The 72,089-nt window shown below is 41.2% G+C and overlaps 3 protein-coding genes across 3 annotated transcripts; 2 read left to right on the top strand and 1 right to left on the bottom strand.

Moving 5' to 3' along the window:
* Positions 1-22,558: 22,558 nt before the first annotated feature.
* ccdc85al (coiled-coil domain containing 85A, like) lies at positions 22,559-46,809 on the bottom strand. Its single transcript, XM_028595961.1, has 4 exons — positions 46,136-46,809; positions 43,717-44,815; positions 25,472-25,529; positions 22,559-23,589 (listed from the first exon to the last, which is right to left on the bottom strand). The coding sequence occupies exons 1-4, from the start codon at positions 46,379-46,381 to the stop codon at positions 23,571-23,573; spliced, it is 1,422 nt and encodes a 473-aa protein (XP_028451762.1). The 5' UTR covers positions 46,382-46,809; the 3' UTR covers positions 22,559-23,570.
* A 1,498-nt stretch (positions 46,810-48,307) lies between these two features.
* On the top strand, positions 48,308-59,441 carry sec23b (SEC23 homolog B, coat complex II component). Its single transcript, XM_028595951.1, has 19 exons — positions 48,308-48,512; positions 50,277-50,504; positions 50,774-50,831; positions 50,973-51,059; positions 51,833-52,069; positions 52,295-52,377; positions 52,512-52,656; positions 54,177-54,335; positions 54,844-54,959; positions 55,103-55,226; positions 55,408-55,488; positions 55,597-55,686; positions 55,913-56,019; positions 56,337-56,490; positions 56,678-56,755; positions 56,969-57,130; positions 57,297-57,383; positions 57,547-57,768; positions 58,403-59,441. The coding sequence occupies exons 2-19, from the start codon at positions 50,284-50,286 to the stop codon at positions 58,490-58,492; spliced, it is 2,301 nt and encodes a 766-aa protein (XP_028451752.1). The 5' UTR covers positions 48,308-48,512; positions 50,277-50,283; the 3' UTR covers positions 58,493-59,441.
* Positions 59,442-64,018: 4,577 nt separating this feature from the next.
* LOC114572870 (germ cell-specific gene 1-like protein) lies at positions 64,019-71,741 on the top strand. Its single transcript, XM_028604653.1, has 5 exons — positions 64,019-64,765; positions 67,208-67,255; positions 70,053-70,205; positions 70,549-70,660; positions 71,284-71,741. The coding sequence occupies exons 1-5, from the start codon at positions 64,477-64,479 to the stop codon at positions 71,576-71,578; spliced, it is 897 nt and encodes a 298-aa protein (XP_028460454.1). The 5' UTR covers positions 64,019-64,476; the 3' UTR covers positions 71,579-71,741.
* Positions 71,742-72,089: the final 348 nt, after the last annotated feature.

The raw sequence follows: 72,089 nt of genomic DNA, 5'->3' as shown, positions 1-72,089 counted from the left end.
TAACAAGTGCTTCTAAAAATTATATAATATTTGTCTTTTTTTTATTACAGTATTATTATTATTTTAAGATTATTTTCGGGGCATTTTAGGCCTTTATTTTGATAGGACAGCTGAAGACATGAAAGGGGAGAGAGAGGGGGAATGACATGCAGCAAAGAGCCGCAGGGCGGAGGCGAACCTGTGGCCGCTGCGTCGAGGAGTAAACCTCTTTATATGGGCGCCTGCTCTTCCAGGTGAGAGCTACTCAGTTGCCCGTATAATATTTTTCCGTCAAAAACACATCATGTCCTGACTAGAAAACATAGTTTGAACATCCTGTCATATCAAACTAAAATCACATTTTACTGTAATCTATATTACAGTTACACTGAAGGCATCATCTCTGCTTCAGACTACCAGCATAACACACCCAAATCTCAGACCAAACTGTCGGCAGACAAGTTGCATTGTGGGTAATGTAGACGCCGTGTTTTGACAAGGAAGAAGAATGTGTTGCATAGACCCTCTTCTTCAAACAAAGGAGATGCCGTCTCTTATTCCTTACTCCAGTATACATCATGTCCACTCGTGCCCAACATTATAAGATGTGCAGTCAGTTACTGTCTGTGTGCAACACAGAAAAACTCTCCTTCTGGCCATCCCGGGAAGGATGACATTAAGGGTGAAAATGTGCTCAAGAAATGCCTTAGAGTGTTAAATGAGTGTCCAATTTCACATGTTGAAAAGAAACTACACATACAGTATAAGTGCTATATGGTGAGAAATAAAAAAAAATGAACCCACACACAGTGCTACAAATAGATGTGTAATACATTCTTTTAAAGAGTTCAAAAGTTCAAACTCCTATTTCTTACTCACCTCTGCACGCCTGGCTAATCACGGCATGAAGTTGATGTAAGTATTAGATTTTCACATTTGAACACACACACACACACAAACACATACACACACCAATAAAAAAATTGGCACAGGTGAATTTTGATGAAAGAAAGACATAAAGGAAGATGTCAGGGCAGCTTTCAGGTCAAGCATTCAGAACAAATGGTATAATGTTGAAATGCATGTAGTCCAGGCAGCCGGAGCTAGTGTTTCAGTATGCTGCCAGAGCACTGCGTCTGAATCTCCATAGAGGAGGTGTCAAATGGCCTCTGCAGTAGTTACTATCCAGCCCTGCACTGTTGCTGGATATCTGCTGCTGTCACAGCCCGCTCTGTGCATGCATATGCATGTGCACTGTGGCAAGCACTTTTAACATTTAAAAGCTAAGTTTGACTATCCGGAATTAACATTGTAGATATTAACAATGTCTTTCTGACTAGTTGTAATTACATTTTGGATAGTTGGAATTGTCATTCTTGATATCTGTAACGTAATTGTGACTAGTCGAAACGACAGTTAGAGATATCTGTAATTCAGTTTTGACTAGGCATAACTGAATTACAGATATCTGCAATGACGTCATTGGAAACGACATTCAAGTCGTCACACATCTTAAATGACAATTACGGATATCTGTAATTCAGTTTTGACTAGACAGAATGAAAGTTGTTTGTGACTAGTGCAAATTATTGTGCATGACGTTGCTCTATTTTAGATATCAATCAGTGGTAATTACAAGTTAACAGTTAACAGGTGCTCCGCCTAGTGGGATGTGGGCCTAATTTGCATACAGATATCTGCAACGTCATTTCGCCTAGTCAAAACTCAAATTCAAGATATCTGTAATTACATTTTGACTAGGAGGAATGAAAGTTACAGATATCTCAAATTTCAGATATCTCTAATCAAAATTCATTTCAAGATATCTATAACTTGATAATAGATATCTACAATTAACTTATGACTATCCCTAACTGCAGTTTGAGATATCTACAACTCCATTTTGACTAGTCATAATTCCAGTTACAGATATCTACAACGTCATTTTACCTAGTCAAAACTTAATTTAAGATATCTCAAAATGAACATGTAGATATGTTGAATTGAGGGGAATTAAAGATATCTTGAACTGGAGTTATGACTAGTCAGAATCAAATTGTAGATATCTCAAACTGGAATTACAGATAACTACAATTCAGTTGCAGATATCCGTAATTCATATAGTGGATATATCTGTAAAGATAAACCCCATACAAATAAATGTCAAAAGTGACATCATTTGTCCTAGGAAGAATGTCTTTGTGGATATCTGAAATGACAATTATGGATAGGAAGAATGTAGTTGCGGATATCTGAAATGTTCTTTTTGACTAGGCAAAACTGAATTACAGATATATGCAACACATATCCAGTCTAGCTGTTAAATGTTAAATAGGCTTCCCATATGTGCACAGGCAGGGAGGGTTGTGCATGTGCCTTGTTGTGTACCTGCCTGTGCCTGTATTGATGTTTGCTATATTTCATGTGCATGAATTTACTTCTCTCTTGTGTTTTGAGTGTTTGTCTGTCTGTCGCCTCCACCCTGACGGAGCTGTTGTGTTTGTGTCATCAAACATGCTTGTGTTTTTTTAAATGTCCTTTTAGTAGGTGGAGAATGTGTCATATGTCTCTGGAAAACACTTTTATGTGAACATGAACCTGCATGCGGCAAAAAAAAACTTCCTCTTGAGGACAATAAACTATCTATGCTCTCTTCATGTGCTTACTGGGAAATATGTTTGAGTTTATGGACTTCATTTCCCCCTCCCTTTGAGAGAGGCAGTACGTCATAGAAGTATATCAACTCGGGCAGACTGTGTTGGCCCTGATGGTGAAACAGACAATAGCCAAGCCTCTTATAGCTCCTCTAGAGGGAAATACCCATAAAAGGTTAACAAAAGTCACCTCTTAGACGGCTCTCACAGTCTATTAATCATGTTAAGATGATTACGTAAAGGGAATTATCTATCAAAGTGGGCTCAAGCAGGTCACAAGAGTAATTTAGGCTTCTTTTAGAACAGGAACTTGGTTGGAAATGCTTTTCATGGGTACAAAAGAGCCTGGCTTATCTGTCCAAACAAAGGCTGCAGAGAACGTCACAGGTCTCTATGGTTACATTAAATGCCACAGATCTCTGTGGAAAAAGATCAATATCTCAATATCTAAGTATAGTTACTAGTTACTGCAGACTTCATTTTATTTGACATTTTAAATAAATAATAAAGAACACTAAATGAAACAAGAAAATCTAGTCATTGAAACTTAAAATTTTGAGTGAAATGGTCAGGCATAGATTGTATTTTACTGAAGACTTTAAAGCTGCAGTTTGTAACTATAATAAAAAATATTTTTTTGTCATATTTGCTCAAAGTGTCACTATAGCCTGGCAATAGCATATGAATAAAGAGGATGTTACTGCATTGCCTATTTCTCACCTCAGATGTTGTCAGAAACATATTTTACTGTAAAATGAGCGATTTGTTGGATTTATCGCAGTACCTTTTTCACAGCAAACTTTCAAACGATGAGGTCAGTAAGTTGTAAGCAGAGGTTGGTTATTGTTTTGCAGTGGAGCTAAACGATTTCTTTTGTTCTGTTTTTACAGTTGCTTGTGAAGATGCAGTGGAAGTGGTTGACAAGATTGTTTTAATTGCTACAATTTTAAAGTGTTACGTTACCTCGCAGTTCTTTGTCAACAATACAAATACATTGGAACATTTACATTTATTGTTTAATTTCTTCCCTTCCATACAATTTTGATGAACTTTTAAGTAAAATAATTTGGCTTTTAGTATATTGAACTTATCTATTAGCATTCAAGTCAATTTCACTCAAATTAGTTACTCTCTCTCTCTCTCTCTCTCTCTCTCTCTCTCTCTCTCTATATATATATATATATATTTTTTTTTTTTTGTCTGCGTTGATGGTTCAAGGTAAGGCATTGTGTATTGATGTGGCTTATGTGAGATAACAACGTTGTTCTGAGTAAGTTACAGTATGTTCACGTGTCTCACTGCACAGGAGGCCAGCTCGAGAGTTGGGGGGCTGTTCCTGCTGCTTCTCTGATGTCATCACCACACCCCCTACAGAGCGGCGCTGCATGCCTCCGTCTGCAGGGCACTGATTGTTGTGGCATCCTCCCTTTCTTATCTTCCTCCTCCTCTGTGCTTCCTCCACACCATCCCTCCTCCATCTTTGACTCCCTGTGGTGACAGTTTGGTTAGGCTTGAGTTGACATTCCCAATCTGCCTGAGGGTTATCAGCAGGACATTATGTTCCTCATTCATACAGGAGGGCTGATGAAAAGGGAGACCACCTACTTTGCATGTGTAGCCACACTGTGCTTCAGTCAGAAAATAGAATAAATTACAATTTAAGTAGAAATAGGTGATATTCAGATTTTGTGTATTATTGTCATAGTTAGATAATATTAGTTGGATAACATGAGATTAAAATGAAATGAGTGATATCCTGATGTTAGCATACTTAGAGCATACTCAGTACACTGAAATATAAGGCGAGTAGGTTGCCAGGTGTTTAAGTGCTAACAGAAAAGAAAATCATATATCATTAAAAAAAATCAATCTGTAAAGAAATACAAATCTGATTTTATAATGTATAAACACAAATATCAGTTTCAAAACATATGGCTTGCCGGCAGAATGGGAGAAATTTCAACGCAAAATGGTATAACACAAAATGGTATTACACATTGCATTAAAGACCAATCTGATGCAGCAGCATGCGTACGATTTAAAAAAAAAAGGACACAGTTTATCCATAAACATTATCTGCTGTGGTTTATTTTCCTTCCTAACTGCTGATATTAGACACAAGGCTGCCCCTCTGTGTTTCCTCTCCACTCCCCTCTTCCTCTCTCATGGGTTGTTTGCCTGATTAATATAAAATGCATTGCTTTTGAATCTTTCATTCTCATTAAATCAACGTTTTTAAGGCCTGTATAATGGCTAGCAAATTCAAAATTGTCATCAATTATCTCTCTAGACTTCTCATTAGAGATTCTGGCCACAGTTTTGTGCTGTTGTTGCTGCTGCTGCTGTCTCCGGCAAGACGTCCTCCTCCACTAATAAGGAGAAAAGTGCATAGTCATAGAGAGGGGAAAAGGGAGTGCCACAAAATTCCACTCTTTTTCTCTCATCTGCTAATTTTTCTCTCTCTTTCTGTTGGTGTCAAGGCTGTCACATTAGACAGGCAGAGGGACTGACAAAAGACAATGGCAGTTATAAGCTATTAAAAATATTCAGTCCCCAAACTGAACTCATTGTTGTGGATATAGCAACAGACCCATCTTGACATGCACTGCAGATTTTTCAGATATTTGTTTGAAAAGCATGTAAAAAATCTAAAAAAAAGTTAGATTTTTAATAAAGGAGGACAAACATGTGCTTGTCATATGTAATGCCTACAACAACCAAATTTTCTCCTAGATTAACTGGAAAAATCTGCCACTGAGTGAAGTGATTCCTGTTGCCTGTTGCCATATGCTTTTAACTTGTTTTACGATGATTTCCAAACACTGTGACAAACAATTTCACTCCCCAGCGTGAGAGTTTTGGAGAGGGCAGAGTTGATACACAGCCAACTAGTCATCCATTGACTCACAGTCATTCTGAATCGCAATACATTACCAGAATAATTGGATACATCAGCTGTAGGCGATTTCCTCAGCTGACTGTTACTGACTTCCGGATGGGGACCCGAAGCAAGGATGGATGGAGAACGTTTGTCATTTTTTGGACCTCTCAGCGGGAAGCATTTTGGAGGATGGATGGAGAACGTTTGTCTTGATTTTGCTCCGGGGACTGGAGGGCCTCTCAGAATGCAAATCAGAGTGGCTATTTTGCTGTGTGCACAATGAAGGAAACACACACATTTATACTATCTCTCTCTCTCTCACACACACACACACACACACACACACACACACACACCACATTGTGTTTGCCAAGCCCAATCAACAGAACCCCTGGAGAGCAAGAAGGGGAGACCCAAATTCAATCAGGATATTGATTTGAGGGTGTGTTTGAAAATGGAGAAGTGTGTGTGTGTGTGTGTGTGTGTGTGTGCGTGCGTGCGTGAGTGCGTGCGTGCGTGCGTGCGTGCGTGCGTGCATGCGTGTGTGTGTGTGTGTATTCTCATACTCAACACCATGTCAAGGCCCACTTTTGTCTAAAACAACCCTACAAGTACTTCTATTTAAAGGACTATCAGTGCGGCTGCAGCTGGAGAGCGCTCTCGTCTTCAGCTGCACAGCGATTGTTACGTCCTCGAGCAAAGTCCTCCAGGATACTGCGTGAGTTAAACTAAGGCTGACACGCTTCAACCCAAGTGTTGCTGAATATCAGCATTACTGCAAAACATCGCGGCGAGGGCCTCATTTACAAAAGTCCACCCTTGTGTCATAGACACTAAAGGGGACGTATGGACAAACATGAACAGACAGCTGGTTTTCTGAACCTGCAGAATTGCTATTGTGATATGCTTTGTGTTCTTTTAGGACAGCCTGTCTGCTGCCATTTGTTCCAGAGACAGAGCAGTTGCTTGATAGGTTTTATGTTTTGGAGCCTCCAAACTAAAGCATGTTTTCTGATTTACCTCCCCTGTATGTTTTTGCCCTCAGGTCAGCACATATACATGACCTGTGCATAACTGACACTATGCAATTATCCATTGCTGCGACTCCTGTCCGACAAGACATCTGTACTGATGCATAAAACTGAGCAATAAATGTCCTTGTTACTACACAACACCATGTCTGGATATAAGGGGAAAGGATGAAGAGGCAGAAAGTGTGCCACGATAAATGTTATGCCCCCTGGAACGAGACAGCAGTTTATGTATGTAGGAAGGGGAGCAAATGATCCCTTTTTACTAGTGTGCAGGTGGTGTGATAAATTTCCGACCCCGGTGGCCATTTTAAGAGCCGCTTGGCCTGTTTTCTCAGACCCTACAGACTTGGCTCTATGAGGAGAAACAGGCAGGCACCATCCTGCAAGAAATGCACTATATATTCTTAGGCTTAAAGTTTATATTCAAACATTACGTTCATATGTGATCTGAGGCTTTGTTAGCAATCACTTTCCTCCACTATATTTTCTACCCAAATATACCAGACTGCTGTTCGTGTCTGACTTTACAGTCTGGCACATTTATCTACCAGAAAACCAGACAGTAGCTGTAAAGAACAATAGCACTGACATGCATGATGGTCCTGTTTATTTAGAAAAATCCACATTCTGAGGAATATAATAAATAATCTGTAAGTAGCCACTCAGAAAGGCAGCAGGATCAAATACTGACAGTAATTTTATTCATCAATCAATCAAGAGCTAGCCTGGCTCTGTCCAAAGTAAAAAAAAAAAAAGAAAAAAAGTTCACCAGCATCTCTAAAGCTGACTATCTTCTTTTTATTATTATTATTATTATTATTATTATTATTATTATTATTATTATTATTATTATTATTATTATTATTATTCTAAAGTCAATTTGTGGTTTTAGCGTGCTGTGACTAATTATGAACAACAGCCTGGTCAACTCGTTCTCAATCCGAGCTCGTAAAATACTGACCCTTGGTCAGTGGCTTTCAGCGTCAGATACCGAGGCAAAAATCACCCTTTAGCGTGGGCAGAAAAAGTGATGCCAAACCTCCCGACCAAGCACGTCTAAATATGACGCCAAAGGGCTAGACGCGACCCCAGGAGCGTCAAATAGTGACACCAATAGTCCCGACCAAGCTCTTCTAAATATGACGCTAAAGGAGACTGTTGCGTCAACAACAAATGGCAAAGGCACCTGACCAAGCGTCGCTTTTTGATGCGATGGGAGTGAGAACATGTTGGCCTGATGCATTGTCTTCCACCAAGCCTTGTCATCACACCGGTTCCCAGGCAGCCAGCACCATTATGGGATTGAACAGACAAGATCAAATTTAGAGGTGCTGGTGTAGGCATATTTTTGACCTGTAAACAGAGCCAGGGTAGCTGTTTCCCCCTGCTTCTAGTCTTTACGCTAAGCTAAGCTAAACTAAGCTAAGCTACTCCTCCTACGATGGCTACATAGGCTACTTAATGCACAGATATGAGAGTGGTATTGATCTTTTAATCTAACTCTTGGAAAGGAAATTAAAGGTCCCATGGCATGAAAATTTCATTTTTTTAACATTAATATGAGTTCCCCCAGCCTGCCTATGGTCCCCCAGTGGGTAGAAATGGTGATAGGTGTAAACCGAGCCCTGGGTATCCTGCTCTGCCTTTGAGAAAATGAAAGCTCAGATGGGCTGATCTTGAATCTTACTCCTTATGAGGTCATAAGGAGCAAGGTTACCTCCCCTTTCTCTGCTTTGCCTGCCCAGATAATTTGGCCCACCCATGAGAGAGAGACATCATGGCTTTCAAACGAGCAAAGTGGCAGTTGGTCAAGGCCACACCCCCACCCTCCACCTTGCCCCCCTCTTTCGGGAAAGAGACTTTAGATACAGTATTAGGGGACCACTCAGGTCTATATAAAAGCATCCAAAGAGCACAATGTCATGGGACCTTTAATACATCTATTTACCAAAAAAACTGTGGCTTTTAGATTGAGATACCGGCCATTACCATTACCTAATACAATTGTTTCCTGAAATCGCGTATTGCTATAACTAAATGAAGTTAAAAAATACTGATTATGATAATAAATTATTCACAGACAATTTCAAATAGTGACATGTTCTACCCCAGTAATATTGAAGACAAAAGATGATGCTCTGACATATTATTTTCACAAATGCCTGTTCTCACCTTTCAAGGCTGATTTATGTATGCTGGATACATTTCATGATCTAAAGCCCTAAATGCTGTGCTCTATCACTGTAAAGTATGCTGTCATGATGACATGATGTGACCTTTGCCCATTGACCCCTGAGGTGAAGGTCACATCATGGTTTCCAATGCTGTTCTTTCCAATTGGTTCCTCGCTAATGCTTATCAAATACGACGACATCCTCATTTGATACATGTTCAGTGGGAAGCTGCTGAAGATGGTGGCACAGGCACAGTCCCAATAAAAGAGTTGTCATTGGAAATAAAAGTGTCATCCACATGAGTTACAGCTCCGCCATTTCTTTCCAGGTGAAGGAACAATGTACTTTGCCCGCACTCAGTGATTCACAAGCACTTGTAGGCATGGCACTGTATGTTAGTCATATTCTCTTGTTTACCTCTTTAGACTGGACACAAGTGGAAATCAATACTGCCCTCTGACAGGTCCGTAAACAGCCTCCATCCGATATTTACTGGTGTTGAGGTTCAGCGGCCTTCCTCTTGCTACCGTCTCCATTTACCCCAACCGAGTTAAGATTTCAGCCCAGGCCAAGTCACTCCATCACTGGGCCTCCTCTCTGACATATCCCCACTTCTCCTCCTGCTGCTGTCGCCCATCAGGGTGGCAGGGTCTTTAATCGCTGTCGAGCCAAATGGGTCCTGGAAAATGCCATTTAGACTGGGTTGTTGACAACGCTGCTCAGACAAAATGATAAAGCTTCTTGTTGGAGATAACAGGAGGCTGTGATAGCAGAGACAAGGATAGCAGACATAATAAAGGATCTGGGGCGGGGCCCACGTCCTCTACTGTACTGTACTGTATGTAGTGTGTATTTGCGCGTGTGCCACCTTGTACCATTAAAGATTGGCTGAATGAATACTGAAAGTGTCAAATAATGTGCAAACACAGATGAGGCTCATATCTAGGGATACAAGTCATTCCCTCAGGTTATTTTTTAAATCTTCCTTGCTTAATCAAATGCCTCTTTAAGGATAAGACTGTCTTTAAGGTTGCGATGATCATATTTAGTAATTGTATTCCTTACTATCAGTGCTTAATTTTATATTTTCAAATGCGGGCATTCATTTTTTGTGGAAACTGAGATGATCAACTTTTGCCAGCTTCATAATCTTGCCTCAGTTTTGCCCCTGTGTTATTGTTATTTCAAAGTGCATAGTTGCGTGTTATCAGTGTCAACATCATGTCACTCTGTGCTTAATGTCAATCAACATGACACCCACAGGAATAAATAGAAGTTTCAACTAGCAAAGAACCCCTTGAAACCATGTTGCCCGACAAACTTTATTTTCAAGCACACATCTCACTCAGGGGCAGTGTTGTCAAGACAGCTGCCTAACAGCTAGGTGCCATACTGTGAGCAACTGTGATCAGAGCCCTATGATGCAGGCATACACGTTTTCGTATTACAGGGATGGCATGGGGATTGGTGTTAATTTGATCAGATGGGAGATAGAGGTTTGCTGTTTGCCAACAATGCACCACTCACTGTATGCACTTGTGACACACCTCCTTTGGCTTTATTTTGTAGATGTATAGGATAAGTGAAAACAAATTTTTAAAAAAATCATTCTAATACAGAAAATAATTTGGGAACCATGAATTTCTGTAAAAACAAAACCCGGGCAAATCAAGTAGATGTTGAGATATACAGTATCACTGTAAAACCTGATGGTGGAAGAAGTAAAGTCGGGGGATCACCAAAGTCATTAGGATTCATCCTCTAGGGCCCCATGGATGTCTTTATAAAAGTCCATGGCAGTTCATTACATGGTTGTTGAGATATTTCAGTCTGTAGCAAAGTGGGGAACCTACAGACTGACTAAGAGCCACGCCAGTAGTCTAGTGGTTTGCCTGAGCAAGACTTTTACTGTGAAACAGCTGCAGGAAGTGTTGTAGCAGAAGCACATCAAGAAAATAGTCAAGCTCATATCTGAAAGAAAGAAGAAAGCAATAGAAGTGAAATGTCCAAACACTTCTGTACACATCAGCTTTACAGTGACTAAATGCATGAACTTTTAAAAATAGCACCGATCAATTGTCTCTTTTCAACTGCATGACCACACACGTTGAGCCAATCAGGTCGCTGGGATGTCAGCGCCGCTCGTATAAGGGCAGAGATCATCACAGTTTGGCTCTGCTTGGGAGCACGGCCATATTACCATGGGTCAGTGTATAACTCTCTGCTGTGAGGATCCAGGGGAAAGACAAATGAGCGCGGCATAGCATGGAATTGTGTTTTTGAAATAAAGTGCAAGAAAATGGGCAATATAATGTAATCTAGATGAGGACAGTGATACACTTTCTCTATTCAGCTTTAGATTGTTACAGTGAAACAGACACCGGTAGTCTCTAGTTTATGTACACTGCATACAGCCACATTTCCTTCATGTTTATTTGTACACCACCATTGGTCACACAGGAAGGATGATTTCACTACTATAGAAAGAAAGAATTATATATATATATATATATATATATATATATATATATATATATATATATAGATGGTTTGGGGTGAGCTGGACCGCAGAGTGAAGGCAAAAGGGCCAACAAGTGCTGAGCATCTCTGGAAACTCCTTCAAGACTTCAGGTGACTACATCTTGAAGCTCATCAAGAGAATGCCAAGAGTGTGCAAAGCAGTAATCAGAGCAAAGGGTGGCTACTTTGAAGAATCTTAAATATAAGACATGTTTTCAGTTATTCCACACTTTTTTGTTAAGTACATAATTCCATATGTGTTCATTCATAGTTGTGATGCCTTCAGTGAGAATGTACTGTACTGTATATATAAATTGTCTCCTCCCCCGGACAATTTGCACTACCGTACCCCACCCATACTGTTCTATTTATCTATTTACAGATGTACATACTGTCATTACACCTATACATAGCCATATTCTACTGCTCTTCATATCATCCTGCACATACACTTATTCTTACTACTCTCATAATGTTACCACACTGCACATAGCTGTACATACTGTACATATCTGTCTATATGGTTCATTCAGTATATCCATATTTATCATTATATCTGTTTTTCTTATTATATATTCTGTTAATACACTGCATATATATATATCTATATTATTCTTACTACTAGTATAATGTCACTGCTACTACATTGCACATATCGGTTCATACATTGTTCATATTACATAGCCATATTTATTCTGCTCTTATAACACTGCAATATATTTCTTGTCCTGCCTATGCATCACCGTCTATACTTGCATATCGCATTGCACTTTTCTGCTTTTTTTGCACTTTTGGTTGGACGCAAACTGCATTTCGCTGTCTTTGTACTTGTACTCTGCACAATGACAATAAAGTTGAATCTAATCTAATCTAATATATATATATATATATATATATATATATATATATATATATCAGTATCAGAGGGTGAAAGGACAAGTGTAAGGAAAACACAGAAAGAGACGAGGCAAGCAAAAAGCCTAACTCAGTCAGAGACAACACACTCTATTGGGGGAGTTTGAGTGTGAGGATGGAGCATCTGCTCCTGCCCACTGGGCCTCCCAGCTAGTGCAAGCAAACACACACACACACACACACACACACACACACTCTCAGAACCAAACTGCTGCTGATTCTAATGAGGCCGAGGCCTGCTGGGCAGCAGGACGGCTGTTCCAGCCTGTCTCTGGCTCTCTGATTCTTGTCCCAAAGCTCCTCACACGTCATCCACTGTTTCACACCATCCACACTGTTTTACTTTACACTCGACGATGTTTCCTCCCAGCGTTGGCTCTTTAAAGTAGCCTCTCATTATCAGACATGACTAGAATGGACTAGAATGGAGCTGGATTGAAGAAAGGCATTAATTACTTTCCTTCAACTTCATCCATTGTATATTATCCAGTGCTGTTTCTCAGTACAGCCTCAGAGCAGCTAGGACACTGCCGACTCTTAGTCGTGGTATGCTAGTTTTAAGAAATCAAGATATCTTTGCATGGCAGATTGTTTTGTTTGATGCTAGCAGATTTCTCTAGATTATTCTTTAGATCGTGTAAGGTGTCAGGCCAGAAATTGGAGCAATAGAGTTAGCAGCTTGTGACAATTGCTGCAGCACGAGGAAAAAACAACCCACTAAAATAAGTAAATAACTTGTATGTTTTTTCTCCTTTACTATTCAACGCTTCTTCTGCAGGCTTACTGATGTGTTGTAATGTTTCCCTCACAAGGGCCCGCTCATTTTATCTCATACAAATTCCAGCTCATTCAGTCTCTTTGAGTCTCCTTCGTGGCCACTATTCATTCACTCCAACTCTCTTTCCTTCTCTGTCTCGCAGTCTCTCCATGATCAGGAGGGATAAGCCCAAACAAATCTGTCTAAAGCCTTTGCCGGGCTGATGGTCTCATAGGAATGATACCTATTCCCTCTCATTTCAAACGACACTAATGGCATATTGGCATGCATGCAGATTAACAGATTATTGTATTTGTGTGTGTATGCTGGGTGGGGAGTGCACTCTCATATCAACATATTCTAATCCAACTTCAGAGCATCTTTTATCATTCCGAATATCTCAGAAGGAATCTCAACTTGTCCTTTTGCCCTCCCACCTCAAACTGGCAAACATTAGCATGAGCTAATGCCAGCATGAGGTGATTCAAAATCACTTTGTTAAGACCCTTTGATTCCTTGTGGACTGACTCAGCTCATAATCCATTGCAGATCTGTGAAAACACAATTTTGCAGAACTTATAAAATAATTTAACTATTTCATTCATGTTTTAATTATCATCTAAAAAAAAATGATTATATCTGTTAAATGCATGGATGTGTAATCCTTTGCTCTTGAAAATACATCTTCTTTGTCAGACTGTATGGCAGCAGTCTGCTTCTGCAGATGGTTGTTGGGGGCTCAGCTATTTTTAAAGTGATAATAAAACCACAGAAAAAAGGGGACTTGGAATGTCAGTGTGATAAGAAATAGGAGGGGACAAAGTCATCAAAAATATCCCCAAGGAGTCATCTCATCCTTTAGTTCAAGCCCCGTAGCTAAACTAATATAGTGAAACGATCTAAGAAGGCCCTTTATTTCTCACCCTCATCTTCTTGCTTTGTGAGTTTGTGTGTCTGTGTGTGTCATGAGTGCACCCTTGTGCCTGATCATTGTGAGAAGAGGTGCTAAAATGGTACCCCATTGGTTTTAACATTTTGTCTATAGATTCCCTTTGTGCAGAAGATTAAACTTGGCTAACCATACACAATAGCACACCATGGAAACGTTAGCAAGTTATGCGCCGACATCGTATTGTGTTACTTACCCATCACATGCTGAATTCCTGATGTTCAAATTGTAAGAGATCATTTCAGCTGATCATTAGTCAGAGTGACAGCTACTATTATCAAAAGCCAACCAAAGCATCTGTCATTTTTTGTTAAAGTGAAAGCCGGACACATCTAGCTGCAGCTTCGTTGTCTAATGTTCTTGTTAGGGTCAAATGGTAATTACATTGTGTGTGTATGTGCGGCTGGGTTTGTTGGCTTATTGCTGGCGACATTGCTCTGGTGGGGACAGTCTTCTAATAATTTGATTTTTGACAGAGACAGATTAAAAGCCATAATGTCAGACATTAGAAATTCACATTTGCTGATTTTGCTACAACATCTGAAAGATCAGCAGGTGATTAAGCAGCAAATCATTAACCAAAGGCACTGTTCCTTCATTGAAGAATACAATTTTGTTGTTGGACCAGGTGTGCATCCAATACATGGTATGCCTCCCGGCAGTGCTGTAAATTCAAATCCACTTCCTTCAGTAGCTTTAAGTGCCGCTGAGGCTCCCTCTGCCTGCTCTGTCCTGATTAGCTTCTTGAAAAGTATTTTGTACCAACTAGGATGATGTGGTGCCTCGGTTTTCTCTCAGATTCTATAGACATGGACATCAGCTGGAGTGGAGATTTCAAACTGCTCACAGGTCTGTATTCTGCCCTTATGTTAAGATACACTGCAACACTTGGTAATTATTATCCAGCAGTGGTGTACATTTTGCCCGAAGTAATTACATACATGTATGTCTGCAATTACATTCAAAGTTGGCCTCTCTGTAAATCCAACATTGACATATTATCACTCTAAACTGATTCAAAGAGCAACATTAACATTCAACTGGAGTTGTGTTTGTGCCCACCATGTGAATGTGAGTCCAAATTAATCTTAGCTCTGTCACTATGTGTTATAAACAGTAACTAAAGGTATCACAAAATTGCTCATTTGTCCAGTCTTACTGCAAATTAAGAGATAACTTTTATTTGCCCTGGTCCATGTTGTATTTATCATCAAGAAGCACTACTGGCACGGGAAATAGTAGGAGAAAGGACAAAGCAATACAAGCAGACACTTTTCATTTCATGTGTACACAACCTGTATTTGCCTATTAGCATAGTTACATTAGCTATAGTCTCGCATTGTCAGACCTTCCTCCACAGCACTATGAGGAGGGGTCTGACTAATCCACACAGCATTCCAGGATAGGAGAAAAATGTGCTCTGGTTTATTGGAATTTCTTTAAACCAATCACAATCGCCATGGGCGCATTGAGCCCCAGTGCTGCTGCGAAATAGCCTCTGGAAGGATCTTGTTTTGGTGGAACATGTGTACGTTCAAAAGTTGTCTTAGTCGTGCAACAGAAAACTCAGATTGGACAGATAGTCTAGCTAGCTGTCTGGATTTACCCTGCAGAGATCTGAGGAGCAGTTAACAATAGTCCTCATAAATCGACCGGAATTTAAAATTCCAACACAAAGAAAGCGTATGGCCGGCTTCACACTGGTTGCGTGGCGTGTCCATTTTTATTTCGGCACCCATGTTAACAGGTTAGAGCGGCTCAAGCCGCGCCGAAAACGCGTGCATGCTACAAATAAGACCGACGCCTATTTTTCACACGACACGCAAGCGTGTTGGAAGCGTTTCCAGGCAAAATAGAATACAAAAAGATGTTTATATGTCATTTTGACACGAATACATATTAATAAATGACATTTTGATGATTGAAAGTCTCTAGGTTTGGACATAAATGCAGATATAAATGTAATTTAAAATTTTGATTTTAAGATTTTCAAATATTGCACCTGTCAATACAGAACAAAATATTCTGTAGCCTATTTTGCTGTCAATACTGCCGATGTTGTCTTTGCTGTAGTCAAATCAGTATATATTTATGTTTAACATGAAGTATACTACTGCTTGAGTGCAGTAAATCCATGGGAAACATACATGTGTACAGACAAGGCTAGCAGCAGCAGCTCCGCATCAGACACGTTTCTGGTGTGAAAAGACATAGAAAAATCCACGCTGCCGCCACGCAACTGACAAGCAACAGAAACGCCACGCTCACGCCACGCAGGCAGTGTGTGGCCGGTGTAAGGTGTCGGACATCTGGCTTAAAAGAAGGACATACGACGGAATTTCCGGCGCCAATAGAGTAATCCCAGAAGTGGAAGATTGTGGATATAGACTACATTAGCTAATATACAGAGTAATTATATTTAAGTGTGTAATATCCACTTACTCTGTTAAAGAAAATGAATGAAAAATGATAGACACACAGACAATATCACTTCCTAGATATAAAATTGTTAATACTTGACTACATAGCTAACTCCAAAGCTAAACTGAAAACAAAGAGATGCGGCAGTAGTAAGGATGTGGACAAGTGGTCACAGAAGTCGAGGCAGTTTCATGTGAGAGGTTGGCGTAAGGGTCTGATCACTTGTCCTCACCCCTGTCTCGATGAGCCAGTCCTGGGTCTCTCTGAGTCTGAGTTCATCTCCTACCTCTGCCTGCCTCCACTGCTGTCACTGCATATCAGCATTGTGTTAACGCTAAAATCTCACTTCTGACTTCCCATTTCTGACTCTGCTCATCCACTCAGGAGACCCAGAAAGAAACAAGGAAGGAAGGGAGAAAGAATTGAGAAACAATGCTAGAAAATGGCAACAGTGGCTGGATCAACACAGATAAGATAAGAAAAAAAAATTAAGATTTCAGAATACATTATTATTGTCGGCAAAAAAAAAATCTATGAAGGTTCACTCAATTTGCGTGGGTCATTTTGTGTGAGAAATTCCCTACCTCCAAAAAGAATGATACAGATTGTGCAGGTATATTAGTTCAAAAGAGAACATTTTGTCAACTTTTATTTTACAGAAAGTATCTGGGGAAAGTGGAAGAAAGAAGCAGTTTTCACATAAATTCCACCACCGAACTGCACCTTTTAAGCTCTCGTTCACTGGCAGAATGCACATAAAAAGCAGGCAGTACCAGTCCCTGATTGTATAATTTGCTGCTGCCTTTGGTAAATCAGATGCTAATTACACACAGATTGCGACTGCAAATAGAATGAATGCTTTCCTGGCACGGAGTCTTTGCAAATCCATCAGTCAACTCATCTGTCCTTCAGTCAGCATGATCGAATCACCAAAGCCCATAACACAAGTTAGTGTACTGCCTCATTGCCTCAGTATTCTTTATTGGTTGGATGGTTTTATTGACCGTCAGACAGTAGTTATACTTCCTGCAGTTTGGCACCCTGAAGCGCTGCCTAAATTGTACACTTAGTATAAGACATATGGAAGGTCCAGGGCAATTCTTCACAGTCAGTCTGAATGTGCCACACGGGTGCAGACCTTAATTACTGCTGTAGAAATGTGTTGTTTAGGTACACTGCAAGATGGATAAACCTTACAGAGCGCCCCAAACCACAGAATGCTTTGCATGGAGGAGCTGAATATCTTTTTATAATACATTATCATTGTAGAATACAAACCTTGTCATGGAAAAACTACCCAGCATGCATAGAAAATATTATATTCGTAGATTATTACCTTGAATATGGATTCAAATAATTGCTGATTTTCCATGATAAATGCTTGATTGTCTTACAATGCAACCTCATTGCAGTACAGGTCACATTATTAAAAAGCGCAATTACCTCTCCAGTGAAATGTGTGTTTTAATGGCACCAGCACTACATGACAGATCTAAACACATAGTGTCCCTTTTTAGCAGGACCTATGTCCTCCATTCCCGCCAAGATATTGGTTGAGTAATGAGAGGTCTGTTATCTCTGTTGGCCATTAGCCTTAGTGTGTGAAGTCATTAGAGGACGTAATTAACTCCTATTGTACTAGAGATGGGTCATTAGCAAATGAGTCTGTAGCATCGACGTGATTTGGTGGTGACCTACATGGGGTGAGAAGTTAAACACGCTTCGTTGTGAGACTGCCAGGCTGTGACCACAACGGAGCTATGTGTTTATAATCACCTACAGAATGCAGATGAGGCACATTGTTTCCTCACTTCATATGCAGATGCAGCACTGCGAAGACATTTATCACTTTACAAAAGTGTTTGTACCGAGAGAAAATAGTGCTTTTGTGAGCCACAGATGTGGAAAACAATGCAATGCCTGTCCAGATCTCATGCATGTGTGCGTTTATTCAAGTCAGTGTAGCTTAAGATGCTCCTTATTTCTTCCAGTCTCCAGATATTCAACTGTCAGAGTGCAGGGAGATGATCATAAGATATAGGTGTGTCCTCCCCCCCCCCCTCCCTCCGGTTCCTGTGCTGGCCTGTCTGGTTTACATTTTACACCAGGGAGCTCACTAGGATGCTACACATTTACATAAATAAACCAGGTTTTTTTTCATATCAGGGAAATTTGAGACCTTGCTTACTGTAAATCATAGGGAGGATCTATATTATTTGTTTGTTTCCGTTGTATCTAGATGAAAAATCATTGATAGCCCCATTGAAATCCTCCTGCTGCGTGAATGTAATAAAACCCCAAACATCCTGGCAGATGAGCTGAGGCAGAGAATTTATATAACAAGCCACTCCTTGTCAAACAGCTCCGTGAAGCCAAGAGATGTGGTCAGAAGGCAAGTCAGTTAGTTGTCACAAACAGCATATTCCAAGGTTCTCTTTGTTTTATTAATGCCAAAATTCTCAATCTCTTCAATGATAGCAAAAACTAACTAACTTTAACTAACGGAACTGGCAAATGCATTTATTTATGGTAGCAATTGTTTTTAGTCTTTGCTGGGATTGACACATTGAAGTATTTCATGAGGACGGGGGCCAGCAGCTGGCATTTGGTGCATGTGTCTACTAGGAGATAAGTTGATACACACTGTCTTATCTCTTAAATGTCAGGGTGTTTCCTATAAAACTCTAGGAATGTGCAAAGAGGTTTTCTCTTCGGAAGAAGGAACAACGAGTTCTGAGAAAACATTTGTTAGAGTTGTGAGCCAGTATGTGGACGTGAGAAAATTGTTGAGAAGATGGAAAATATTAAGGGAGTCTGTGCTGCTCAGTTAGATATCACGAGATCACCCGGAAATCCATCTTGTCAGGCTTCAAGTAACGCGTTTGTGTGTGACGACATGGAGAGATGAGAGTACCTTAACAAAACAATAACAGCAGAGGTCGCTTTTTTGATGGAAAGGAGGTTTTCGCTCTTTTCCCGATGGCTTAGGTCGTTTGTTGATCTAATTGGTTGAAGTTAACCCTAACCATAGCCCATGATACACTGCCACAGACAGATGGTTCATCCAATTTCCTGGCAAGTATTCTTTTTTTAAGGTGCCTGCTCTTTTCCAAACTCTTTTAACAAACAAGCGGGCGCATCAGGTTACCTTTTGGGGGTTTTCTTCCACAACATAGTTTATGTTTGGGAACTCTCAGGAATTCTCTGCTTAGACTGTCCAATTACTTGTATCCATGGCAGCGGAAGAAAATATTTTATTAGTTTGATTCTGCCCTTGAACTAAGATTTGTCCTTTACAGTATAACAGTCAATCTACCAAGGTGTGTGTGTGTGTGTGTGTGTGTGTGTGTGTGTGTGTGTGTGTGTGTTTACTGCACACATTCTTGTGGTGTGTTTGTTGTTTGTAGAGTGTGCTTTTTAACGCACTAAATACTATTTTTTTCCATTTTCTCTACATGTTATCATAGTCAGTAATAACATATGAAGCAATGATATACTTGTTTCATGGTGAATTAAGGATAGGATATTTTTTTTCATAAAACCTTGGCTCCACATGCTTGTTGACAGCTCATAAAAGTTCTCATCTTCCACAGATTGACAGTAAATTCCACCAGATTTACAGCTCCCAACTGAAAGCGTCACTATACTGTATCTGACTTCAGCTGCATGATTTGCATGTAGAATGTGTGTGCTGCAACAGTTCATCTTGTGTTGCTAGGTTTTCCCGGGTTGATCGACCGGTCATCTGGGTAGATTACATGTCTGATCTCCACGTTGATAGATTAGTGTGACCATGCAGCCTATGGTTTTCTCCGGCTCTGGTTCTTACTGGTGTCCCGTTGCTCTAACAGCCAACAGATTTGGTGTGGTGTTTATAGATTTACCCTTGCATCGGCTGGGTATGCAGATGGGGAGGATTGACCTGCTGAGACCTTGGAAGAGAGCCCTGGCGGAGGACGACAGCGACCTCGGGATGGGCAGGACATGCTGCAATGCAGCAGAGCAGATCAGGGGCGCTGCATGCTCTTACCCACATACACACACACACACACACACACACACACACACAAACACACAGACTGCAGCTCACTGACACACTTTTCACACACATAAACACACTTACTGTACAATAAATACCATAAGAATGGTGTGAAATGTGCACAGATGCACACACACACACTCTTTGTCTTCCTGGATAATCAGGCGAGGGTGTGTCTTAATCAACCTGCCCCTGGCTGGCTGGCTGAAATGCACACACCACCCACATGACTCTGCATACGCACATGCTCACATATTTACTTCCACGCCCCTTTATAGATGCACACATGGACATAAAACGAGGATGTAGATGTAAACAGACACACACATGGACTACAGAGATGTGGAAGTAAGTAACACATAAGTACATGGAAAAATATGAACTGCAAAAATGTACAGTTTAACCCATCCCAGGAATATATCATGTCATCACATCCAGATGGGTCAAAAAACACATAGGGACTACACAATTACAATTACTAAATAATAATGCAGTGATTCCAAAAATGTTCTTCTATGTTTTTCTTTCTTAAAACTGTACATAATGTACAGCAGCAGCACCAAAAATAGCTTTCCCTTTCCTCTGCATCTAAGCAACGTCCTTCTTATCACACACATGTATAAATCTTCAATGTTTTTTTTTTTTCTTCACACAGTTACTGCTTTACAGATAAAGTGATCACTCAGTAACATCAGTCACCAGATCCCCCAGACGCCCCGACAGGGCATCCCATAGGAGGACAGTATGTGGCAGCGGTGCCAAGATATCTAATTTAAATACCAGCACAGCACAGACCCTCATTAAAGAGATTTGCTGGGACAAATACGTAAACTCTAATCACTCTGAGCAATCAGATCAAACCAGATCAGCCTCAGTTTGCTTTGACTTGTACTGAGTGTACTGGTAATACTTCAACCCAGTGGACAACCTAATACACACTGGTATTTGTGATGACCTTGTACTGACTTTCATTCATGTCCTGGGGGCGTACCCATACTGAACCATAACCATAATAACTGGATGCCTTATTTCAATGCTAACATTAAAGGAGAAATCAGATGATGTTTTATGTTTTTCTTGTTGTCAACAAATCTCATGAAAAGATGAAAACCAACAATAACTCAATAAATAAACACTAAATATCAACAAACTCAATCAAAAATCAAGTATTACTGTAACTGTGTAGCCAAAGCCTAATATATCTCATTCGTGTGTGCCGTAAAGCTCCATTGTTGTCCAAGAACTGTTAAAAAGACAACAGTGAACCACTCTGGGTGACATGTTCCTTTATTATAATAAACATGGGCACTGTAGTTTACTTTGAGTTTTGCCTGCAAACACTGTTCTGCTGCTGTAAATTCTCACAATAGCACCAAATGTGTATTAATCCGCAGCTGAAAATGGTTCTCAACAAATGTTCTATTTACTCCTGTTTGACTAACGTTTGCTAAAAACTACAATGCCCAGCTATTTTTTTTTTTAACGGAACTATATATTTGTGAACTGTTTTCAAAGATTAACATATTCAGTGGGAATAAATAGGTTTGGAGCCACAGACTGGGTTGTGTCGAAACTTAAGAGATGGACAAACACATTGTGGGTTTTGGTCTTTTCATGGGAGTTGGTTGAAAGTAACATATCTTCAGCTTTATCCTTTGAACAAATCATAAACACACACACACACACACACACACACACACACACACACACACACACACTTGTGTCAGAAATCCTTAGTAGTGTAGCAGATGTTATAACACAACTGGAATGAGCCTGTTGGTAAGGATGTGAGGGAAGGTGATAGGTGCAGAGGAAAGGGAACTGGCTGTTACAGTTCCACTGACTTAACAGGAAACTCCTTCCAGTTTGACCCTAGTGTCCCCCAGCTGACAGAGTGAGACGGGGCAATGTGATGTGGTGGTAAGGATATGTTTTTGCTAGTATTTGACTACTTTACTTTATCATAATCTGTATTTCTTTTTTTAAATCTTTTTTACACAAATTGGCTTATTCTTTACCGCATTATTTCAGACAACTGAGAAACAAATTACACTCTGATCCTTATTTTGTCATTGTTGCTGTCGGTGACTTATAGATTTTTTTCTAAACTTATTATTGGCTTCACAACTTGTCCAATGTGACCTTTGACTGCAGGGTGAAAAGTCAGCACACTGAAATGAAACCTGAACAAGTGATACACCTTTACATAAAGAAGTCTGTTTATTATTTGATATATATTGTGTGCATCTTCATATAATAGTTCTAATACCAGTAAGTCAAAAATAATAATCATATTATATTTATATATATAGATATATAGAAAACTAATCCAATAATCTACTTTTACTTGGACTTTACTTCCTTGTAAAAAAACAACAACATGGAGAAACATATAATCTTCTCCCCAGCTTCGATATAGGCGCTTTAAGGGAGCAAAGAAGATAATACAAAAAAAGAAAAATAACACCTGAACATTGCATCTTATAGAACTAGAACATCTGTCAGCAGCTAGTAATGATGACCATCTTGGTTTAAGACACAGGAAGAGGTTGTTTTTTTTGTCTTTGCTAGTACATCTTTGACAAATATGCTTTTTGTTTTGTTTTTAAATTTAGTTGAAATTTAACGTTGAAGACGATGGCTTTCATGTGATTAGCTGGATTTGGAGACGGAGAGACAGAACGTAGATTACACCAGTCTCATTACACACTTTGAAGATGATGGATATCTGAAGATGAAGGAGAGAGGGGAAAGAGTGGGGAAAACAGGGAGGGAAATAGGAGAAAGAGGAAAAAGTGCTGGAAAATAAAGGTTCAGAAAGAAGTTCAATGTATGTGCTTCTCCACCAATGATGTACATTTGTAAACAGAGAGTAGCGGCACAAACAGTGCAGATTCCTCTACATCTTCTATCACCGATCCCCAGCGTCCCTCCCATTCTTTGAGTGCTCTCCGAGAGGTGGCCGTGTCACAGTTGGAAGGGAGAGATGTCCACTCTAATCCATTTAGCTCCGGCAGTCTCCGTGAGTTTTACCAACCGTACTAATAGCATTCCACCCAAAACTCCCTGTCCCCTCTTCTCTCAAAAACACGGAGGCAGGCTGTTGACACGACATGACAGACCATCCAGAGTCGTGGAGGACGGCGTCGAGGGGCCCTTGTGTCTATCAAGGCCAGAGACGCAAGAGGGCTGTACCACTGTCATCCCCCCCCCCTCCGTTTGAGGAGACTAGCTGGTCAAGTTGGGGTCAAGACGAGGCATCAAAGCTGTACAGGAATAGAAGAACAAGAAGAAGAGATCTTATTTATTACAGTATAACCTTTGTGGGGCATTATTGATAGTATTTTAAAAGGAAGTTCAGCTTCTGTGGGACAATATTAGGCATTCATGAACACTATTTTTGTATGCATTTTGCTGCTTGCAAAGTAAGGCACCACTAAAATTCTGCATTACTCAGAAAGCATTACTCAATTCCATGGTGAGTACTGTAATACTCAACAGTTAGCAATACAAACATTCTCTTTTTCACAGCAGGGATTTTGATTTGTCATAGTAGGAAGAGCACAGTGTTACTAATAACAAACGATGTCTATGTCCTGTGTCCCAGTAAGCCATAGCAGTGTGACAGTGAAGCAGTGTGCACAATACCAGGACCGTGAAACTGAAGCAGCTAAATGGAATTCAACCATCATTAATTTTATTATTTACACATGTACACGTCAAAATGTCAAATGTCAGATAAATACAGGTCACCTGCCTCTCATAACAACACGAATACTGGATTTAACCTTGAAGGCGGTATTAAATTCTTACAATAATCCATCAAGTCCGCAAAATGTAAGTGTTAATAAGTTGTTTATAAATGGATTTTGGTCCAGATGCACCAGAGCCATAGGGTCTTTCACAACCTGGCATCCCAAAAGATGCTCTTGGCTTGTTCGTGAACTATAAAGCATTAGCAAAGTATTTATTAAGCATTAATAAATGCTAGATAGATAGATGGACATACAGACAGACAGACAGATAGATAGATAGATAGATAGATAGATAGATAGATAGATAGATAGATAGATAGATAGATAGATAGATAGATAGATAGATAGATAGATAGATAGATAGATGCAGAAATCCTGTGGAAGCAAATAAAAGAGACAGAGAGTTTAGGAACGTTCATCACTGCAGGCTTTTGTGTTGCTTATCAGTGACAGATCCTTTTGTTCCCGCCTGCGTCTGTCTCCACCACAGCAGAGAGCACAGGGACGGCCATGGGACCTGACTTCATTGTTAGCGCATATCCTTGTTGCTTTTCTCTGAGCTCGCAAATCATCTACTGACATGAAGTACACTTTCTTCTGTTCCTCACCTGAGTCATTGATATTTTTGTATGAGGTAAGTGGGAGTGGGCTGGAAAAGCACAGGCACAGAAAGAACGATGAGGTGAAAAGACTGATGTGTAAGAAAAGGAGGAAGACGCCTTTATCCACAGGTAGAAAAAGGTCACCATATATGGAAGAACAAGCATAAGAATGTGTGTTTGAATGACGTGTGTTTGTATGTGTGCATGTTATGGCTATAGTGGGACGTGACTTTCCTCTAGGGGGAGGTATGTCTTGTCTTGCAGTCATTAAATATTAATACAGCCATCTCGCCCTCCCACTGGGGCCTAAGTGAAGATGTAGGATTGCACACAGGACAGGATAGGGTCACCTCTACCTCGGTAGGCCCACTGTAAACCCACTGTGATTACACCTGGGCCCGACCAAGCATGCAAACACATTACTCATCTGGAGCCGGGACGCTTCAAGGACTGACCCCGCAATGGCACAGGATCACAACAACATATGAATCAGAGATATTGTATTAATCACCTAATGATTAGCAAGAGAACAGAGTGAAAATATTCAATTTTTTCATACAGTCCCGACACAAATACCCTCAAACCCAACTGGTAAATGTAAATAGGTTTAGAGACTCAAGCTAAAAAAAGCACTCTGTATGGTAAAACAGAATAATGACAGCTAATTACAGGATTATGGGCCCTCATGGAAAGAGCACACAATGACCTTCATTGGCTGTTCTTCTTTCAAAGACTCTTATTAACGCAAAAGAGGTTAATGAAAAAGAAACAAGGTGGAGAGGGGTTCTTACCTGTCCCATAGCTTGACATTTCTACAGTTGTTGGTGCAGCAGCCGGCTGATATCAAGGCTGTGACAAAGAGAAAGAAAGAAAGACAAAGGAAGAGATGAGTTTTCAATGTGTTGTTATGACAAGAGCAGAGCACCTCGTTAATCAAATGATTTGGAGCTGACGTCTGTCTTTTCATACTGCCAAAACAAGGGGAAATGACTCATTAATAAAGCATGGTGATGGAGTACTACCAGTTTTTGTTCCCGGCGCAAAATTGGGAATTGGTTTATTTTTTAACATGTTCCAGTCACCACTAATGCAAAAGCTGACTGAACCATATATAAAGTAATACTTTGAAGTTTTGGAAAATACAATTGCTTGCGGTTTTGCAGAGTTAGATGAGAAGATCGATACCACTCTCATGTCTCCATGTTAACTATAGAGCTACAGTATAGCCAGGAGGTGATTAGCTAAGTTAGGAAAAAAGACCGGACGAAAGGGGAAACAGCTAGCCTGCCTTTCTCCAAAGTTCAGTTACATGGTATAACTATTTATTGGCAAACAATGGTTTATCCTTCGCCCAGCACTTCTTTGCAGCTTGCCTGGCAACCCCTAATGAAGATTTAACTGTCACTGCTACCAGCTATTATTCACCAAGAATTAGCAAAAGCCTATGATTCCCAACAAACCCCAAATCACTGCTACAATTTTGTTTGTGAACAGATTAATCAAAAGAGGTTTAACATGTTACAGTAATGAGTGAGCTTTATACTGTAGGTGCAGGTTGGCAGGTTTATTTGACAGCGCCAGACTAGCTGTTTTCCCTTGCTTTCAGTCTTTGTGCTAAACTAGGCTAATTTGCTCTCGGCTCTAGCTCCATACTTAATCTATAGAGTGGTATCAATATTCTTATCTTATTCTTGGCAAGAAAGCGAATAAGTGTATTTCTTACTATTTGTATAGTATGGTTCATCTCATTAAACAGTTTCCTTTTACTTCTATAAACTGAAAGCATTTCACGACAAAATAAACAATCTAGGGTAAATAGTACACTCAAAAGGACCATGGCCACCATTTTATATTATGTTGGATAGAGCAGCATTTAAAACTTTTTTTCACATTCCCCCCCTCATCTGTTTTAATCTCTGCTGCAATGGTGCAAGTGACAGCGAGCAGAGTGGTGACAACCTTCGCACAAAATGAGAAACATAATGTGCACACATGCACTACTACAGTACAACACAACTACAGGCAGAACGATTTATCTAGACCTTAATCTCAAAGTGTATCAAATTAAAGATTAAAAGATAACTTGGAACAATAGCCGGAGACTTAAGGGGCAGACAGTGAGAGATAGAAACAAAGATTTATTTTGCTTAAGGAGTCGTAGATTACTTTGTTCACTACAAGTTCAGCGGTGCCCTCTTACACTGACAAGTGTAATACATCACACTATTGCACTCAACATTATTGTCCTTAAACACAAGGCAGGCTCTTGACTTTATCTCGACATCCTTGACCAAAACATCCTGTGCTGCTTTATTTCTGCTTGCCAAGACAAATGTTGTTGTCAACCAAAATGGTGTTAATCTAAAACTGTATTAAAGTACAGGACACACACCATTTGCCCTCATACGCTCTGGCTCCGTAGGCACTTCTGGTTCAAACTTGGTTCGGTTAAGCGGTGGACAAAATGCCATTGCCTTAAGCAGCCCAAGCTTTAAAAGAAAACAAAATTGTATCCCTCTGTAACTCCTTTGTCCTTCGAAACAATTGTTTTCTCCTTGCTTCCCTGCTTTGTATCTATCTCTCTTCTCTTTCTCTCTTCACCACCGGTTTCCTCCCCATGAGCCCATAATCATGTTTTCAGCACATTTCCTCTCCTTGGCGTGCTAACATCTCTCATTAAAGATTCATAACGCTCTTGTGACCGTCGAGTTCTGCGAAAAATACCAGTAGCCACCTTCACTAAGTTCCCTGCCCCTTCCCTCACTCTGTTTATCTTGGTGGGGGGAGGGGGAATGAGGCAACTCATGGCACAAAGAGATATGAAAACTACTTTAAAGAGTCGGGGGATGCGCTGGAGGATATTTTCATTTGGAGGTCAGGGTGTGTGGAATGGAATTGATTTCACGGCTAAAGCAGAGCTCATAGACCAGTTAGAGAGCACTTAATACATGATCACATCTCACTTCCTCCTCACACACGAACACAAACAGAGAAACAGAAAGTACAAAGGAAGTATAGCTGATACTGGAGCTGTTTGGCACATTTAAAAGCAGGACTTTGTCTGAACATGCTCTGATGGATCGATACAAACAATGAGTGGTCTAGCAAGGAAATCCCAGCAGTTTCTGAGTGTGGTTTTGGATTGATGCTATAAACAAAAAATCATTCATTAATATGATGAGACAATTCTTACAAATCAGCTCTAAATGTATGCTAGTCACATTAGCACAGAATTAATATTATGCCCACTGTGCAATGTAATTAGTTCCAGATGTGTTTCAGATACATTTTCATAACAAACGCATGGTTGACGTCCCCTCTGTTTCTGAGCTCAGAGACTGTCTGGAACATCCAGATTAATTTGCAAACATGCTTGAAACTCATTTACTGTGATAGAGAGCAACGTATGCAGTAAGCAGAAGATTTACAGTGGAACAAGTTTTGCTTCATGTATGTTACTGCAAAGTAGAAGACTTCCTTAATGTTGTCTTGTAAGCGTCGAAAGACAGTTCTTATGGTCTCCACGTGGTATCACAGTAGCACAGACGTGTAGTTACATTTTTGAGAAGGTGCATGCCAACATAGCCACGGCATCTATGTGTGCATATCCTCTATAGCTAACGCATAACTACGAATCTAACACAAAATGGAGACTCTCGACAGGCCGTTACATCCATAGACAGTATATAAACTGGACCAACAGATCCCGTTGCTCTGGACGGAGACCAGTGAAGGATATTAGAAGCACTTTTCCGGTGAGCGCTGAGCGTTACTGCGCAGCCTCCAACTGAGAGAGACGACGTAAATGTGACGTGAGCAACCTGTCTGAAAGTTGTAATTCTTCTGGGAGCTGTGCCAAGAGAAATCTCAATCATTCCCAATCTTGCAGAGACGGAGAGCGTAGGTATATGTAAGGAGATAACATGGGCACAGGCTAATTATTGCTAACTAAAATGCTAGTTAACATTAGTAATTAAACCTAAACAGCTCATGTAAGTCTAAACTGCCTGCGAGCTTCTCTTGTACTATACGGTAATTCCTTTATGCAACAGTAAGTCGCTTGGTTATGACACAATCGTTAGCCTGTTTTTACAAAAAAAAATCTGCAACGGAGCCATAACGTGAGGTACAAGGTAATGGAGCCTTTCATACATTGTCGTGTTTCTTTAGAAATAAACAATGGACAAATAGAGTCTTTAAACGCTTCAGATGTAAGTTATTCGCTGTCAAAGTGACGTCAAAATGAATGGCAGTCAATGGAATGCCAACGGGAGGTGATAGTTTTTCCATTGTAGCATCAAAATGGCTCCATAGGATGTTCGAGTTCTGAAGCAAAGCTTACCCCCTTGGTTACATCCTGCAACATGAGGGTCACATGACCAACGGGTAGCCTAGCTAGTGCAACTGCTAGCAAGCCATTCAGCTAGTATGTTTTCTTGGCTACTATTAGCCTACAATATTATCTAAAAGACCACAGTGACTGAGGGTTTGACTATGTATTATATATTCATTTTAATACATTTCAGCACATCCTGAGCTTACAGAAATATGTAAAATGAACACAACCTCTCAATATACATAGTGGTGGCACATAGTGTGTAAAAACTATTTGCCAGACTCAAACCCTGGCTGCTGCCAAGGACTAAGCCTACATGGGGCGCACACTTTACCAGGTGAGCTAGAGGTTGCCCCACCACAAAATTTTTAACACATTAGTAATAGGTGTTACAAGGTTGTGGTCATTTTACATATACCTGTGAGATCAGTTTTAGCAGGTTGAGGTTTGCTGCATTTCTTCTTTTGCTGTATAGATTTTTTTACTACTTTTCTGTGTTATCTTCTTCACTGTTGTTTTTAGCATTAAGTTATTTTACCGTACTAGTAGACATGCAAGCAAGGCAACTCAAGAAGTAGCTATTGTCCATCTGTCACCTGACCTTCACCGGTTGCAGTGGTCCGTCAAGAGTCTTCCAACAGAAACAAAGAAAGAAAGTCTAAAGGAAGTGTAGCTATTCTATTTAAATTGTACATTTGAAAGCATAACTTAAACATGCTCTGATAGATCGATATAAGCAATGACATCTTAGCGGTTTCAGAATGTGTTTTTGAATTATTTGGAGTTCTAAAACATGAATTTATGTTAGTTATATTGGTGCAAAATGATGCCCACTATACAATGTGATTAGTTCCAGATGCTTTCCCGGATTAATTTTCATAATAAACACATGTCTGCAAGGCCTTGTCGTCACACTGCCATATGAAGGTTGGCGCCCCTCTGTTCTTGAGCTCATTAGCTTGTCTAGAATGTCCAGATCAGTTTCAAACAGGCTTGATATTTTTGTCCCGTTTCATAATTTTTGGTGTCAGTTTGGTCATTCTGTACATCACAGTACAGTCAGGAATTAAGAGTACAAAGAGAACAAGTAACATACAGTTAAAGCAACAGCCAGAGCCGGTGGAAACAATACAGATACTTGTTCAACGTACCAAGCTAAGTCAGTTCTGGGTCTTAGGACTCACCCGCTCAAGCACAAGAACAATTAGCTTAAATGGATTTGCTGTCTCAAGGTCTGCAGTGACAAACACACACACGCACTGCACAGGTCACAAGATTACAAACTGCTGTCTTGTGATGGAGCAGTCCTGTTAACACACAGCAGGCATGTGCCAAAATCCAAGAGAATCCATTTAAAGTGAACTTGATCAATGTCTAACGAAACTTACCTTGTGACCTCTTCAAAGACAGTTATACAGTGAGAAAACATACAGCAGGCGTTCAACCCAAAATTGGATTTAACGGGATGTGAGAAATTTGTAGAGGGAAGAGGGCTCTGTGTGGGTCAGAGCAAGAGTATATAGATAATGTGATTACTCAAGAATAATGTGGGGCCTAAGCTTCCTTAAATTCCACCTCTGTTCACCAGAGCTTGAGTGAAAGGCTCTAAATTTCTCCACAAAGAGATTTATGAGATTGGCTGGGGAGAAGCTGCTCCCACACTGAATAAATCACTGTTCCGAATGGGGAACCATTTTTCTTCTGCAGCCAGATACCAATTATGAACTCTATATGACTCATAATCTTAGTTAATATAAGAACTATTTTTTAATCAGATCATCTTTTGTTTCATGAAAATGGGTCTAAATAAGTGAAAAATCCAAAGCAGCTATGAAAAAAGATCTGAATTAATTTGTCAAAATCAGTAATCTTTATCGTTGTTATTGATGTTTGAATCAAACTGGGAAACAAAAACCTGCTCTCCTCACGGCTGAGCTTCCAACCGATCTACTATGAATCCTCTTTTGATCTGTCACCCCCTCCCTCTTCTTCACTCAACTAACAGGATCAATGCAAGGTAATTTCACATGGCCATTCCCTCAGATCTCCTAAAAATCTGCCACATAAATTATTCAGGCTGGCTGTGCAGGAAAGTCTGTGGAGATGTATGGTAGATCAGTGACCTTCTGTTTAGCTAGCAATCAGTCAGACAATCAGGGAGACAGTCAGTCAGTCAGTGAGGCTGCCTGGCAGGAGAGCTACTTGTCTTGATGTCCCTCGGGCGGCTTCAGTCAGTGCTGATATGTGCAACACTGGAGCCTAAGACTAAGCTCTGAATGCATAACACAGAGATTATGAGTGGCCAGAACACATACACAACATAAATGGAAAAAAGCAGGATACTTATAAATTCAAGTCAGTGTTTGGTCAGTCTCACAGAAAGGCCACAGTCTTGGGAGGCCAGACTTTAAGTCAATACCACCTTCAGGTCTGGGGAATTTCAGAGCTTTGGTTGTTTCTGCTGCACTAGATTGTAGCACTGATATGCTGATTGGCTATGCTGGTGGACAGTCGTGGACGCATTAGCTGTCAGTCAGTGTTAGAGAGACCCTGGTGGCTTGTCTTTCTTATTCAAATCAATAAAAATGACGGTGGTAAACGAAGGGTAAACTCATTTGTGTAAAGAAATAATAATATCAAGGTGTAATTTACTAAGGCTGGCATTTTCAAACTCATCAACAAAATGGCTGCCTCAGGACTTCCAAAGATCTCTTTCTGAAGTCCACTTTTTTGACATTTTATCCAGACCTTATATGTAATATTATATTCCATGCTTAAAATCACTACACTATTCTCAGTTGTTACAGCAATGATAGGAAATGTTACAATGTCGCATAGTGATTTCAAATGGCAGGGAATCATGCATTGTTCACTAAAGAACACCAAATTAAGGGACAATATATCTAAAGTTGGTAAGTATCTTAAAGGAATGGTTTCACATTTTGGGATATATAGTTGTTCGCTTTCTTGCCTTGTGTTAAGTATGGAGCTGGAAGGCCATTTACTTAGCTTAGCATAAAAAATAAAAGCAGAGGGAAACTGTAATAGAACCTGTAAATCTCACTAAAAAACACATAGTATGTTGTTTGTTTAATCTGAACACAACCCCAAATGTTAAAATGACAATTTGCGGTTTCAAGTTTGTATGTTGAGCTAATGGCTCTCTAACTCAAAAACATAAATAAATATGTTTCCCAAAATGTGGAACAATTCCTTATAAGAAACAGCTGGACTAGTGTAGTTACCAAAGACTGTATAAAGGAAGTGGACGTAGCCATCGTGACTTCATCCATTGGTCTGTGGACTTCCTGTTATGAAGCCTCAAGTTTGAGAACCCCAGACTGAGACCCCGAGAATACTTGTTAATCCCAAGGTAGCAACGCCCTAAAGCATACCCTGCCTTATCATTTATTTTACTCTCTAAATGGGACCATAATTTGCAAAATGAACATTACGCCGTATTGAAAAATACTTGAAACTAGCGATTAAGACCATAAACTCAAATAAATCCCGTGAGAAGTAGGGTCATTTTCTCATAGACTTCTAGACATCAGACTTATTTTGCAACCAGTAGAGTCGCCCCCTGGTGGCCATTAGAAATTATGCAGGTTTAAGGAACTTCCACATTTTTTTGTTTTGTTTTTAGGCCTTTATTTTTTATATGACAGGGGAGAGAGAGGGGGAATGACATGCAGCAAAGGGCCGCAAGTCGGAACTGAACCCGCAACTGCTGCGTCGAGGACTAAGCCTCTGTATATGGGCGCACGCTCTACCTGGTGGCCTCTTCAGGCCAGGAGGTTGCCGCTTGGTCTGCTTTGCTTGGTAAATTGTCTCAATCACTCGCTGCTTTTAGGGGAACAATATTTTTCAGATTGTTATAATTGGTTAAAAAGATCTTTATTGTTCTTCTATGTTCTTTTTAAATGTATTTTAGGCTGTAAATGGGTAATCTCAACAGAAATCATTCCAACTGTTGCTTTAAAAATAAAATGTATTTAAGCTCACATTTTTTGTCACATTAGTCTATGCAAAGTATAAAAATACAGGCATAAGAGAGGGAAAATGGTCATGCTGCTATAATTAATGGCAAATGTCTTCTAACTACTGTGTAAGAACTGTAATGAAGTGAGTGATGGCAGCAGGTAGGAACGGTAAATACTTGAAGCTGTGGTTTCTGCTGTTTGACTCACTTTGGGGCTGAAGTAGACTGTGGAGAGATGAGAGCACGGAACTCACTGGAGTAAATCTGGATAATTTGAGCCCTGTAGGCTGATCAAGGCTACAAGGGCAGTATATGTGTGTGTGTGTGTGTGTGTGTGTGTGTGCGTGCGTGCGTGCATGCATGTGGTTATTTTGCCTTTGTGATCTCAGGGACAGACTGAGATGTACACACATCTCTATCAAAAGAGAGAGCATTGCAACCACATGCAAAGTCATGCATGGAGTATAGATGTCACTTTTTGACCAGGAATTTTCATGTTCTGTTTGGGTACAAAATCTCTGTTCTGAAATCAACCACTGCTGTACGATTCATATCTAAACAAAAGAGATCAGCAGAGCAGGAACAAAAAAAAACAGAATACCATCAGAAAGATTTATAGAAGCAAGTGCTGTCAATCCATCAACCCTTAACTCTTCTTTTCTTACTTTTGTCCTCCATGTTCAAGCCCCCCCACATCATCCCTCCACGTTCTACAAGGGCCTGTGTTGTGAGTCGCATTGGTATGGTACGCATTCTGACATGACTCTCAAAGGTAAATTAAATATTTAAGCAGACATTTGCAAGATAAACTGCTGTTGTCCTATTTTAACATGTCACCACCCATCACTCCTCAGTGCTGTTTAATAATATAACAGGCCGGGTATAAAGTAGAAAATTGCAGTGTGTGCGTGCGTGTGTGTGTGTGTGTGTGTGTGTGTGTGTGTGTGTGTGTGTGTGTGTGTGTGTGTGTGTGTGTGTGTGTGTGTGCGTGTGTGTGTGGCACAGATGGGAGGGGATAAAAAGCAGTATTGGTAATTTCACCAGCTCTGAATGATGTTAGTTTTTAAGCATCCCAGAATTCTTTGCTGCTTTCTGTAGCGCCAAGTATCTTTATTTAATGGCTTCTGTCTTCTCCATTCCCACAAGCCTTCGGACCTTGATGACCCATGTCCTGAGGCAAAAACTTGTTTACACTTTCTGAGACAGCTCTCCCCTCCATGATGAAAACAACTAATCCTTCTGTAGTTGTGTCTTGTTTAAAGGGCCTTTTGTATTAAGATAGAAATAATGCAATGCATTGCATCAGATAAAAAAACAAATGTTGAGGCAATTCACTTCAGAACAATGCAATGATATATAGAATTTAAGGAAAGTTTCGTCATGTAAAGCCTGAAGGATGAGCTGACATTAAGGTCTAGGTGTGGACAAGAATTTACATCCTCTGCTCTTAAAATAAAGCATATTTCACGCTGCTCTTCTCACATCAAATACATAGAAATGCAAAGGCTGCATCCCATGATTAAAAGTAGAATATTAAAAGGATGTCTACACAAAGTTTCATGGAAAAAACAATCTGTAAATCCATCAGCCTACATTTAGAGAAACTACTATTACAAAAAAGTAGCATACCTGCAGAGAAAATGACCATCTACTGCAGTTCAAGCAAGCCAAGAATTCCTTCAATTCCATGTTTTACCTGCAGCTAAAGCTCTTACAAAGCCAGACGAAAGAGGTAATTAAATGCACCTTTTTGCTGTAACAGTAAAGGAAATGAGCCAGTCAGTCTGGAGCAGTGGGGGGTAATGAAAGTGATTTCAATATCTCCTAGAGGAAATCTCACAGACTCTCTGAAAGAGAATGAGTAAGAGATAATGATATAGATATAATGAGAGTGGTGCCAATCATTTCATGTTGGTCGGATCAGCCCATCCATCCGCGGTAATGGGAGCTGCACACATGCCTCGCTGTCATTCTCATCAGGAAAACATTACATCAAATGCACATAATGCACAATATGGACAGGAGATTTATGCCCCAGGAAATGGATAACTACATCCTGGGTGTTGGGAAAGGGAGAGATAATAATGTCAGCCGCAGTGGTTTGACATGTTATGTTCCCATTATGTTATCTCACTTTCTATCCCTGGTCTAACAGATGGCGAGGCTGTAAAAACCATCACACTAATGGCAGCAGCAAAGCAGCTCATCACCGCTGCTTGATCAGACAGGTGCCACAGACATAGAGCGTTAAAGCAAGACAATGTAACTTTTTAAAGAAGAAATGACACATTCTTTCTCTTACAGATTAAAAGTTGGATTGCACCATTGTTCAGTTAAATGCACTCATGGGTTTTGCCAATACCCCCTTGCCTGGTCTGGTCTGACCAGCAGCTTCTGGTGGCTTCTGTTGGCCAACTTAAACTTTCTTTGCAGACATGGAATACTTCAAGGTGCTCTAAGCGATGTTGGGTTGACGTTCAAAGTATTTTCAAACAAAACGAAGACTAGCTCGCTCCTCCCTCCTCCTCATCCCGTTCCTCCCTTTTGTGCTTCAGCGCACTAACCCCCCCAACCCCCAAATCCTTCTTGTCCGTTATTGGCTGAACACGGTTTGTGTATGTTTGCATGGTCCAGGTTGGACCACTTTGTTTTTGTTGGCGTGTGTGGACCCTAGGCTGTCTACAGAGAACGCGGTTTTTTACAGTGTGTTTAGGGGACCGGCAACTCGCGGATAGTGAGGAGATGTTTGCTGTATGTGACAAAAAAATGTTGTAGCCTAAAAAACGCGTGACATCGCTTAGAGTACCTTTAACATTGCTGCTTACCATTGGGGTGGCCCAATGGTTAGCACTGTGGCTTCACAGCTAGAAGTTACCGGGTTCGAACCGTGGTCGTCCGGGGCCTTTCTGTGTGGAGTTTGCATGTTCTTCCCGTGTGTGGGGGGGTTTTCTCCGGGTGCTCTGGTTTCCCCCACCACTAATAACATGTTCCACTCTCTCTCTACCGAGCTGATGTGTGGTGTGGTGAGCGTCGTAAGGCTGCCGTGCAGCAGCCAGGTGGGTGCTACACATTGCTGGTGGTAGAGAGTAGTCCACCGCCCACCCCCACTCCCATGAAGTGCTTTGAGTTTCTATGATGAAGCGCTATATAAATGTAATGAACTTTTATTATTATTCATCGATCTGTTATAATAATGGCTTTTTGTCATTCAGACATACATAAATATTTGTAATGGCTTCATTCTGACTTGACAAACCAATGCTTGCGCTGTATTTGGCACCTGGTACGCCACAGTGAGCGATGTCAATGCCGGAGAATAGTGGTGAGTTAAACAGTTATTATATGAAGGAAGAAAAGTGCTCTCAGTTCTCTCCCAAACTACATCAGTGAGGGATTTTAAAAAAGTACTTTGCCATCGAAGCCTTTGTTAATGACCACATGAACACAAGGGATGCCTCGTCTCCCCAACAGCGAATCCCCTCATAAATGTTCTCATCTTTTATTAAAATTCTTCTTTTGTAATGTTAGACAATTGGAAAGCATATAATTACAAAATAAAATGTAAGTTAGGATGCTCCATTTAATTTATATTTGCTTATATGCTGTATGTAAATGTTTATGCATGGCGTGGATGAAAAGTGAAGATATAGAGTGGAAAAGCTGGTCTGATTGCTGTTGTGTTTGTTGCTGGGGAATAATCATCTCCTAAACATCTCAAAATTGGCTCATTTACAGTGCAGGAGTTTTTTTTTACTGATTTTCTTTGTGCATAAGTCATTATAATTAGGGACACATTTTTTGCACTCTTAATACGGAAAGACATGCATTCACTAAATCCATTTTACTCTTGACTGAGCTTGACCGGTGCTATTATGATTTAGCATTTTACCATAATCCCAAAATTGTCACTGTGGCCACAGTGGATACTGTTACTAGGCTAAAAGTTACTAGACTTTGAGTCGTACAAAAGTGAGTAAACCTGAAGATACTCAAAGTAATATCTCTTATTATTCTGTTAATGTTCCTTTACAAGCTGGCATTCATGCAAGTCAGTATGACTAAAAAAACATGAACATCAGATCTTCCTAGTCCCAAAGTAAAATGTCTAAAAGCTGCCAAAAATACGGCCTCACGCTGTGCGTGTACCTCATGCACTCATCTGTCCAGCTCCACTCACCTCCTTCACTCCGACCTGATGCCTTCACTGCCGGCTCTCAGCATGACACACAGCTACAGCTGATGCAAATGTAACATAGCTAAAAGTGGTTACTGCTGGTGATTTTGGGACCGACAGAGGTTCCCTCAGGCCCAGTGCTGCCCTCCTACATGGCAGCTACTCAACTTCCAGTTAATTACCTGGCCTAGCAAGCTAATTTCCTCTTGGCTCAGTGGGCCGTTCCCCATTGGCTCGGCATAAGAGGACAAAGACTGCTCTCCATTCCACTGGGTTTGCGTGTCTACCGGATGACTGGGGCTACTGTGGAACATTTGTCACATCCTTCTGGGGTTTGGGCTGGAGCAACGCTCGAACACGACAAGCAGCCTCCCTCATAAGTCACACTGCTATTTAGCTGTGGAGCTGATGGTGGGGGTGGGGGGATGTTTGTGCATCCTACAACGGCCAACTGCTTGACATTTTCATCAATACTGATTGAATGATCTGTTTTTTGTTTGTTTTTTAAATCTCTGGTTTTAATTAACAGGTGAAGACAATCTAATGCAATGTTGATGCATTTTAGATTAACAGTAAGCTTGTTCTAATTCAAAACATTTTCTAGTATGCATAATTTGCAAGGCTGCTAATGTACAAAAATTAACTGTAAAAATATTCTACAACAACATATTGTATTGCAAAGTATTAACAGCTATGTACTGGCAACTCGAGTTGCCAGGTAACTTACAAGTAAATGTTGTAAACCAGATTACAATTACTTGTTTTTCTGTAAACAATAAATTACTGTAATTTATGTACAACGCAAACCTGTAAAAGTTATCCTGTAATAACAGCACTTTACAAGACTTTATTGGCAACTTTTTTGCCAGGTATTAAGTATTTAAATGTTACACTGTAACAAATCTGTCTGTAAAATTTAAAGTCAAATTCATTACAGTGTAACATTTAAATACAAAAAAATGTCACATGCAGTACATAATCATTCTCCTTGCATCCCCCTAATTTATAATTTAGCTTGCCAAAAATAATCTTTCTTCTCTTGTTGTAGACATTTCACACTCCATTTCCCATTAACATTACAATTGTCATGAGTATTTGGCTGGAATTACGGGTAAAGCACCAAAAAAGTAGCATGCTTTTGTTTGAGAATCACACAGAAAAGAGGAAGATAAATGGCTTTTTGCTCCATCCGGGAGAAGCGAGCTTTCAAGAGACAAAGCTTAGGGCGGCTTGATTAAAAGTGACAATGATATGCACCGGAGGTAGATAAACAAAGTGCCTATTCACTCCTTGGTTAATGGCTGCACTGATGGCCTATAGGCAAGGGTGTTTGGGATAATTGGTCTCAGGTGTGATTACAAATTCAAATGCTGTGATAGCATTTCAAAGTAACATTTCCCCTTTGCGGGGTTGTGATAAAGACATCCACCTTGAGAAACAAACATCTCTGACGGCCTCAGCGCAAACTCTCTCTGGAGCTTTCAACCTGCTCTCATTCCTTTACTGTTTTAAATTAAATAATAAAACACATCAAGCAGGGGATACCTACGTGATTCTAAAATGAACAATACTACATTCATTTGCAGAAAAATACGCAACGTTTTTAATAGGTTTTGGCGATAGAAACACGGGATTATGTGTATGAACAAGTCGATCTACACAACATCATGCCACTTTGGTAAGTTGAACTAGTAAGGAAAGGAAAAGCTGGAATGGTAGGCAGTACATATGAGGTTATTTGGTAATAATACTAATCCATTTGAATTACAGCAGCCTAATGCTCCCCTAAATCCTTTCATGCCAAGCAAATGTGACAAACATTTGAGTTTCTTCATGCCGCTTAGGCAGTGAGACTTCATAATTTGTCAAGGGAATGCTTGCTTTCCATCAATCGCGCTGGCAGACGAGCGAGGACGAAGAGGATAGAGTGGAGTCAGAGGAAGAGGAGAAGATGTGTTGCAGAGAGGAAGACAGAAAGAGACAGAGAAGGAGGGGAAGAAAACAGCCAGTAATCCACTCAAATACTTCCTCAACCCGATTTTCCTCAGCTCAGCCTGGCAAACAGTACATCCTCCGGCCTCCTCCAGAAGGAGGGCTTTGTAATCAGAGTTTTCTCTCTGTCCGACAGCTGGTTGTTCACACTGGCAGCCAATTAGGGTGGAAGGAAGAAGAAAGACAAGCAAGAGGAGGGAGAGGGAGAGATAGCCTGGCTTTCGCAGTGACAGTGGAGAGGGAGAACATTATCTCAGGCCCAAAGCTTCAGTGATGATTTCCTGTTGCACTGACAGGCAGCAGAACTTCTTAACAACAGCCAGAGGAGCTGGGTAGTCTGAGCTGATGCTACAATTATAGATTAATAGAAGAAGAATGAATGAGACAGTGGGATGATCTTTGCTAATTCGATCAGATAAAATAGCATACAATGCCCTAGAATTGAGAATTATGCTGCCAGTGTTTGTCAGTTTTTATTAAGTCAGAATACACCAAGTGGAGTAAGACATGGATATGCAAAAGTTCACCAGATAATTCTTTCAAAGATTCAGAATCTGAATAAATATATTTTTTTAGTTGGCTGTTCACTAAACCCAGTTCAGTTTGTGTTAAATGCCTATCAGCGAGGGAGGGCCTTATGTTTGATGTGTTAAAGGCACAGCCTCTACCTACGTTATGTTTTATAGCTGTAATGTCTAAGGATTCTGTTCATATTTGCTTGGACATTGTTTGACTTTCTTTGAATGCATGAAGGTGTAATGCATTTCTTATTTTGCTCTCATTATGTTATTGCTCTTATTTGTTATTTTTGTAGTGTCTTGTAAATGACATACTTACTAAATATGAGGAGCCTGCTCCTTTTTATACATCTGTACCCATAGTTTCAAAAATAACTAAGAATTTTGAGTGTTAAGCCAGCTACTGTTATCATTGTAAACTGTAAAATAAATGCAAACAAAGTCAAACAATGTCAAAGCAAAAATAAACACAATCTTACTCCTAAAACATAACAGCTATAATCCATAACTTAGGTACATCTGAGAAACACTTTAACACATTGAACATAAAGCGCCCTCCCAGGCTGTTGATATTAGGCATTTTACCACAAACTGAGCTAGGTAAAAAACACTAGTAAACATATACTGAGTCTACATTCATCAGACAGAGAAACAAACTCTATGTGTGTGTGTGTGTGTGTGTGTGTGTGTGGCATTCATTGGCATCACAAAGGCAGATATTCTCCCACACACTGGAGTGTTTTTTTTCCCCATACAATATTTTTGTCTCCTTCCGATCATCTGAGCAGCTTAAGCTAATAAGCAGAACTTGTGATTGCTGAAGCAGAACACATGATTAAGTCTCCCCTCTTTTTGAGAAAAGACCCTGCAGTGCAGAGATCCTACTGGCTTAGCGTACAGTCTGGGTCAGGAGACTACAGTGTTCATGGCTGATTATCTTTCACTAAGTGGGAGTCTATCACATGGGAAGATGCCAGACATATTTGATCTGGGTCACAACTGAACTGAAGGTTTCATTGTTTACTAGTACTGCCCAATATCACATACAATCTTAACAGGCATTACAAGCCCATCATTTTATATGAGCACAACAATATTTATTGCTATTCAGGAACTTCTGAAACTCCAAAGTGACATGCAGATATTTTATCTCTTATTTATGCACTTTGTAGTGAATTCTCTAAATGCCTTTTCAGGTACACCGCTTTATTTTCTGGATCATGTATTGTTGAGATGAGAGGGCATCTCTGTCATTTTACAAAGCACAACTAACAATGTTTCTAGTCATTTTGGGGGGTCATACCCTTCTCCTGGCTGTAAACATATCAGAATATGTGTGATAAGCTTCCCTAAAGATGCAAAAGCAGTTTGCATTAAAAGGCTACATAGGTCAGAGTGATGTTTTGCTTTCATTTTGGATTTTGTCAGGAATTTAAATGGCCTGAGCTTCAGTGCTGTCGAGTCGCACGTGAACAGGAGACTTTCATTTGTCTAAATAAAGCACTGCAACGGTGACCCTGGATGGGACAGCGTAGTACATCCACCCAAATCACACACACACAAACACAAGTACATAAAAAAAATGAAATAATACTGTGCAAAGGGCTTAGAGGATAATCCAAGCGAGTGGAGTGTACTACATAGTCACAGGAATTAAATTCCCTCTTCGTCCAAAAAAGGACATGACAGGAAGGATGGGTCAGTGGATGACACACACACGGCCACAAAGCTGCTCTCTTTGCTTCTCCTAGACAACAGGCTATCTATTCATACTTTTTTCTTTTTTTCAGTGTTTGTGTCATTTAATCTGTCCGCAAATTTTCACACCAAAATACAGCCTGGTGGTTACATTTTGACGCAATTAAATCAGTGTCTGCACCAAAAAAGCTAAATCTTCAACCTCTGGCTAAGTGTTGATTGCATGTCTTCATCTTACTGTAAATACTGTGTTGTGACAGAGAATACCCAGCCATTCTGACACACAACTATCATCACATCCCAATATGACTCTATAGCAACACGCACACACTCCCACTTCTCTCACACACAGGCTTAATAAAGTCTTTATGAACCTGGTTAAAGGCTATTTGGTACATGCATTTCACTCTGAGCTAAGTTCACAACAGTTATGCCACAGTTGGCAAACCACCAGACTCGAGGGCCAGAGAGCGCCCTGTGCACTCACAACATTTTCCAATTAAGGATTTGCGAGGCATTAATGTGCCGTGGCCTTTTGCAGACATCATATGGGTTTCAGGTTACATCAAGATTGAAATCTCTCAGAGTGCCCAGAGAGCTAAAATAGAAAACTGAATGATGATCCAAAACGAAGTTGTGTGTGTCTTTACAATAATCCGGGAATAATAATAATCTGTAGAGATTGCAAAATGGCTCAAGTAAGCATGTTTGTTACTACTAACTGTTACTAACTGTTATTTCTGAGGCTACAGTGGCTGTATTGAATTCTTGCCCCTTCTGATTATCGTGTTTTAATTCAATAAGGTTGGAGGGACTCATAAAAGACAAAAAGAATGGTCCCAATTGAAGCAGCAGAGGTTGAGATCTTTGGACTTTTAGTCTCCAGTATGGATCAAGTCCCAAAAACACTACATCTCCATAGTGCGGCTCGATATTGTCTTTTTGTTAGACTATCCATGTCTGGAAAATACCCATGTTTTTTTAAACTCCACAACTCTCTAAACCAACAAGCTGAGATAACCCTGATGACATCATAATAACATCATCAGGGCATCCGACTTGACAAAGCTCCTCCAGAGCCACAGATGACATTATGCAACTGTTTTCACAGGCTGAGTCCCAGTAACTAGTAAACTGATCTTCATGTGTACAATCTGTGGAGTGCTCCTTTAAGGTCATACTAATGTTAACAAAGATAGCACAATCTGAAACCAGTAAATTGCGTCTTTGCTTTGTAATTGTCATTTTATAACACAACATATCAATTCAAATAATCAATAGGCATAAATGACTCACCATTCATCAATAACAATAGCACATAATCTCATGTAACCATTGACCATTACTTCACGAGAGGTAATTGAAATCCTTCCTGTAAGTGTTGGATTTACTCCGCTCTGTGTAAACTGTTTGTTTCCCTTGTAATTTTAGCCTTGTATTGCAAAGTCAGGCAGATATTTGACCTTGAGGAATTTGTCCTTTAGCTTCTGCCAGCTCTGTGCCACTCAGCACTTTTTCCCCCGGACTCCAGAAATCATTATCAGCCACTGTGGGGTATTTAAACAGCAGCCAAGTTGGTACTTTGATATTCCTGCTTCTCTCTGACATCCTTGACGCTCACTGAGCTCACTGAGATAGGTACGACTGCAGCAAAGATTTGGGGGTAATTCGTCATCTAAAGAGGTGCGTGTGTGTTGCAACGCTACACCACACACTGATATCTGAGCATAGCTCATTTGAGTCGAATCTGTCCAACTGAGATACAGAACATGTAAAATAATAAAATAATCTGAACCCTTTCCTTTCTCGCTCATCCATTGAGCCAACCCACATTCCTCTCGAGAAGCCAGAAAAATCAATAATGCTGTAAATTTTGCAACAGTCAGAATGAGGAAAAGTATCTCTGTTTTCTCAATCAAATAAGTGCATTGAAATCGCAGATCATATTTTTTGATACAGTTTTGACAGAGAAAGAAACTGTCTCTGCCCTGCCATATCCTTTTTGTACAGAGGGAAAACAACAAATTAGCAAAACCTTGAGAAGCTTTTGTGTTAATATTGAGAGTGTGTGCGGGTGGGTGGCTCCGTAGGTGGGTGGCTCCGTGGGTGGGTCGGTGTGTGTTTGTGTGTGTGTGTGTGTGTGTTTATATGGCTTGAATTTATGTAAAATTTTGAGTGTAAAATGTGTTGCGCAATGTACTTTACTGCATTTAAGGGGTCGTGTGCATGAGAAAGTTTTAGAAGTAATTAGGAAATCAAAACACGGAATGATCACATCACATGCACTTACACAGAAACCTTACCATGCGCACACACACACACACACACACACCTACCGTTCATGCCATTGTAGATGCTCCGATGGTGTGGCGACAGCTCGTCTCCAGCCGGCCTCCTCTGCCCATCCCTCACAGGGCTGCCAAACTTCACATGGTCAGGGCTCATACTGTATTGGTGCCTATGAGTTTCGGGGCTGCTCCCCTGGACCATGCAGCCCTTTTCATGGTGCTCAGTGGCCCCTAAATGTGCCTGCCGGGGCTCGGGGCTCCCGCAGCCTGTACTACTAATGCTGCTTCTGTGGTGCCTCTGATAGAGCTCCCCGCTGCCTCCCTGACCCAGGAAGTGCTGCCTCTGGCCCAGGAGGAGATCAGAGCTGTGGTGCTTGGGGTGCTGCTCCGGACTGCGTCGGCCCACGTTCCTACCGTATTTTTCTGGGCTGAGGCCCCTCATAACTCGACTGTGGTCAGGCACAGATATGGAGCCGCAGCGGGGCCGGCAGAGCTGGGGCAGGGTGTATGGGTACTCCAGGCTTGTACTCCGGAGGCGCCCAGCAGGGTGCTCAGGGCTGGACACCTCCCTGTCTCCTCCACTCCCGCCTCCTATTCCACTGATGCTGCTACACCTGGGTTTGTGCACAAGCTCAGGGCTCCCTTTTTCCCCACCACTTCCAACCCCACCCACCCCTGGAGCCAGGTGAAGCTGCTTGTGGTGAAGGTGATCCGAGCTGTCGGCGCTCCCTGCGCTGGATGTGCTGCTCCCGTCCCCCACGTCTCTCATCAGGAGCCCCTGCCCGGGCACCAGCAGCAAACTACTCTGGCTGTCTATTGAGTTGCGGCACCCTCCCATCCCTACACTCCCTCCCCCTACACTTCCTCCGCCGCCACCTCCTCCGCCTACCACCCCTTTCTCCTCGTCCAGCAGCAGGCAGAGCTCCTTCAGCTCCAGGTTCTCCCGGATCACCTCCTCCTGTCGGAGCTCCAGCTCCTTGAGTTTCTGGAGGTAGAGGGTCACCTCTTTGCGCATGATGCTGGCACTGTAACGTCCCAAGCGCTGCCACTCCCTGGACACACGCTTGCCTTTCTGGCGGTCGTCATCCAGGAAGCAGCACAAGTCCCGCAGCTCACGGTTGTCTTCCTGCAGCTTCTGGTTAATATCCTGAGAGGAAGAGAAGGAAAAAACAAGAGGAAGAGAGCGAATGGGTTAAACTCAGGCCAAAGCATTAGGAAGCGTCATAAAATGCACAATGCTGATCAAGGCAGCAAGAACACAAATGTGCTTTTATTTGGTACGAAACAAAATTGTTTTCTATTAATTTAAGTCGAACTAAATCGCCGCAACCATTGTCCAATTTCACTGCTCTTTTAGGTATCAGTCAAAAGCTGTATGCAATCATAATGAAATGATATCCTAATCCTCTCTGTCTTCCCCACAAAAGCACTGACTCACTGTGTGCCATTCAATGTGAAGTACATCATGTAGATTAGAATGCTCTGCAGGAGATGGAGAGGCCACACACAGAAATAAGACAGGGTTAGAGCAGTCAAATCACACGCCTCTAACATTTTACACTCAGCAACGTTTACTTAAACATCCCTCCTTTACCTCCCCAAGAGCTCCTTTTTTTCTCTCCTTCCCTCTACTGCTCTGATCCTTTCTTATACCCTCCAGCTCTTTCCTGTGTAATTAGGCAGCTTGGATGGGTGGGTAGAGGTGACGAGGTCTCCAAGAAAGGCAAATGATCCCCATGTGTTTCATCTAAGGCTACCTCAGGCTGGGTCTCAGCTTTAACTGTAAACATTGTGAACACTGTGCCATATTCCTCTTATTAGCAGTGCTGAAAATGAAGGCAGTATAAAGGTTACTGAAAAGAAGAATGCTTGCAGTACTTTCAAAAGAAATCCCACTTTCTTCTAAAGGCATATTGTACTGCACAGACTTTAGATTGATGTGCAGGAATTGTCTAGGAATGTGAGGTATTTGTGTGTGTGTGTGTGTGTGTGTGTGTGTGTGTGTGTGTGTGTGTGTGTGTGTGTGTGTGTGTGTGTGTGTGCGCGCGCGCGCGCGTGTGTAGATCTGGACGCCAGATTTGAGCATTGGCATATGAACAGAGGAAAATGCCCTTCGCTTCAGTATTTCTACCTCATTGGCCTGCGTACTGCACTTTCACTTGCTCTGTGTTGTATAAGCTAAGTTGTAAAGATACATTTTGTCATTAATTTAGGTCAAAAATAGCCTATCCCTTCCCTTCCCTACACTCTTTTTTTTAAAACCCTCAATTTCCCAAAAGCTAAATGAAAACCACATGCCTCCCTTAGGTTAAGCATGTCCATAAAGCTTATGTGCATGATACCATCTATTCTCACACCATGTTTGCAGAGACGCTTTCTAAACAGCAGAACGTCCCTCCTGCTATGCGCGTTCTCAGGTGTGCTCCAAACCTATGATCTCATCTTTCACCAATGCGCGCCCCCTCACCTTCAGCCCCCTGATCTCGTTCAAGTGCAGCTGGAGGCTGCGATTGACCTCTCGGATGAGATTGCCGTGGTCCAGAATCACGCTCATCTTATCGGCCTCAGACCGCCTCAGCCGACGCACCAGATCCTCCTTGGTCCACTTGAGCAGCTCCTCGTCAGTCAGACCGGAGATGTCCTCCGAGGGACTTTCAGTCTTCGCTATCGACAGCTGGAGCTGAGGCTGGGGCGGCGGAGTCGCTTTCTCCATTGGCACAGCTCCTCCGGCACCGACAAAGGGCAGAAAATAGTCAGAGGCTCGTTGACAACCTCTGCTCGCATCCGCTCCCCTGTCGACTTAAGGTGGAAAACGGTTACCGGCAGAAAGTCAGTCGCATAGTTTGGCCTTTTTTTTCTGCAGCTCGCGACTCTTCTACTCTCTGCTAGAGCAACAGCTGACGATGCCGGCTGAGTGCGATACCGTGGATAAGCTGCTCTGCTGTGCTCTCTATCACTGCAACATCCTCACAGCCAGCCAGGATGCACTGTGGCCAGCCTACTTACAGTGTGAGTTATCGCCTCGGTTTAGTATCCAAATTCGGTCCCAAACGTGGTCAAAGTGAGAAAAGATTCGGCGGACAGTGGCGCGCTCACACCTGCCGCCTGTAGCCTATAGGTTCAGCCCACTGCGAGAGAGAGAGAGAGAGAGAGAGAGAGAGAGAGAGAGAGAGAGAGAGAGAGAGAGAGAGCCCAATGTGCACAGACAGAGGAGAGGCTCTCACCATCTCTCTCTCTCTCTCTCTGTCTTTCCCCGCAGGGGCTTATGCTCCACCAAAAATACAGCTTGGTTACAGCGCCACTTAATGTTCAGAGACACTATAAACAAGCTGAGTTCACTTCCTCACGGATTTCTTCACTTGTTAGCCTACTTGAAAATGCAGAACGTAAGAGATTCAAGATTTAATCTTAGATGCAATCACTGCTAGGAAAGTGGTGCAATGTGCTCATTACAAAAAATACATAAAGCAATCATAGCAGGGCAGTCAATTCCCGTTAAAACACATAGCCTAGAGACACATATAGAGTACAACCACAATGTCATTCGGTTCTACCACTTATTCTCCTTCACGGTAAACTATTTCAGCTGCTAATATCCTGTTTCAAAGTGCATTACAGTTTACAATTTCATGTTGAAACCATTGGCTTGAGTTCATCACATTTCATCATCAGGCAAGGACATTTCACACACAATTAGCCTATATTTCTACTGGCACGGTTATACTCGGATTATATCAATCAAGTGTTTCGGATGCATTGCAGACATATATACACATGCCAAACGTCCCAGGATGTGAGCCAAGCCTTGAATGCATCATGACCACAATCAGTAGGCCTAGTTGGCGAGTTTCACTCCAGCACCATGGACAGCTGCTAATGGGGAGCAACAGGGGGCTTGTGTGACCTTGGGATATAAAACTCTATAGAACATATGACAGGGTAGATATGCTACCATGCGTTACTTATTTTTAAAGGTATGTTATACCGTCTGCAGTAGCGAGCACTAGGCTATACACCCTCTCCAAATAAATCAAGCTTACCTCAAACTGTATGAAAGAATGGTGTGTGGTTTTGAATTGGGTAGTCAAAATACTGTTCATTTAGGCTACTGTAAGGCTACATCTGCAAATCACAATGCATCCTATTTTATAATTTGATCATGGATGGATGGATATGTTTAGGCCTGTGTAAAATTAAGAATTTTCAGTGAGGTTCAGTGATGCTTAATTATTAATTATGAAGCTTAATTGATGAATTTCCTTCACTTTTGTCTAGTCCAAGGCATACACTGTATAAAATAGATCCGAGGTTATATATAGCCTAGATTGAGATTAATCAGGCTAGGCTACCTCTCTGCAGTAGGTAACTAAGTGGTATGCAAATAGTTCGAACAAAAAAAATCACAATGGTCTACTCACACGTCATCACACTGTACACGGAGTCACAACTTTCATTAGATGATGATACCTTCTACAACTTGACTAGCCACAGGGGGAACAGCATAGATATAGAACAATATCAATATCTATATGGTTTTATATGGGAAAATACCGTCGTTGCTGAGTAAACTCCATTTCCCATAGTTACGTGCGTACGCAGAGCATGCACACGCCCTAGCAACGTCATGGAGAGCAAGAGCCAATAGGAGACGCCTGTACCCTGGAGTAACACGTCATTCTAGTAAAGTGCAGGAGCCGGCTGATGGAGTGATCCCCTCACCGACCGTCGTCTGTCTGTCCTGTACATCCGTCTGCTTTTATCTCCAAATGCTCTAATTTATTTTGAACACAGCGGTTTATTTCGCCCTTGTCTAAACCTGAGGACAGCCTGATATACAATACAAGGTAAGCATTTGACTTAATTTTAAAAAAAAGTAGGCCGCCCGTTTCTGCTTCCATTCATATGAATGGACAGGAAGTGGGTTAATGCTACATTCCGTTAGCTAGCTAGCTAAGTCAACCAGCCATACAACGAAGCTTTTGGGTACGAAGGTTTGAGTGACAGTGCAACGTTGAGATATAGGGCCACGATGATTAACCGTAATGTTTACTGTCAAATTAATTTGGTTTCTACTACACTGTAGTTACTATAACGTTACCGAGTTTCGTGGCAAGTTAGCTAGCTAGTAACCTTAGACGATTGATTAACGTTAGTTCATTTCTGAGTAGAAATGAACTGCAGCCTTCACTGGTGGGTCGTTCATCACTAATCTTACGTGGCCTGATTGTAGCCAATGCTATATCAGAAGTTCATCTCTGTAAAAATCGTTCGAAATAGTGATTCCTTTCATCGATTGAAATAAATATCAAGGTTTCCTTGTGCTTTCCTTCAGATGGCGAAAGGGGAAAACACCAAATACCCCCAACAAAATCAACCCCAGAACCCTTTTATCAGATGTAGTTAAGCAAAGGTCACTTTCCGTACGAAAACATTGAATATAGGGCAACAGACATTTAATTTTTTATTATTATTGATTAATCTCATCAATGTAATGTCTTCAATTTGCTTGTTTTTACCGACAAAACCCAAAGATATTCAAGACAGACAGACAGAGAAAAGCATCTTAATTCAAGATGGCACCAGGGAATGTTTGGCATATTACTTAAATGCTCGATTGATAATCAAAATATAGGGCTAGTAGATACAAATAAAGTTACAGTGTGGATGCTTTTTTTTTTGGCAGTGGAGTTTTCAGCTTCTGAGAAGTTTATTGCTTCCTATCTCAGGCCAGGTTACTGTCGCCTGCAATAATTTAATAGAAAATAATAATCCTGTTGTCGTACTAGAACAGAAACCATTAGTTCATGAAATTGATTAGGTTTCAGATTTTCAAGTTAGATTGCAAACAATTTTCATAATAAGCTGATCATTTAAATAATTTCCCAGTTTCAACTGGGAGTATTTGCTTTCTCTCTTATGTAATAAGTAGGCTCAATATTTTGGTGCTTTGACAGGTCATCTTAAAATGTCACATAGGGGTCTGGGAAATTGTGATGATAATTCACAATTTTCTGACATTTGACCAAACAGTTATTTCCTTAATTAATTGATCATTACTTTCAGCCCTACCTGGTACACAGTTGCCGTGTGTGTGTGTGCGCACACACTCACACATCATATTTTACGCTCTAAATTCTTATGCCCAACTGACCCCAAAAGATTTTAACTTTTTTGTCATCTTTTTGAATGCACTTTGTAAGCCTGCTGAATGCTGTTGAATTGCCCCGGGAATATAAAGTTCCTCTGATAGCAGTGAGAAATAGGGAGAGTATACAGTTACAGCGACAAGATTCCTGATGACGCTTTGATAAAGGTGTATTTGGTTTTTCATTGATGCAGGCCAACAAAGGTGTAGTCTAAAATTACCACTGGGGTTCCTCTGCACTGTTCTCTAACTCACAAAAACACGCTAGTCAGGTTTGCTGTTGTGCGTCATACTTTTGAATATCTGTGTCTTATTTTAGCAGGGGAGAGAAAGGAGCACCCGTATAAAGAGCAGTTCACTGCAGATAGTGAAAAGCAGTAATCACGTTTAGGCACTGGGACTATAGTTCTTCCTTTGGACTAACAACCTCACTGTGATCTTTTGGGCTCTTTCTCTGCTGAAGCTCGGTGATGGCGACCTACCAGGAGTTTATCCAACAGAACGAGGACCGGGATGGGGTGAGATTCAGCTGGAACCTCTGGCCCTCCAGCCGCCTGGAAGCCACCAGGCTAGTGGTCCCAGTCTCCTGCCTCTTCACACCACTCAAGGAGAGGCCTGACCTGCCACCGGTCCAGTACGAACCAGTCCTGTGCAGTCGGGCCAACTGCAAGGCAGTGCTCAACCCACTATGGTGAGTTAAATAGAAAACAATGCCTCTGCTCACACATGTTCACTTTTAACTTTTTTCTAAAGCTGCATAGCACCAAAAAAACAAGTATTTGAATATTCAGCTTTTATTTGGCTTATGGTATAATTTAGCCTTCCTTTTTTACATGTGTGCAGTACCACGCCTAGTACTTGTAACACATCAGCATTTGCTGTTACGTACTAGGCATGGTACTGCAAATACACCTTAAGTGGCCCACAATTAACCCTAAATTGTTTTGTTCCCTCCTACAGTCAAGTTGACTTCAGAGCAAAAATATGGGCGTGCAACTTCTGCTTTCAGAGAAACCCAGTAAGTGCACAACATACTTTAGTTTGATATTAATGGTTGCCATAGCACATATAATACAGGATAACTTAATGTGGACTAGCTACATTCCTTTTATTAAAGTGGTTAATCTGGTTCTCTCTCTGTCTCTCTGTGTCTCTGCAGTTCCCTCCCTCTTATGCAGGCATATCCGAAGTGAACCAGCCAGCTGAACTGATGCCACAGTTTTCTACCATTGAGTACATAGTACAGGTAAATACTACATGCATGTCTGCACTCTGACCTCAGCCCTATGCATGCAGATTGTACAGTATGTACTCCAGGTGTCCTGTGCAAAGGTGAATACTAACAATTTCTGATAGTGGTCTCTCTTGGAGGGGAGTTCTTATTTGTTGTTTTTCAGTTGTGGGTCTGATTAATGTGTTCGGTGTCGTCCTGCAACTCTGACACGTCTGAGCAATGTTGTAACGGATTTGGGGATCATTTCCCATGGTTCAAAGTTTATATTAAAAAAAAAAGTCCTTTACATAGCTATTGGGGTCGACACTAATTAGTTGCACCTAATTTGGCACATTAGTAAAAGATGTTTGTCCTAATTATGTAGTGTTTTGATATGGCAAGTCATACGGTAGGCTATAATAAATATTTGTATTGAAATTATACAGAAACATCCTCTGATTTGTAACCAGAAAGGACCGGACTACTATTGTGGCCAACAAGTTTGGCTTCATGAATAATGCATATGGTTTTCTAAAATAATCTGAGCTGCTGATAAAATCACACAAAGTGTCTCTGCTAGTGTAAATGTTTTAGAAACGTATATTCAACCAACCAGACATTAAACATAAATTCGGCCTCTTCTTCTTTTGTTTCTTTGTGGCTTAGCATTTTCAGTTTGCAGACAAGAAAAATAAACAAATAAAGATACAAATGACCAGTGCCAGCTCCTTAGTGTATGTGATATTGTGTGTGAAAGTCAAAGCTTCTGATTTCATCTGAGCGTAACCTCTCCCACCTCTTTACAGCGTGGACCCACGCCCCCTTTGATCTTCCTTTATGTGGTGGACACGTGTTTGGAAGAAGAGGACCTCCAGGCCCTTAAGGAGTCCCTGCAGATGTCCCTTAGCCTGCTGCCGCCCAACGCCCTGGTGGGCCTCATCACCTTCGGACGCATGGTTCAGGTTCACGAGCTCAGCTGTGAGGGGATCGCCAAGAGCTACGTGTTCAGGGGCACCAAGGACCTCTCCTCCAAACAGATCCAGGTGGGTGGGGGCAAAGGCACGGGGAAACTGAGAAATAAGACATGACGCAGCCAAAAAGGAACGCCGCTAAGCTCTTTTGTGAAAGTTTTGGAAGAGAGCGCTGGTGTGGAAAGACTTACAGTCCTTCCCAATCACCAAAATAACAAGACACATGAGGACATTAACATTGTAACCATATGAAAGCCAACTGTAATAATGTTTTTTTTTCCTTTTTGTGCGTTTCAGGAGATGCTGGGTTTAACAAAGGCAGCCGCATCAGGACAACAGGGTCGCCCACTGGCACCTCAGGATGCTGCAGCCTCTTGCAGGTGTGGAGGAGCATTAACACTTCCCTCTTAGACAGCTAATGGTAGCTGTTTCCAAATGTAAAAAAAAAAAAAAAAAAAAAAAAAAGTACACAGTCAGCCTTTCTTGACTAAGGTGTGTTTGTGTTCATAACCAGGTTCCTTCAGCCCGTGCACAGAGTCGATATGAACTTGACTGACTTGCTGGGTGAGCTTCAGAGAGACCCATGGCCTGTCCCTCAGGGCAAACGGCCCCTCCGCTCCACTGGTGTTGCACTGTCTGTTGCTGTTGGTCTTCTGGAGGTAAAATATATACACACACACGCATGGAGGGACACATATAATATTGTACATTAAGTGGAAAAAAATAATGCCACTATTATGAGAGTATGCTGTACCTGACACGTGTGGTTTAACACAAGTTAAAGCCATACCTGGGTGTATGCTTATGCTCTGGATACAAATGAATTAGCAGTCATGTATATGTGTGTCTGTATATTCTCTGTTGTATGTTTGTTATCGGGCCCCCTCCAAAAAGCTTTTAGTAGCTTATTTGGGATTCCCCCTTTCACACGGCCTACATATGATCATTGTACCTTCTGAAATTGTATCTTAATGATACGATGGTGACGTGTGTGTTGAGGTATTGAGGCGCCTCACAGTAACCTGAACTTTAGCCTTATCAAGACCATTATGCCACATGTAACTGTTCAGAAATGCACACACTGCCTGATTATCTTCTGCAGGGACAGTACATCTACAAACAGTACTGTCCGTTCAAAGGCTAGTTCCTTGTTTACCTTCTGTCTTGTCCCTCCACTATCCTTATCCTCTCTTCTCCTACCGCTAATCTGTGTGGTTATATAACCGATGCAACAGAAAGATCCCCACCCCTGTACTTCCCATCTCCCAATAGAAGAGGCCTGATTAGAATAAATTTGGCTCTTTCAGTGACAAGATTCCATGGTTTGTCAAGAGGCGTTTGACTTGATAAATGGGTCTTCAACATGTAAAGTCAAACTTAAAAAAGTGGTTAGCGTCCACTAATTGTTGGCTTATTCATTTGATTGTTCTCTGTGAATGAGTACACTTTGTCCCTGTATGAATGAATCACTGTCCCATAGAATTTCATCATCAATAAAAGCTATTTGCAGTGGCTTTGTGACTATGTGGCATCTTTCCAAATGCCTCAGTGTCTCTGGCTTTCCCAGACTCCTGGACTATGGACTTTGTTTGTAAGTGTTGGCTGTGAGGTCCGCCCTTTTGCTGAAACTGATTCCCTAAAAGCTCTGTCAGACCTGTTATACATACATTCACTTATCCTGGATCTCTGCTTTTGTCATATGATGTGAAAAGCATCACTGTTAGAATAGGAAAATTATTTCAAAAGACAAATTAAGACCTATTTTAGAATGATGTTTTATTTGCTGATGTGAAAGCTACCTACCTATACTGATAATGTATTTGCTCAGGTTGCCTAATTCTTTTAATAATTTAATAAATTTCCCCTAACATTGCTCTTTTGAATGGCAAATTTGAGAACTAGGTCACTATTCCATTAGTGCTCATTATCCACATTTGCAGCCCAAAAACAGGGATGTGGCACCCATGCTGCAGATAATGAGCAGTCCTGAAATGCAACCAGGATATCAATATAAATTATATAAATCCGTGCACACTGTATTGTTCAATTGGCAGAAGTCTGTTTTAACTACTAAGTGATATGGTCAAATAACAAGCTTGTGGTGTTGTAACTTGAGCGGAGGTACTACTGTATAATGATACTTAACTGAAACCCAAAATCCTCCTCTCTTTGTCTTCAGGGTACTTTCCCCAACACAGGGGCTCGTGTGATGCTGTTCATCGGAGGGCCCCCCACCCAGGGCCCAGGCATGGTGGTGGGAGACGAGCTGAAAACCCCCATCCGCTCCTGGCACGACATCCAGAAAGACAACGCTCGCCATTTGAAGAAAGCCACCAAGGTGAGCAAATGCATGAACTCTCCGCAAATGTGGTTTATGTTGTGTTTAAACCTCCTACCGCTAGATGGCTATGCTGAGACGCACCACTAGTGTCCTTGCCTAACAGTGCCTAGCAGTGCCTGATTTTTGCTAGAAGCTAACAATGTAGCTATGGCTGAACTTTGGCCTACTTTCGCATATAAAAATTTGCTCACCAAGAACATGTGAACCACAATCCCAAACTGGCAGTTTGATTTTCTGTGTACTGAATTGTTTACCTAAGATAAACTTATTTCCCTTTTATGCATATCATGTCTTTTTTTTTCTTTTTTTTTAAATATTAGTTTTTTTTAAATCCCAATATATCGCCTTAAGCACAGTATCAAAATATATTGAATTGTGACCCATGTATCGTGATACGTATCGCCAAGTTCTTGCCAATACACAGCCCTATTTAGTACACAACGTGCTTAGGGCGTGTTCGCTGACATTAAGTCATTGTTTAAGGTCTGTTTTTTGTATTACACAGTACTATGAAGCCATGGCCAACCGCTCAGCAGTAAATGGCCACTGTATCGATATCTACGCCTGTGCCCTGGACCAGACGGGACTGCTGGAGATGAAGTGCTTATCTAATCTCACCGGGTACGTCAGCACTTACTGTTTTAATTGTTTGAGGGTGTGGGATTATATTAGCCATGCTATTAGGGATGTGTGATTCTTTACTCATACACACCCCTTTTAGGAATACTTTAGATTCTAACTGATTTGTTGTAATTTATTATCAGGGGACACATTGTGATGGGAGACTCCTTCAACACCTCCCTGTTCAAGCAGACCTTCCAGAGAGTCTTCAGCAAAGACTACAACGGAGACTTCCGCATGGCCTTCGGCGGCGTCCTGGAGGTCAAGGTAAAGAAGTGACTTAGCCACTGACTGGAGTCATAATAAATACCATTGATTGCTGTGTGTTTGCTTGAATAGGAAGCGCTGATCGCAGACCAATTACTTGAAACTTTGTGATCGTCGTTTCCAGAGCACGGAATAGATTTAGACTTGCATACTTATGTTGTGTTTCCTTCTGTCTCCGTAGACCTCACGGGAAGTGAAGGTTTGCGGGACCATTGGACCGTGTGTTTCACTCAACGCCAAGGGTTCCTGCGTTTCAGAGAATGTGTGAGCCCCCCCCGGATTCACATTCCTTCCTTCACACAATTGAACTGTATTCTGAAGGCTGTTGTTTACTGGCATTCATCACAATGCATTCTCTGTCTTTGTGTAGGAGATGGGTATCGGTGGCACGAGCCAGTGGAAAGTGTGCGGTATTAACCCCTCCACCACTTTGGCCCTTTATTTTGAAGTGGTGAATCAGGTAAAACAACACACGCTAAACGCCACCGTTACTAAAAGGCTGAAGGGCAGCCGCTAATCCCGTCAAACAAGTGAATCGTTTTGATGTTCAGTGAAACTCTTTAAAACAATGGCTTTTTGTGTTGTTTGTTTTCCTAGTAGTTGAAGGCCATTTGTAAGGCTCATGCAAAGAACGAAGAGATTGACAATAGTGGTCTTACTGTCTCTACTATTTTGTGTGTGTGCAGCACAACGCACCAGTCCCCCAGGGTGGCCGAGGGGTGATCCAGTTTGTAACCCAGTACCAGCACTCCAACACACAGAGGAGGATACGGGTCACTACCATCGCCAGGAAGTAAGACCTTAAAACTCTAACAAGCTAGGTTGTTTTGCAGAAAAGACTGTCAAGTGAACATTCACTTTATGCACCTACACATGTTAGATAGTGATATAATGACTCTGGCATTATGTCAAGAAAGGAAAGCGATGGCTAGAGTCAATATTAAGCCTCCCTAAAAAAGGGTGTTTACATTCCTGCAATTTGTGGCGACGCCTACAGAGACCTGTGTGCATGTGCGTCATTCACACCACACCCACGCTCACCTGCACCTCTCCTGTTGTCCTCCCTCCTTCCCTTCTCTTTTTCCTCTTTCTTTCTGTCCCCCACCAAAGCTGGGCAGACGCACAGTCCCAAATCCAGCACATTGAGTCGTCATTCGACCAGGAGGCGTCCGCAGTGCTCATGGCTCGCCTGGGAGTCTTCAGAGCCGAGTCGGAGGAGGGGCCGGATGTCCTGCGATGGCTTGACAGGCAGCTCATCCGCCTGGTGAGTGACGCTCCCTCCACACACCCACTCCTCCCTACCTGCGCTTTGTGATGACGACAATGCATAGTTGGCATTGTTAGGATTGTGCAGTATAAAGTCATGCTGCGATTGCTCACGTATGATGTGCCCAGTTATGTAAGGTTCATCGTCAATGTTTGAACAATGTTTTGTCTCCCCTCGGTCTCAGTGTCAGAAGTTCGGCCAGTTCAACAAAGATGATCCTACATCCTTCAAACTGTCCGAGTCTCTGTCCCTCTACCCACAGGTAAACCTTCCTCTGAGTAAAAAAAAAAAAATACTTACATTTGAATCTGTAAAAAGAATTATTAAATTAAAATTTCCAATTTTTATAGATCTGATTTAAATTTGACATCAGTTCTACTTGTAACACTGTCCCTGATTTTATTTTAATTTTAAAAGACTTTTTCTTATCATGAACCAATTTTTTTTTTCTCCCTCCTTTCTTCTCCACCTGCAGTTTATGTTCCACCTGCGGCGGTCGCCGTTCCTGCAGGTGTTCAACAACAGCCCCGATGAGTCGTCCTATTACAGACACCACTTTGTCAGGCAGGACCTGACCCAGTCCCTGATCATGATCCAGCCCATCCTCTACTCGTACTCCTTCCACGGGCCACCAGAGGTCAGCCTCACACCCTCCATACCATTGTTATTATCGGTGTTGGCGCAGCATCAGGCCTTTTCCTAGACGCTTCAGGATGTCTTTCATAAGAAATGTCTGTCAGTCGTGTGATGTATTTGGTGCTTGAGTTGTTCCTAACTGTTGTGGATGTGATTGTTCTTCCCAGCCCGTTCTCCTGGACAGCAGCAGTATCCTGCCAGATCGAATCCTGCTGATGGACACTTTCTTCCAGCTGGTTATCTACCATGGAGAGGTGAGACAGTGTTATTCACTTAAATCTCCAGCAGGACAACATTTGATTAAAGGTGCCGTAGGTAGGATTGCAAAGATCCAGGACTTAGCCCCAAAAAAAAACCCCACTGCATTAGGTGACAGCAGGCATTTCTTAATGCTGTCCTTTTCCTCTTCATTTCCAGACCATAGCCCAGTGGCGGAAGGCCGGCTACCAGGAAATGGCAGAGTACGAGAACTTCAAACAGCTGCTGCTGGCCCCACTGGATGACGCCCAGGAGATCCTACAGACGCGCTTCCCCATGCCGCGCTACATCGACACGGAGCACGGAGGCTCCCAGGCTCGCTTCCTGCTCTCCAAGGTCAACCCCTCGCAGACCCACAACAACCTCTACGCCTGGGGCCAGGTACTGTATTATAAGCTACAACTTACTATTTTGTAACACCTTATACTTGAGAATAGATTGCTTTTAGAGGTCAACAACATTTTCAGCAGACTAAAGATTTTCAATCATTTGTCTTCCTCCTTATGCTGGCACAGTGAGGTTATTTACAACCTCCTATAGCTTCCATAGCCACATATCGGTATAAAACAATTCATGAAAGAAATTTTTCATTCCCTTCTTACATCCAAGTCAAGACTGTAAAAGCCCTGGATTGCCTGTACGCCTGGGTGAAAAACAATCTGTGCTGCTGACAACTCAGGAAACTGTCAGAAAACGCAGGTCTTGGATTTGCTAAACTCTGATTTTATGTGTGGGTAAATTGAAGGATGAAATGTAACAGTGATCTCTTGTTTATAAAGTTAAGGAAGAGCTAAACCATAACCGGCAGTTTATAAACTCTGAATACATTGAAGACAGTCTACGAACGAGATGATCAAGAGAACAAGGCCTTGCGGAAAATAATCTGGGCGACAATCCCGTTGCTTTACTAAAGTGACCATGGGATCAGAGTTGCGTCATGAAAAGATCTGTCCGCTAAGTGGGTAAATCACTCAGCTTCCATTTTTGTCTCCATTTGCTTCCTGTGCATCTGCAGGAGACAGGGGCCCCGATCCTGACTGACGACGTCAGCCTGCAGGTCTTCATGGACCACTTGAAGAAACTGGCAGTTTCCAGCTCTGCGTAGACGACGCCTCTATTCCACCACAAAGAGAGAAGGAGTGATCTGACATTCCCGTTCTGACATAGGGATCCATTAACATTTCCCCTTAACAGGAGCCAAACCCACACAGTCTACTGTATGTGTCTTTTCTGGAGTCGTGTGATATATCCATGCTACAAAATGAACAGAAAAGGGGGGGAGGGGGAGGTATAGCACATTCCTAATAAGAACACATTTCTACTCATTTTCATTAACATGCTATTTATGAGAAACGGCTCCAGTACTCCAGACTGTCCTCGTAAGCAATATCAAATTCTCTATTTCTCTTTTTATATTTGATATTACCTCTGACACGCAGAATGATTAGACTAATTATTCTTTTGTTTTCTTTTTGTTTGTTTGTCCTAAAAATGTGTGTCTGCTGCATCAGACTTAGTTGAAGACGCTGTTTGAATAGGCCTCTTTTATGTGTTTGCTTTGTCTATAGCTAAAGATGAAATGCCCAGAGTTTTCTCATTAATAAATTATAATGGTACTTCTGATGCTGATTTAAGAAATGTTCACAGGGCTAATCGGTCTTCACACTGACGACTTGTTAACCACAGTTTATTTGACATATACATTTAAAATCCTACGTGGATTATACCTATTAAGCGTTTTCCAAGAAAATTCCCTCTGAATAATGAGGATTAATGTTCTGAGGAATGGAAGTCGATCACATCAAGTCAACCGAGAGTGACTCTGTTTTCAATGACGAACATTTCGATTTATTTTAACTTGATAGGGCACTGTAGTTCAGTCCTCTCATCCCGTATCGTCACCATCTGGTATTTTGCACCCGATGATTGCCCAAGTGTCTTTGTAATCAAACTTTAATATACTTTAAGACTGTATAAAAGGGACAGTAGTTTAATTTAGATCCTATCTGGATGCTTAACGCTATCCATATAAAGCCCTGTCGGCAGGAAACAAGTTTCTGTCTGTGTTTTCTGTCCTTGCAACAGCATGCATGTCCCATTCACAAAGCATTTTCATGGATTAGAGGTATGTGAACTCTGTAGTCACAGAGGTTACCAGAGATGCGCAGTTCATAAACCAGGCATCTGTTTGGTGATGTGCAGCAGAAGCAAAGGTTTCCTCTTAGTACTGCAGATTTGTACGATTGTGTCAGTGTGTGCAGAGACTGGCACACAGCATGTTGCTACAACAGTAAGTGACGCAGCTTCTGTGCAGATTGGAAGCACTTCCTCAACACTTATTATTTTTTTCTCTCATTTGTTGCTATTGTACATAAAGCCTGCATGGCAGGACCCCAATCGTAAAACCACTCACACACCATCTACTGTCACTGTAAGCTGATTTCAGAGCACCCAGACAGTATGATTTCGAGGATCAGTGAACGGCAGATTATGAAGACTAATCCTTGGGGGCTATCTGTATAGTGGCAAATTCTACTCTTTAGCAGCTTTAAGCGGAAGTTGTCACTGAAATACAAATGAAGGCTGTGTCTATCAAGAGCTTACGCCTTACAGTGTTGCACTCTGGAGCCACATATGCTCCAAAGGTATTCAAGCCAAGTGGAATAGATGCCATGCAACGGTTCTTAATCTCTTTTTACATGGATACTCCTGACCTGCACAATACCAAAAACTCCTTTTAGGTCCACCTATTGCAGGCAATTTAGATTGCTGCAGCTGCGTGAGATTTGCCGTACGGAACATGGATATAAAACTATCTCATAAATAATCCTGTCTTCGTTTTCAATCTGTATCAATACGCTTGCTCATCTTGACGCATGCAAAGGCTGCAGTTGTTCAATGACGTTCAGAGGAACAAAAAGAACGTTAAAACTTCTCTCAGCACACTATTTCTTGCCTTTAGTGATCATGATGCTCATGGCCATGTGATTCCCAGGCTTAGGAAAAGCTGTAAGGAAATGTGTTGTCTTATTATCTCCTATAAAATCCTAACGGATCAGTTAGAGTTAAGCGAAATCTTTCCAGCTTCTGCCCCAGATAACTTATGTAAGATTTCTTTATGGAATATGTCATAGCATATTTATATAACGATGAATACTGTAGTCCGATAAAGCATAACATAAATACTATAGTTCTGTCTTTCAGCGATTTGGATTATAGGAGCTAAAACTTAAATCTGATTGTATATTAATATTGTGTCTGAGTGGATGTACGTTAAGTCAAGGCCACAGACGTTTGACCTCCTAGTCACCCCAATATGACATTAACCTTCAAAGCACCATCCCTTTTAATAGTGATAGAAGTAATAATAAAAAAACATCGTAGGGAAATTATATATATCTAGTAGAAAATCCCATAAGCAAGTAAGCAAACGGATAAAAGCAAGGTACACAGAACACACACTCAAATCTCCAGGAAGTAACTAAATGCAGCATCACAGTAGACTTGAGACCTTGAGTGAGTTACATGCAGAGAATAGTGATCTGTTTGGGACACAAACTGGGAAGAAAACTGTGCAAAGGTATTTAAAGTAAGGCTATGTCACCTTTTCTGAACAGGAGCTGCAGTGGTCACAATGTGACAGCTATTGTATGCTGACAATGTACATGGTGAGAATGTATAGAGATGTAAAAGAAGGAGGAAAAAAGCTACCAAGTAAGGATCTAACATACCAGATGATAGTAAAGGGTGGTGGGGGGGGGCGACCACAGTAAAATTGTCCTTTTATATGCCCCTATGGTAGATAAATGATGAGACAGTGCCCTTTCAGTGGAGAAAATGAAGTGCCCTCTTGGGTGCCTGTAAATGGAGAAAACATGATGCAGTGCGATAAGCTGCCCTACATGCTAGAAGTCTTTGCCCCTGCCCCTCAGACAGCCTGTTTCTGCCACCAGCTGTAGCAACAAAACCCTTGAGTGTATTAAATTGAGCAAGAGTGTGTTTAATTGCTTATGAATTGAAGTTTACATTTGTAAGTGGGAGATTGTTTTATACAGTATATATTTACATTACATAGTCTCCCTTAAACCTTCAATAAAATATTGTTTTGGCACCTTTTGAAAGAAACAAGGTGATAATATGTCAGTGTTAAGTATGGAAACAAGTTTGCCACATCAACTTAGGTTGATAGCATATTGCTTATTTGCACATCTAGCAAGATATGGAGAGGCAAATAAAATTCACTATCAAAAATGAACTTTGCCAGAGGTGTAGCGTTTAGTCTGAGCCCAATCTACGATCTAAACCGATATAACAACTGTACCAGAGAGCCTGAACCAAGATTGTGACATCAAAATAAATAAACTATCATACATAGTGCAGCACTGAGGTCTATTTTTTTTATTCAAGTCATTTAATTATCTCAGCATCTTTCTTAGCATATGAGGATCTAAAGACTATTATTCCAAGAAATTTTCAGAAGTCAGATGTGGCCCCCACTCTTTAGATTTACGCAAATAGTCTGAAATTCATATTGAATCTATCCATATGAGGCCTTGGTGGATGTGCGAACATTCATTCCCACATGTTGCAGCAAAGGACTTAAAATGTGTTAACTTGAGAGCGGCGATTAAGTTCTTGTTATTGCCACAAATTATCACCATCCTCATGGACGTCATAAGCAGTGTTTACCAGGATGTAGCCAAGTATTTACCAGGATAAGTATCCAATAGGACTCTGGGCAGCTGTTGGCAAGAACCACTGGGTGCTTTCAGGACACAGGGCAGTATTTGAAGCTTTGAGATGTGTAGAAGGGTTTTCTCACAGAGTGGGAAGTGATGACTTGCCCGACAGGGTTTCGGTGGGGTTTCTCTTGGAAGCTTTTCAACCAAAGCAGTTCAGTCAATTCCATTTGTGACTTTTGTGCCCGTAAGCCTGTTTAATATAGATCAAGTGGTATTTCAACTGCGAGGATTAATCCTGTGTAATTGAAGCAGCAAATGTGCTCATCACCCCTTGATCACCTTTATGTACAAGATCATGCCAAGGATTACCCACTGTATCACCAGCAGCTTGTTCAACAGTATTTGGGGCACTTTGGTGACCTGATTTGTCAGTTTTCAGAGTCATGTTGAAGTGCGGCTTAGTCTCCGGGGGTGGGGGGGGTTGAACATGAAGACGTGCTGCTGAAGTAACAGAGAAGGCAGGCCTATCTGGCCTCATTTACTCCTGGGGTGTAAACACGCAGGCTCAAACGATTGGTATTTTTAGCTCATTCTCACACAGAAGAATGCCAGTGCTTAAGGGAAACGTCTTAGAAATGCCAACATTTGTTTTGTCTCCGCATGACAGCACATAGATTAGAAGATGTTCACTGCAGACTCTCAGTCTTGTAGATCATTTCTACTTCTCACAGTGTGCAGAGCTCAACAGACCCCCACCAGGCTGGTTAGTAGTAGCCGCTCATCATCCTCCCCATGACCTCTGACCAAAGCACAGAGAAAACCGAAACAACTCTCAGAAGAAAACTAATAGAAAAACGTCAACTGCCGTGAGGAATTAACAAGAACTTGTTGTACAGCTGCAGTTTATTACATTTCATTCATTTTTATTGACTGATGCATGCGTTACGCACACTATGGGAACTTTCTGCATAATTCAGAAGAAGTGTCTAATGTAATGTTTTAATTCACAACAACTGACTGTTATCTTTTACTTTGTCGTACTTACTGGTGGCCTCCGTCCAGTGGGAAATTAACTTTAAGCTATATCTGGTGTTGTCCCTGTTAAATAAACAATACAAATCAAAGTCAGATTAAAAATAGATCATATTGTATAAACCCAAGCACAAGCTTACCACATTTAAAGTCAGTTGAGCAGTTTCTGCATGTTTATAGACTGTGACCCTTGTTCCAAGCTTCGGGTTACTTAGACTTACTTATACATTATATTATACATTCCCCTGATGTTAAAAAGAGTACTTCACCAATTTCTTCACCATTGCGCTCCTATAACACAAGGAACAGTTAGTTAGTTAGTTAGTTAATTAGTTAGTTAGTTAGTTAGTTAGCTAATCTTTTATTTAAACAGGCATTATTATTAACAAGATATCTTTGTCAAGAGACCTTGCACAAGAACAAATTCACAACACACAATTTTCATACAAAATAGACATTTCGAAATTAAGGGATACAGTTACTTCTGACATTACTTCTGAGTATAATGTTTTAAAATCTGAAATCAAAAACTTAAATTACTTCAACTATTGCTCTTTATTTGTTACTAACTTGATAAAGACGGAATTTAAAGGGGCACGCCACCAATTTTACACATCAAGTTCTGTTTACATCTCACATGGAGTACAACTTTGGGGTATTGTAGGATCCAACTTGACTTGTCCAGCTGTGGCCTAAAAGTTTATTGGCCTTAATTCTGTCTCTTGTGCTCCCCCCCAACAAGTATAGTAAATTTACAAAAAAAGCTGAATTAGCCCTTTAATTTAATTCCCCACATAATGCAGTTATCTTTAATTCCGAAATGAAATGAAATCTTACTATATGGTATTATTAAGCTCTTGCTGTAGGGCTACTTTGATTTTTATTTTTGTTTATTTAAGTGGTAACTTGTCCTACAGTGGGTTATTAACAGGCCGATCATCGCCCTGCAGTTGATACAGTCCTACATTGTCAGCGATGGAGGGAGGAGATGAGATGCATCCTACTGACAGAGAGGGGGGAGAGAGAGAGTGAGACCGAGCGCATCATTAGAAAGTCTCACACTTGATTGAAGAGCGTTACTCCTTTGACAGCCTGACATCCTATGGGCTGGACGGTCGTGGGACACCGCGCGTGATAACGACGAACAAAAAAAATAAAAGTCTAACAAAAGTGACAGGTTAGAGGTTACACTTGTTGGCACACAGCTGAGCTCAGTGTGGGGACGCTGTCGGTATCCTGCTCATCAATGGAGATGTTTGGTAACGGTAGAGTGCCAAATGGGACCTGTACTTCACCTGGGCTCGTGCATGTAGGCTACTCCACTTAGCACGCAGGAACTTTTCCTCCACGCGCCGCTGCATCCTTCTCACGGACAATGAAGACGACTCGCAAATGCAGGAGCCTTCTGTCGGTTAGCTTGAACTTCTTCGCCCTGTTCTTCTCAATAACGGCGTTTATAACGACTTACTGGTGCGTGGGGACCCAGAGAGTCCCCAAGCCAAAGTGCAGCAAGCTGAGGACACACCAGTGCATAGACTACGGAGTGAACGAGACAGACCCGAACAAAGTGGTGTACAGCTGGGAGACCGGGGACGACAGGTTTCTGTTCCGACAGTTCCACACCGGCATCTGGTTCTCATGTGAGGAGAATATCCACGATGAAAGTAAGGTGGAGGAGAAGGTGTGTGGATGTGTGAGCTAGCTTAACTTTATACCTCACCGCGAGACACAGTTATTTGATGCTCAAGGAGACATATTTCTACTGCTATGTAGAGCTGGGCAATATATCGATATTATATCGATATCGTGATATGAGACTAGATATCGTCTTAGATTTTTTATATCGCGATACCATAATATGACATAGTTGTTGTCTTTTTCTGGTTTTAAAGGCGGCACTACAGTAAAGTTATGTCATTTTCTGAACTTACCAGACTGTTTTAACTGTTCTGTTATTTGCCTTTACCCACTTAGTCATTATATCCACATTACTGATGATTATTTATCAAAAATCTCATTGTGTAAATATTTTGTAAAAGCACAAATAGTCAAAACTACAATATCGTGTGGTATCGATATCGAGGTATCGCCCAGCCCTACTGCTATGCAATGATTTATGGTGCTGAGAGGTTCCACTTTCAAGTGACCGACTGTTATTGCAGGGATAACTCTGTCACCTTCACTGGTTTGTCCAATAAAAAAGTTTTGATGATGAAATGATGAAAAAGTAGACTTTATGTAGAACAATTGTATTTTCTCATTGCTTATAATTATATTAATACCTTTTTAATGATAGGCCTACCATTGATTTATATATTTATTTTGAAAATCAATTTGGGGCTATTATAACTGAACAAACACACAACACAACAAAATGCTTCCCCCCTCATATTTCACTCCTTCCATTTGCCTATCTTTTGTTTTAATTGTTACAGATAAGATTATCATCATCATTATCATCATCATCATCATTACAGTGTACTTAAACTGACACCAGGCCTATATAACTAGTCACTCACCATTCACATTTTAAAATTTAAAACCCAAACAAACAAATTAATGTTCACCTTTTGAAAATTCATTTCAGCTCTCACTCAGCTCTAATGGAGATTAGTGGCTCTCTTTGACTTATTCCCTTATATGACAATTTCAGGTGTGGTGGGGGGTGGGGGGGGGGGGGGTTAAAAGTGTAATCAAGCCAGATTAGTCCTCTCTGGTTAGTTCACTGCAACTTGATCAGGAATTGTCCCAGCACCCACCTTCAGTCTCAGTAAAACAGCAGTCAGCCTATAACTGTGATAATGTGCTAATAATAATCCACATATTTGTATGATGCTCAAGACTAGAAATGAACCACACATTGAGATTACTCTAAAAGGAATGCACATGTCCATCTCATCAAGTGGCTGTACGATGGAGGGGTGGCGGGGGGGTGCTGAGACAGCTTGAGTTAATAAGGATTATGTAACAGGGGCCTTGATGAGTTTTTCTTCAAAACAGCTGTTGCCACCCTCCTTCTATACCTGATTAAAGTGTTCCACTTACAACAAATCCAGAGACTCGCTCCGCTCAACAGAAGACAAAGGGAAAACATCTCATCTGCAGGAACGTGCAGTGTACGTTCTGTTCATTAATTTGACACATGCTTTCATTACGTCTCATAGTGTGTTTAAGGTTTAACAGGCATGCATGTAATTACAGTGCATGTTTTTTTTTCAGAATAATATCGCTATCCTATTCTATAAATGTTATTTTATGCAAAGTACCTGTAATTCAATAAGACAAGAACTAGCGCTGCACAATTAATCACAATTTTATCGAAATCGCAATATGAACTTATGCAATATCCAAATCGATGTGTGCAATATGTCAAACCATTCTAAAATAAAGTATTATGGTGCTGCAGAGACTTCCCGGGCTGCAAATCGTATCCTACAGACCAAAGAAAGAATCTTAGTTTGGTATAGATCCTCACAAAAAAATCACACTTCAACCATTTTTAAAAAATATTTTTCAATAAAAATGAGAATAATGATATCCAATATAGTGAATCATATTGCAATTGCAAAATATCAGTCAAATTAATCGCAATTAGATATTTTACTAATATCGTGCAGCCCTAACAAGAACCAGATGTTTAGCGGCGTTGCCAACACACCAGCTGGTGACACTGAATCAGAAGCCCAAACACCTGCATTTCTGACATATGCCTCTTATTCAACATTCTGTTCATTCATTTCTGAACTTATCAACTCTGAATTTGCTGCGGCTGTGTGGTCATCGGGCAGGAGGTCGCGTTCTGTCTAAGCCGATCCAGAGAAACACACCTGGACAGAATTTGGGAATTTAACACAAATTAGGACTTGGACTGAGGTCTGTAAGAGTTCAGTACTAAGTGCATTTATTTATTCAGTTTTGTTTAATCCCACAACAGCCACCCATCTGATGTTTTCAACAACTCACATGCTGTCCTTTCCCACAAACAAATGACTGACTTATTTCTGAACTGCCACATAGTGAATTCAACATAAAGTATTGGCTAGAGATGCTACTGCTACCGTTCTGTGCTCATAAGTCATATGTCATATCTTGTTTTTCTGCTATAGGTGAGATGTGCAGAAGCTTCATCGACTTGGCTCCTGCATCAGAGAAAGGTGAGTGTCCACTGCTCATCATCAGGAGGTCCAATTATGATCGAAAGTTCTTTAAAGCTATAGTGCGCAGTTTCTGTTGCCCCCATGAGGAATTTGGAAAGTTATGACAACAATACTGTGGTAGCTTCCACGTGATACAAGCCTTCCGTGATCGCGCACCACTCCCACCCCTCCTCCTCGCAGTTGCTAGTAGCCAAGGAGGACACGGAGGATCTAAAAAAACATGATGGACTCAGCCATACTGAGAAATACAGAGAGAGTTGTGTGGAGCTGGGGCCCGTTTCAAGAAGGAGGTTTAACAAACTCTGAGTCTAACTCTGATGTCTGAGTTGATTTACCCTGAGATGGGAAACTCTAAGTTTTCGGTTTCAGAACAGCTGATATGAGTTGGTTCAATCAACTTAGAGTAGGTTCACGCGTGTGCACCACCACAATAAAAAGGCAGCATGAATGGAGCCATGATACTACGATTCACCATGGTAACAACCACAAACAAACGGGTCAATGGAAATACTCATGCGCACGTACAGTGAATTTGAACATGTATTTTGTTAAAAAAGCAACACAGCGGCTGCTGAGACAATTTGCGTGGGAGAAAATTGCTGCTAGAGTAAATGCGTTAGTTCCAATATAGTGTATTAATATCATATTTAATCATCAATCAAGTATAACTTAATATTACTGGTGAAATTGTATTGAACCTATAATCTATTTAATTTAGGTGCAGTACTGCGGACGAAAAAGTAAGACTACTTTCTGAGGCTGCAGCACCATCACTAACAGAATTATAATTCATAATCTTTTATTTCAAAGGGTTTACATCATTCACCGGCAATACTGTGGAACTCCATTTTTAATGGCTCCTACTGGTTTGTGTCCAGGGAACACTACAAAAACTTTTAAAACACGTTTCAGAACGAGTCCCACTCTAGTGACGGCGCTTTGCTACATTGGCTTTACTAAGATGCTCCGCTTCACCAATGTTGTTAAGAAAACTGCCGTTTGCAAAAAATGTTAATGTGACACAAATAATCTGCTGGGATGTAGAGCATGTCCACGATGGGTGACGTTAGTGATATGAGGACAGATAAGGTTATGTAAGCTACATAACTGATGGACTGGGAAGAAAAAAATTATATTTCTCAAATAGGAAGTTATCTGAAAATTAAAATGTCTGGGTTTCAATATCATCTCCCGACATATAACACCTTGCGAAGTAAAGCAGAAGTAATACAGCTTCTTCATCAATGGGATCGTCGACAAATGAAATGCCACCTTTAATAGTCTGCCTAACATGGTTAATAACCCAACCCTGTTTTTTTTATTCATGCCGATAACAAACTGCGCTAAAATGCGCCTGATACAGACTGAATGAATGAGGAAATGAAAGAGCGCTCCGTCAGAGGGAGGAGACTGATAGAAACTCGAGGTTTACTGAAGAAAACCTGCTCCCGACCAGGTTCAGTTACCATGGTGACTGACTCTGAGGTTAAGTTACCTCTCTTTATGAAACACAAAACCCAGAGTTTCCCTCATCTCACGGTTAACAAACTCAGAGTTTTCACTAAACCTGCTTTCTGAAACGGGCCCGATAGTCTTAATTAGCTTTGTAGCAACTCATTTGGCAATGGCTTGAATGTAACGGACGTTCATTAATATTGAAACGTTACGCACTAAAGCTATCTATTTAGTCGAGTTTGCATGTTTAAATGCTGTTTGGAAGAGGTTAGGAAGGTTTATTGTACTATTGAGGCATCCTCACTGATCTTCCACAGGCATGGCTATGTGCAAAGAAGTGTAATGGCTTGAAGCACATCTGTTTCCTTCCAAAATAAATATATCATGGTGGCACGGTGGCTCAGAGGTTAGCACTGCTGCCTCACAGCAAGTAGGCACTGCAGAGTTCAATCCCTGGTCCGGGCAGGGCATGTTTTCCCTGTGTTTCTGTGGCTTTCCTTCGATTGTTCCACCATAAAGACATGCATGATAGGTAACTAGGACCACAGTCTCCAAAGGTGCAACCAAATAGTGAAGTTAAATATACATTCTCTAAATAATGTAACCTATTGATAAAGGTATGATATCAAACATTAACAATGATTATATACTGAGCTATGGAGGGCGATTGTTACTCTGTACTGCAAATACGTACAGAGTATCATCTTTGGTCTGCTACTCACTTCCCAGTTCCCAAATTCATCAAGCACTTAACTTTCATTTTGGGCATTTGGGCCCTTTTTATATGAAACTATGGAGACACAGATGCAGCGACACACATCTTTTGTTAACTTTTAGGGTTTTCAGCCGTGTTGACACTGTCGTTTGAGAAATACTGGTCTTCCTGTCTCTCTGTGAAGTGATTGAATAGGAAGAAAGACGAGAGGCAGACTGCAGTGGAGATGCAATTACGCTTGGCTTGATTCATTGGCAAACTGAATAAGACTTGGAGAGCTCTGACATCAGTTGAAATTCAGCATCTTACCAGGCGGACAAGTTAACATCAGCGCCTATTAGCTGCCTGAGGAACCACTGCAATGTTAGATTAGATCGCACACTTGTCCAAAACATATAATTTTGTCTGTTTTAAACTGATATGATTCAAACAATGTAAGTATTGCCCCATTCAACATCAGCCAGTCTCTATAAGTAAACATTTAAAAGGATACAAAACAACTACACTACGTACTCAGGCTGACCATGGACTTATTGTAACATACTGTAAATATACTGTAAGTCATATCGCATTATAAAATGTAAATATTTGATGTTATCGTAATCAAGTGTGCCCATTTTGCAGGGATGCTGTGGCTGTCGCTGGTTTCTGAGATGTTGTACATTGTTCTGCTGGTGGTGGGATTCAGCCTCATGTGTTTAGACCTGGTCCACTCCAGAAACGTCATTGATGGACTAAAGCTCAATGCCTTTGCTGCCGTCTTCACTGTGCTCTCAGGTCATCACATTTTTATTTCTTATTAACTGAAAGGCTTTTTTTTTTTGTGCCCGCGCTGCACTATAGTCAAGTGTTTGTGATTCCAGTATCTCCAACATATTATATCCCATCTTGTGGTGAGCAGGGCATGATGAATGGATAGGGGATTTAATGAAGAATTTAATCCTATCAAGATTGGCATCTCATTATTTCGTTTGTGCATATTTGTAACATGAAAAGGCTTTACTGTCAGTCTGCCAGTACACATCATTCTGTTTCTGAAGAATTCTTTGCACGCAGTTTGCATTTGAACCACGAGCCATGCAGCCGTCAAACTAACCACATATTTTCCGTACTATTTCAGGTCTTCTTGGCATGGTCGCTCATGTGATGTACACACAGGTCTTCCAGGTCACTGTCAGCCTCGGCCCACCTGATTGGAGGCCCTACAACTGGGACTACGGCTGGTCCTTCTGGTATGACTCCATAGGCACACAGCAGAAATCAAAGATCATACTCATATTATGTTTTCTTACCAATATCACATGAAGCACTGCTATATGAATAGAGTCAACTCACCCATTAGGAGACCAGATGAGGGATTCCATTCTGCATGTAGCAGCCCCAAATAGTTGGTTGTAGCCCTGCTCACCACCTCACCCCGGCAGCACTGTTTCTAATGAAAAAAGCCCAAAGCTCTCATGTTATGGCAGGATTAGGCTTTGGTGTCCAAAGCCCCAATACATTTGTGATTGGAATTGCATAAGGGGATGATATTTCACTCCTTTACAATATGCACAGTATGCTGAAAATTTTGTTTTAGAGGCTCAACAATTCTTGACCTTTTGTAGGCATTAACCTTGTGAAAAGTACATGAGACAATGATTTGATTGTCAGAAGGCAGACCAAAGGACTTCAAAGTGATTGACACTAATCTCAGCAAACAATAAATATTGAGGGAAAAATGTCCAAATGCAATTTGAATTGTGTCCATACACGGGTGCTCGCAATTTTTCATCACAAAAGCCAACAGCTGAGTCACCATATGTGCTGAATTACAAAGTGAACTTCTCTTTTTTTTTAATCCGTTTTCTATCAGCATGGCCTGGGCATCCTTCACCTGCTGCATGGGCGCATCAGTCACCACCCTCAACTCCTACACAAAGACCGTCATCGAGTTTAGACACAAACGCAAGACCTTTGAGCAAAGCATCCGCGAGGAGCAGGCACGGGAGGCTTTCGGATATTTCCGGGAACGCTCCCTGCACTCCATCTCCAAATCCGTGGAGGTTTATTCCAGCCAGACCTTGAAAAGTGGCAGGAAAACGCTCATACCGGCTGACTCTCTGGACCTGAGTGACATTCCAACATCTTTGGGGGAAGAGCAGTGCTGAATGGGACAGGACAGAAGGTGGCGGCATTCCTCTTGGTGTGGCAACTTGATGAATGGAAGCGCTGTTGTCATTATGTGTTTGCCATTCAGTACTGGACTAGTCTTGCATTGCCAGACCTTCCTCCACAGTGCTGCGGAGGAGCGTCTGGCGAGTCCACACAGCATTCCGGGATGGGAGAAAAACGTGCTCTGGTTTATTGGCATTTCTTTAAACCAATCACAATCGTCTTGGGCGGCACTAAGTGCCATACGGAGCACTGCGCCTCTGCAAAATAGCCTCAGGAAGCAACTTTGTTTTAGTCGTGCAACAGAAAACTCAGATTGGACAGATAGTCTAGCTAGCTGTCACCATTTACCCTGCAGAGATCTGAGGAGCAGTTAACCATAGTCCTTAATAAATCGACCGGAGTTTAAAATGTCAACACAAAGATAGTGGAAGGTGACGGACGTACGGCCGCAATGAAAGACATCCGGCGGAATTTCCGGTGGCACCTGAACAATTCTGGAAGTGT

This window comes from Perca flavescens, chromosome 2 (assembly GCF_004354835.1).
Source record: "Perca flavescens isolate YP-PL-M2 chromosome 2, PFLA_1.0, whole genome shotgun sequence".
In the NCBI taxonomy this organism is placed as follows: Eukaryota; Metazoa; Chordata; class Actinopteri; order Perciformes; family Percidae; genus Perca; species Perca flavescens.
The sequence above is the reverse complement of the archived record's forward strand: the minus strand, read 5'-3'. Positions and strand labels throughout refer to the sequence as shown.

What these genes read in the sequence shown, in the direction of transcription:
- ccdc85al (XM_028595961.1), bottom strand. Translation starts at nt 46,381, where the DNA reads ATGGAGAAAGCGACTCCGCCGCCCCAGCCTCAGCTCCAGCTGTCGATA. An exon ending in ACGAGATCAGGGGGCTGAAG is followed by an intron (nt 44,816 to 46,135) that starts GTGAGGGGGCGC and finishes TCTTCCTCTCAG; the next exon opens with GATATTAACCAGAAGCTGCA. An exon ending in CATCTACAATGGCATGAACG is followed by an intron (nt 25,530 to 43,716) that starts GTAGGTGTGTGT and finishes TCTTTGTCACAG; the next exon opens with CCTTGATATCAGCCGGCTGC.
- LOC114572870 (XM_028604653.1), top strand. Translation starts at nt 64,477, where the DNA reads ATGAAGACGACTCGCAAATGCAGGAGCCTTCTGTCGGTTAGCTTGAAC. An exon ending in GGAGAATATCCACGATGAAA is followed by an intron (nt 64,766 to 67,207) that starts GTAAGGTGGAGG and finishes TTTCTGCTATAG; the next exon opens with GTGAGATGTGCAGAAGCTTC. An exon ending in GACTACGGCTGGTCCTTCTG is followed by an intron (nt 70,661 to 71,283) that starts GTATGACTCCAT and finishes GTTTTCTATCAG; the next exon opens with CATGGCCTGGGCATCCTTCA.
- sec23b (XM_028595951.1), top strand. Translation starts at nt 50,284, where the DNA reads ATGGCGACCTACCAGGAGTTTATCCAACAGAACGAGGACCGGGATGGG. An exon ending in GATGCTGCAGCCTCTTGCAG is followed by an intron (nt 52,378 to 52,511) that starts GTGTGGAGGAGC and finishes GTTCATAACCAG; the next exon opens with GTTCCTTCAGCCCGTGCACA. An exon ending in GCGGCGTCCTGGAGGTCAAG is followed by an intron (nt 55,227 to 55,407) that starts GTAAAGAAGTGA and finishes CTGTCTCCGTAG; the next exon opens with ACCTCACGGGAAGTGAAGGT.